Genomic DNA, 72,089 nt, shown 5'->3' with positions numbered 1-72,089 from the left:
GGGTCTGCAGCTCTGGTTGCCATATTATGTTAGTGTAGTTAGCAGGGCTAACTCTCTTCTTTTTATGCCACAGAAATAAGCATGTTCTTCAAGGAGAAACAGAGAGAATTTTACAGAGGGAAAATAGAAACAGATAACTCATTTGCACTCAAAAGTTGGGGGTTTTTTTCAGAAAAAATGTTTTCTATATGAAATAAATGTGCTTGTTTTCAAAACCCAGTGAAAAAATTCAATTTTCTATGAGGTTTCTTAAAGATAAACAAAGATACATCATGGCATTTTAAATCATAATTATACGGTTTTTAATAGTGGAAAGCATAACTCAAAGAGACACTCAAGTAATTAATACATCTTCAGATGGAAAATATTAGACCCTTAATAAATGTTTGGTTTAAATTCAAAATATTTTGTTTCAAACTGCAACATGGCAATATAAATTGTGATTCTAATCTAGTTTCAAAGTTGCCTGGGTCAGGTAAATGAACTACTTAGGAAATGTCTTATATTCAATAACATACACCTAGATAAAAACAGGAATACTCAATTAGAATGAAATAATTGGTATACTGTTTTATGTTGGTGTTTACATTTTACAAAATCAAAAATCTAAGAATAAAATTGTGAATTGATTATTTTTGGAGGCACATATAAGATTCTCATAAAAAGTATCATATGAACACTTTTTTACTGTAATGATATAAAGCTTTACTAAAAAAAGACAAACAGAAATTAGCAGAAATCTTTCTGTGGTATACAGGAAGAGGTCTTGAAGGGCTCCAGAGGTGATAGTTTTCCCCATCTTAAAATAATTGGCTACTTAGGATTTATGAGGCTTCACCACAGAGTGGGTATTCTCATGGTCTTGACAGATTGTCACAGTTTCAGCAGAAGCTGTGTGTCAGAATTGAGGCAGACCTTCATCTCATGCAAAGAATTTTTTCAGGATATTTTTATCACTGCTGTTTTATTTTGAGATACCTGATGCATAATCCCTTCTGGTTACAAATTACATTATATCTGTAATAAGAGGGAACCCTTTTCTTTTAGATTATATTAACGTGTATAAACTAATAGAAAATATTTTAATTATTTGGAAGGCCTTGGCACGGAGATGTTTGTGCTAGTGATGTATCATTTCCCAGTCTTTTATTCCTGCATTGCACTGTAAGGTTTATTTGGTATGAAATTAATTCCTATTTTCAGCAAATCTATAAAACCACAAAAATATTAATTTCTAATATCATATTTGCTTTGCATCAATAGCTTAACTTTTGACAATTTTACTGCTTTGCAAAATCAAAATCCAGTACTCCTTTGGAAAAGAATAAATTGGGGTGGTGCAAAGGAAAATTTTTAATTTGCAGCAATCCCGTGTCATGAGAACACCTTTTCCCTCACCTTTATCATTACTTACTGTCAGAGATCATCAGTGTGGCACTTTATTTCTATGAGCTATTCCTTGGTCAGTGCTTATTTCATGCTTTTTGGATTAGCAAAAAACAATTTCACACCCAGTGAAATTAGTATTACATGTAATAAGAATCTGCAGTTTGAAGCTTCATTCTGCTAACTGGGCCTGATTTAGTGCAATAGGTTCCTAGAAGACTATAACTCCTTTTTAAATTGTTCAGTGAGATCAAAGGTAATTTTTTTTTTTCTTCTTTCATTCTACTCTCAGCACAACTGGAGAAAACATTATAAGAGTTTCAATTCAGTAAAGCACTTACTGTTAAGTATGTGCTTAACTTTTTGTTAGTCAACAAAGCGTATTAACGTTTCTTTTGTTCCTACTGACTCCAAATCATACACAATCTTAAATGGAAAATGCATATAATTGATTTCATAAAACAAGATCAAACTGAGAAATACACTTCAAATGGACTTATCCAAGAAAAGCTGTGATCTGATTCTCTTACAATTCATTAAAGATTTTTCTTTCTCAAAGTCCCTGGGTATGGCTGGGGAGATTAAATTGTCAGCCTTTGAACCTGATCTAAAGTTAAAACCTTTCTCTCAAAAAACCTTGAACAAGCATCAAAGTTTTCATGTTATGTTCCGCAAATAGCTACTGATTTTGAGAAATAAAAATAATCTGTAATGTAATGAGATTAAGATATGCACTATTTGTAATATTGCCAAATAAATGCTATCAGTGCTTTTCAAACCATCTAGTGAAAACCACTTCTCACTGAATCTCAGAAATAATATCACCAAGTATTTTCACATTTTTTCTCAAATGCGCAAGTCATCTTTGGGCTTTTTTTTTTTTCACGATCGAATACTAAAACCAAAACAATTTTAATAGAACAGCCCACTACACTAATAAAGATCTTGAATATATGGAATGAATGAAAAAGGTACCAGTGGTAATGTAATTTTTATTACATTCCAAATAACAAAGTAGAGGGGTACTTGAGTAAATCTGCAGAAACATTTGATGTCTCCATCGCCCAGCTTAGCGTCATTACTCTACTATCTCTAACACTGTCACAATATGATTTTCATATTTTCAGCTTTTACACTTCTAACTTCCAAAAACCTCATGCATACTCCTTCATTAAATTCCTCACTCTTCCTATGCAACAATCCCTGAGGGCATAGGTTGGGGCAGTCAAATATTACTAGTGATAGAATAATGAGGTGGTCAACTGTCCAGACTAAAGAACATATGCTCATTCAGAAACACCTCACCAATGTTACAGTCACCAGTACCCTAACACTTGTACCTTGGCATTTTTAGGGAAGCACTTTTATCTCTTTACTATTTCTTAGTGAAATTCCTATATCTCCTTACCCACATTCCTTTCTGAATTATATTAATTTTCTTCCTTTCAATACTCCCCAAGTTCCAGCTGTTCAAATGCAGATACTAAAAACAACTGATGAACCTAGCTAAACCATTGCTAAAGAACTTCACATTTCTTCCACTGGATTTAGAAACAGATTCATATAGTCACGCACTACCACATATGCATTTATTACCCAATTCTCCTAAGGGACTGGAAGAGGACAGAGCTGTCTGGGAAAGGCATGGCATGAGCCATGGTACAATCAAATCCAATTTCTGTCTTCAACAGTTTCTACAGGCTGGGTTTCTCAGTCCCCAATGAAATGTGTATCTGCTGTTCTCCCCATTAGAAGTTTAGACGGAAGCTGGAAAAGGAAACTTTGAACATTGTCCTTCAAAAGACTTTCCCCAAGGCTCAGAAACCCTCAGTAGACTTACTCCTTAGCCATCACACCTGGAAGTGCTGCCCCACTGTCCTGCCCACCCAGCATGGCACTCGCTTTTCCAGCAGAAAACATTCTTTATCCTTGGCCTATATGTCTGCTATTGCTTATTGTTTACATTTTTCATTTTTTCACACATTGTATTTTCTTAAAATTAATTTGAATATTATTTTTAATGGAGAAGATGAGAAAGGCAAAGACACCTGACAGAGTTTTCTATTAGTTTTTGAGTAATAACCTTTGCAACTGTACAGGTGTCATTGGCGATATGAACCTTGATGAAAGCAATGAGACTGCTTGGCTGCCTGATGAAAAAGTTTCTAAAAACAGAAACAGAGAAGAAATCCAAAATATATAAACATGATTCTTATATTCATGAAAGTAGCACAACTGATAAAATGGTTAAGGGAGTCAAGTATCTGAATAATAACAATTACAGAAAAGGAGAAACAAAATAAAGATCAAAACCCTATGCCCCTGTTACAGGACCTATCAAGTAGCCAAAGTTAAAAACAGAGTTATTTTTCTTTTTAATAAAAATATATAGTCAGAGTTATTTCAGTAAAATAAATTGTGTCTATCTGACTCTCTTTCATATACAGGGAAAGAGAAAGAAGGGATCTACTACTGGAGGGAAATAACAACAAAGATCTTTTTCCTGTAATCTGAGACTCCCCAAAATTATATATAGTCTTTTACAAAATTAATACATATTTTTTGATATATCATCCACAAATCTCAGACATCAGTAAGTGCAAGATTCCAGTTAATTTCTGCAAGGCTGGAATCAGTATCTAAGCAACAATTTTTCCTATACTTCAAGTATGTCTCTATTAACTAATCACAGCAAACGACAAACAAACCAGTCCCAGGAGTATGTAGATTACACCTGATGCAAAGCCTCTGTCATCACAGAAACATTCCTGTGACTATGAGAAGTAGATGAAGAGATGATAAAAAATAACCATTGCAAAACCAGATAAACACACCTAGAAATTTTGAAAACACTAGGCATAAACTTTGATAAAGTGAATTTATTAATGATGAGACATGATTTCTAGATATACTAAAATCAAAGCTGGAAAACAATGCTTGCAATTATTTTGAGATTACTTACAGCATCTTTTCTTCCTAAGTGAATATTTCCTCTGATTCAAGACGCTGTCTTCCTCATTCCCCTCAGACTCGCAGGGAACTGCACTGACACTGCATCAATTGATGCAGTTACCCATCCCCTGAAATGTTATTAGCTTGAATTTGAACTGTTGGATTTTACATTTAATTAAATAATCCTAATTTTATCTGTATAAAACTTGTAAAATTACTTATGTCTGAAACCTGAGTAGAAGAATGACTGTGTGTCAAATCACGGCTTTATAAAAGTTTTCATCCTTAATAAAACTACGAATGAGTGATCTATTCCAGCTGTCTAAAGAAATTATCCATTTCCTCCCAACACACACAAAGTTGACCCAAAGGCCAGAGATCAGCTGCTAATTATAGCAGGAAAGTTATGTAATTAGTTGTTTTGCAAGATCAATGAACAATTGGACTGCTCATATGCTGCTGAACTCAGCTACATTCATATTTTGTATTGCCTAACATCATCATTTAATATTTATGTTGACTACTTTGCATAGTTTATACTACACCAAAGTAATAACAATGGAAAAAAATAAAATGTACCATAAAGTAGCAAAAAATGTGATAGCATTAAATGAATTCACATATAAATTGCTGATAAATTGTCTTTCTTTAGGAGTTATTGTGACCAGCTATGTAGAATATGTGCCTGGGCATAACCTGGAGTTTGCACAGATTTATAATGATCTTGATCCTTCCTAAATGCCACAATGCTTTTTTTTTTTTTTTTTTTTTTTAGCTGAAGTTCATAGTTAAATGAACATGATGCCTAAGAAATTTCAGTCTATTCTATTTTCATTTTATATTTGAAATACGACTCTTTCTCAATTTTATTGCTTGACCAGTTTTATGCTTTTGGTGCATGTTCCCATTCGTAAAGAACGTAAGTGCATGCATTACTTTAATCATGCATGTAAACTCAACAGCAGATATTGAATCACTGTACCTTATGACTCATTACATTGGCTTTAACAGAATCCAGGCACTTGCTTAAAATTAACAGAAATTAAGTAGGTGCTTAAATACTTTGCTTAATAAACCTGAAATGACTCTCATGTACTGAACAGTTCATGAACTGGACTGTAAACAGATGAATGAATCACAGTTAGTATCACTTTGTTCAGTAAAACATACTTGTTTAGCAGAAAAAGAGTTTGAATATCATACATAAATTTTATTTCATATGTAAGAGTACAAAAATGAATTCTAAGAAATCTAAAATCTAATTTTTCAGCTTCAGTAGTAATCAGATTGTAAGAATATCAGTAGAAATATATTGAAGGCTTTTCTATCTGCCCTAGCCCATGTTTCTGCAAGGATATTAATTGACAATAAAAGATAAAAGTATAAATTTGGCCAGCTTGAAGTGTAAATTGGTAAGCATGACATTACAGAAATTATTTAGTCTTTAGTGTATTCTAACTACATTAAGAGCAGAATAAGAATACATTACTTCACAGCAGAAGATCCCAGTTACAAATAATAAATGCATGATCCATGTTGTTGTATTCAACAGCTAATGTTCCTTTTTGCAATTCAATTCCAATTTTAAATATGTAGCTATCATGCATTCAAGCATTTTGCCGTCAATGAAAAAAAAAAAAAAAACGATTGCTTACATTTAGCCATGTGTATAAATATTTATAGAACATATTTCTATACTATTTGTAAAAGTTTGGGGGCTCTGATTTCATCTTTGTTTTAGAGATAAACTGCAAAGATTTGAAAATATTTGTCTAAGTTGGAAGTAAACAAGGATCAGATTTTGCTCAGCTGATTTTAAGTGCTACAGAGGTAAGAGAGGATGAGAGTCTCATCTGGAAACAATGTGAATTAAATCTAACTGCTTATTTCCTGATAGAGCTAGTCAAAGAAAGGAATCCAAAATATCATCTACCATCTGACAGTCTAAATGAGGTGCCCGTCTCTTTCCTCTGATGTTATGGCCAGTTTCAACACCACTGTGAAGTGATTTAGTCATGCAGAGCATAAAAACATTTCGGTTGGAAAAGAATGAATGTATCTTATGAATGAAGGTGTCTTTAAACACTATTAATGGGAACCTCAGCCACAGCCATGAATATCTATGAAGCATTCAAAGTGCTGATATTTTTTTTTTTCCCCCCCAGGGGTCAGTGCATGAAACGGCAAAGGCATAAGCAAAATAAGTGTTGGATGAAGCTGAACCAGCTTGATAGAAATTCAGTCTGGCTCAAAATTCCGCATAGCTGTAAGATTAGGGCACTAAAGTCCCTAAAACCCTGTGCATGGCAAGGGTTTGGGGAAGTGATTTGGCTAGAGACCCTAATAACTTTATTTAATAAATGAATCCCTGAACTGATTCCTGAACAGGCTCACCAGGAAGCTACCTGAGTGTCAAAAGCAAAAGCAAGGGCGTGGGTGCTGATGTGAGAGAGGGAGGAGAACAACAGAGTTGTGGCAGCCTGGATTTGGATCCGGTTAAAATGAACCACACCTGAAGCCCACATGAATTGTGACATGGGGAAAATTTGACACTAAATCAATGCAGATATGAGGGACTTTGAGGCCTGGCAACATTCTCACTTTGATGCCCATGACTAGAGGAAGATTTTAGCTGCTTCTCTTTTCTCACCAAGTCTTTAGTCTTGGACATGAAGAGACCAATATGAAACCAAATAAAATTTAAAAAAAAAAAGTTGAATTAAAAGATTAATTCTGTTCATGCCTTAAAAATACACAAGTGATTTCACTTCAAAAGGCTATTTTAAACTATTTTAAATATAGGGGAAAAATGTTTTGTCACAGAAATTTTGCATTTATCTAAATGAGAACTCCTTGTTGAGATAGCTTAATTCCCTGAAGCTGGTAGCAACAGATAGAGTTTATTATTCTGCTTGACTTCCCTGACTGCTATAAAGTTCACATTACATGTTTTGCTACGAAAAAAAAAAAAAAAGAAAAAAGAAAAAAAAATAAAGCTCAAAACAATTTACTTGTTTGTGGAATTTATTATTTTAATATGGTAAAATTTGTAAAAATACACTATAGCTACATACCATTAATTGATAAATTGCATCAATAAATGTGAATTGAGTTATATTTAATTTACACAACTTTTGCAGAATTCCACAAAGCAATGTAGCAAACATCCTTTTATTGGCACAGTAAATATGGAGAGGTTGTGAAGTAGGAATGCACAGTGTGGAAGAATAGGTCCTACAATTGCATTCAGTAACTTAAAGAAGGGAGGCTAGAATGAGAGGTCTTTTCATACAATTAAGATCAAAAATTCTGGATATCCCATTTGCTGGGTGACTGCTGTAAGCAGCATACTAACCTGAGTATTCAAAATGGGATATGCCAGGGTCAATGGACATAACTAGTTGTCTGGGAAAAAGAATGAACAAAGAGTTGTCCTAGTGCATTGCTACTTCATTTCTATCTTTGAACAGAAGCAAATATCAAATATCACTACCTGACTTCAAAGAGCTTGTCCAGCACGCTGGTACTTCAGGGTCTCCTATCAGCTAACAAAGTGTCCCTATAACTTTTTTTTTTTTTTTTTTTTTTTTTTTTGGGGGGGGGGGGGGCTGGTGTAAAAGGTGGTGTAAAAAATTGGCCAGAACTTACTTTTGTGAGGGTAGCAATTTTATATATATGTAAGATATACCTTCAGAATGCTTAACAGAACAAGTTCCTCAGCAAATGTAGGCAAAGCAACATCTCATTTCCAGATCTCAATCTAGTTTTGGCAGAAGCTAGACACAGACTTGCTCAGTCTGGGCAGAAAGTCTAGACAGCCTAGTAACAGCATTTCCACACTTGAACTGGCTACACCAATGCACTTCCGAAGCAAGGAATCAGCTCAGCAAGAGTCATCAGAAACACGGTTTTGGATGTAGGCAACTGTGTTATATTTTTTGTGTTTAAATTCTCATGTGGATACAGCCACTACACTCATCATAATTTAAATGCTTTTAAAAAAACGTTAAACATAATCGCATTCAAATAAAAGTGTGATAGTTGCTTTATGAATGTGTCGATACATTTGCATGGTGTGTGATTGCTCATTATACAGATGGACTTATTTCCATACTATGAAGGAACTGCTTCAGATGGGCGGAATAATTTCCCCCTTCCTTTGTCACCGGCCAGGATTTTTTGCACGAAAGGGTGCTGGTTTACATCATAGGGCTTGCCTGATCATGAACTTCTTTAGCAAAACAAAACAAATGAAAAACACATACCAGTACTAATTACCTTTACTAGTTATTCTTCCTCCTCAGAGCAGTTCCACGTTTTTAGGCACTGCATGTAATGTGACTAAAGGAGATGATATGGAGCTATTTATTAGTAATAACCACCACTGAAGGACTTCTCCATTTCCTCCCTGCAGGTTCGAACAGGTTCTCCAGCAAACTCGTTGTAGTAGTTTTACTATGATGGTGATGGTAAAGATATGCTTTAACAAGGTTTGTAAGGAAAATTATATATTTGCAGGGAATAAAGAAGCAGGCTTTCAGGTAGACAAACGCAAACCTGCTCAGACCACAGGAAAGACTTTTGTCTGCAGCCACGGAGACATTTAAATGACTGATTCCTTTCCCAGAGAGTTAGGTGCTTAAATCATATTCAGTTTGCATGGAATGTGTACCACAATGTCCCCTCAAAATGACAGAAAAATGATCTGTTATATCAACTCATTGATAAGTAGAAAGTTTGTTTCCTTTCCATTGGTTTAATATTGTTAACTAAAGGCTTCCTGGGGGAAAATAAAAAACCTACAAACAAAAAGGAAGGAATGGGAGGAAAGTTAGTAATTTAGGACCCAAAGAAACATTTAATTACCAGTGTGGTTGTATGTGCTGAACTTCGGCAAATGCAAATACATAAAAGGCTGCAAGGAATAACCAAATTGATACCTGGAGCCCATCTGGTCCCTGAAAATTCTTAGCTTATAAGGGAATATAAGCACACTGAACATTTTTTGAAACTGAAATGCAAGAATAAGCCATCACTAAAATAATGAATTGACAAAACCATTGAAACTACAGTTCTCTGGGGTTTTGTTTCCAGTTTTGTTTTTTTCCTAAATAAAATCACTTTTAAAAAGATCTTCAGTGTCTTTGGAGAGAATAATTTTTAACATCTGGTACTTTTAAAGGAAAATGAAAATAGAACTAACCCTTAGTTTAAGCACCTGTTAGGTAAAGTACTGGAAACATAGAGGGAGTAAATTGTTTTAAGATCAAGGAACCTAGCTGTAGGCATCTAATGCATGTGTGGGAGAAGTGAAAAAGCTGAGAACTATGAATTATTGAGAGCAAGGGAAAGGCCAAGATTACTTTAAAAGTACCTTTCACATTTTAGGCTAAAATAAGGGCAAAGAAGAAAGAAAAGAGGAGTACAGGGCTGCAGGCTTGCCTATGGATTGTGCCCAAATTTTGCAAGAAACTATGTTTCATATCAGTTATTGCAATCTAGTGGCCAGCTCCACTTCCACTTGCAATTTATGAAGTTAGGAGTTTTGATTCTCAATCTCTTTGTATGTAGAAAGAACAACATTTTCTTTCCCTGAAGTATTGTGGATAATAATCAACATCTGCAAGATAAATTCTGAGTGAGTTATACAGAGGTGGCAAAGCACACTAATAATATGTTGACATTCTAAATATAAACATTGCAATTATGTTGCTACAACTACAACCAGCAAATGCCTTGGACGAAAAGGAAGGAAGCAAACTTTAAACTTAAGAACAGACACTTCATGGAATGGAACTAATCCTGCACTTAGGAACCTTGCTGAATCACAGCTCTCTTGAATGGGTGCTGTCATATAAGCCACCAGCTGTTGAAGTATGGCAGTAGGAGGCTCTTTAAAAGAAAGTTTTATGGTTCTGAATGCAAGCAATTTAAACATTAGGCAAAATTTGTAGCATAAATGGAAATATCAGTTGAAGATAATACCTTATATAAAATACTTTATGCCTTTTTTAACATCTGAGCAATGAATTATTTTATAGTTTTATTGAAAAGGAAAGGTTTCAGGAAGATCAAACATCAATTTTCTTGGCTAGACTGAAGTTAAGGTACTCTCTCTTGAAAATAATTATCACAATGAGCTTGTACCTTTTTTCTCAATTTGTAATTATTTGGCTAGAGAAACAAAGTTTCTCTAGATTTTATTCTCTAGATTTTTAGACACACTGAGATTTCTTCAATGTTTTGATGCTTTTGGGGGTTTTTTTGTTGGTTTTGTTTTGTTTTGTTTTTTGGGGGGGTTGTGGTGTTTTGTTGTTTGCTTTTTTTTTTTTTTTTTTTTTTTTAAATTTGCTATATTAAACAAAATTTTCAGTTACTGTTAAAAGGGCTTTGTTGGCTTGCTTACCTTTTGACCAAGCAGGAGTTAAATTTACAGCTTGTCAGAACATTTACAATTTGAAGTTTAAGGAATCTTTAAAATATATTATTCAAGGCCTAAATCATGGTAAATCTGGTATACAATGTACGGAACATAGTCACAGAATGTGTGAGGTGGGAAAGGACCACAGTGGGTCACCTAGTTCAACCACCCAGCTCAGACAGGATCATTCCAGAGCACGCTGCACAACATTGCATCCAGACGGTTTCTGAATATTTCCACAACTTCTCTGGGCAACCTGTTCTAGTGATCAGTCAACCTCGCAGTAAAGAAGCACAGAGGAAATATAGGAGTAAAGTAGTAAAGCAAAACAGAAGTGCAAAACTTGCATTCCAAAGAGTTCACAGATGGAATCTGAAATTTTGGAGCAAAAGTAATGCCATCCTCCTCGACTGGTGACTTTTCAAAGGATGACAGGAAGTAGAGATGACCTAATGATTTTCCAAATTAGTCATAACCCTTCATGTCAACAAGTTTAAAGATAAAAATGCATTTTATATCCTCTGATACTCTGACTATAAAGTGGACACTAAGGATACCTTAAATTTCAGGATAAATGTACATAAATTTGTAATTCTTATAAATAATGTATACATTTGTACTCATTTTTTTGTATACACACCATTATTTCTCATTATTATTGAATCTACTCCACACAGAAACTAATAGGCCTTAAATTCTCAAGATGTCACGTTTAATAAAAAGGAGATGCCAAACGCCACTCGTATGACTTGATTTACTCATCAGCTCTGCAGATATCTTGCTCACGGGAGCACGGGGTAGTAGCTGTGAATAGGGTAAAACTGGGCCAGACCAAAGCATGGAAAAAATGGGATTTCCTTACGAATTTTCATGTGTATGCTTTACAGTGACTTGTTCCACACACCCATTTGCCCTGTCTTCCAGCATAATCGTCAACCGCTTCTTGGCTGCCCCAGAAGGAGCTGTATTCGGCACTCCACTGCTGCTGCTGCATGAGGCGGGTGTCTGGCCGAGCGCAGCCCAGCACTGCCCGCCAGCCATCCCCCGCCACACGAACACCCTGCAGGCTGGAGCAGGGGACGCGGGCGGGCTGTGACCGCTGCGGAATCCACACCTGCTTGGAAAAGGGGAGTAAGAGAAGGCGTGACAAACCCTTTGGGACGTGCGGGGGGAGCTACTCGAACAGGAGCTCCCACGCGAGGGGAACGACCACCTCTTCCCAGGGCTGTTACTGTGCAGCCGGGGGCGGGCCGGGGGCAGCGGGCGCTTCGCAAGGCCCCCACCGCTCATTTTTAACTTTCTGCGAGGAGCGCACGGGACCGTCCCAGGCATCCCTGCAACACTGAGGGAGCGCGGGGCAGGCGCGGCACTTCCCTACACCCTGTTCCCCGCCGCGCTGCCCCTTGGGCAGGACGCAGGGTGGGCAAAAAGCAGAGAGCACCGGGGCTGTCACAGGGTCTGGGCCGTGCCCGCGGCGAGAGCCGCGCTCCCGCTGTGCGGCGGGGCCGCGCTTCCCCCGGCCCCTCCCCGCCCGCCAGCCCTCAGCGGGACGGTGCCGCAGCGGCAGCGGCAAACCCCGCCCTCCGCCCCGCGTGTGGCGCGGCTGGGCGCACCCTCGCCATTGTCTGCGCGGCGGTCTTTGCCTGCTGCGGGCACCGGCGGGCGGCGTGGCGGTTGTGGCCGCGATGCTGAAGGGCTGCGCGCCCCCTGAGACGCGGCAGCGGGCTCCAGCCCTGGGGAGCAGCCACCCCGCCTGCTGAAGACTGAAACTTTGCGTCCCCTGTCCTCCCTTCTTCCTCTCGCCCTTCTCCATGCGCTGAGCGGCCGCGGGGCGCCCGCTCGGCCCTATGGACGCCTTCAGCGCTGCTAAGGCCAAGATGGGGGCGAAGAGCGGCGGCGAGGCGGCGGCGGCGGGAGTGGCCGCGCCTCAGCCCGCCGTGCCGGCCCCCAGCCCCGCTGGTCCCGGCTCGCCCGCCGCGCTCGAGCCCGCTGCCTACAAGCTGGAGGACCTGGAGACCTTGGCCACCGTGGGTGAGTGCGGGAAGGAGGGGAACAAAGGAGCTGCCGAGGTGCCTGTCTGTGACCGTCCCCAGCGGGAGGAAGTGCCCGAACAGCTGGCTGCCCCCTTCCCTAGCGCCCTCTTTTTTGTGGGTTTTTTTTGGTTGGGTTTTTTTTTTTTTGTTTGTTTCTTTTTTCCTCTCCGCCTCCCCCTCCCCGCTCCTCTCCCCCACCGCGCTCCGCTCCCTGTTCTCCCGCCGCGCCACCGCTGGCCGGTGTGAGGGCAGCTGGGGGTGCCTGCGGTGGCTGTAGGTGGCTGCGGGCGGCTGACGAGGACGCGCCGCAGCCTCCGCGCTGTTCGGGAGCCGCGCCGCGGGGCTCAGGGAGGCTGAGCGAGGCTGAGGGCGTTGTACGGCCCCGGTGCTGCCGTGGCACCGGCTCTGGCGGCGGATCCGCAGCACAGCGAGCCTGTACCCGAAACAGGGTTTGGCTTGTCTGTGAGATGAGTACTGCCACTGCTGAAGCTGGAAGACCTTTTGGTACAAAACCTGGTTTATCTGGTTTAACTTCACTTACCTGCATCATGATAAAAAATTCATCATTTAAATTAGTTGTCGGGCCAGAGAAGAGATCAAACAGGTTAGCCGAATGCAGCTGAGTGTATGTCAAACCCCCGACATGCTGTTGTCCTGAATATTGATGCAAAGATACTTTGCGTATGTAGAATTTTGGTAGAAGGTAAGGTCTCATCTCACAAGTACCACGCTTACTAAAACTGCCCTTAGTCAGTGGCATTGCTGAGTAAATGCATGTGCCTAATAAATAGAGATTTCAGACATCAGTGATAATATCTGAAATGTGTGTGATGGTGTTCATGTGTGCTGTATCTGTGTATTGTGTTTGAATATACATACTGACAGTTGCATATGTTTTTGCACCTGGTTTAAAATGTTGTATCTTCAACAACATGGAAGTTTTACTCACTTTTTCATTACAGGACTGTGAAGTTACTTTGGATAGATTTATTCCAGCAAATAATGTGATGTAAATCTTAATTTTCCCTAAGCTCTCTTCAGCCAAAAAGGTGCGATATAAACCCTTTCTTAGTGAAGTTGGTGGCTTTAAACATGGAACTGGAAGGGCCCAAGACTGTTGTTGTCAGTGAAGAACACATTATCTTCTCTTGAAGTGCGTTGTGTTTTGAGATAATATTCCAGTTTGAAATATGGGCAGATGTTTTATTGATAAATTGTTTGAGATTATTTTGAGACTTCTTGAAAGGTTTGTGATTTTTTTCCCTCCAAAAGTGGTTGCTTTTCTTCATTACATCATGACCATGTGGATACAATAGTCATAACTGAGGATTAAGACTTCAGGTGAAATACAGATTGCAGAAAAATAGTAATTTTTAAGGAAGACAGAGCAGTCATGGAAATATTCTTGCGGCCAATGAAGAAATGTGGAAATAATCCTGGTGTCAACCTTAAGTAGTATATCTTTATTAGAGTGTGCTTTAAGATGCTCTTTAGAGGCTAAGGGAAGGGAAATTGTGATTCCACAGGATTTAAAGAGAGACTTAAAAAAAGTAAGACACTGCCTGTTATGAAGAAACAGAAAGAAATGAAAGGGAAAAGGAGCAGATAGTTGCCTGGCAAGGCACTGACAGAATTCATGGTCTCCCTTCATTCTCTGTTTTCCATAGCTTGATTTTTTTTTTTTTTTTTCTTTTTGTTTCAAACAGCTCTGTCTGAAAAGATGACCATTCTTTGTATCTCTTTTGAACTGCCATCTGTCATTTTATAGGGAAAATAAAAGGAAAAAACAAAACCCGTGCACAGATAAATACATAAAGCCCTACTTGTCAAAGAAACTGAGCTGGCTTATTTTAAGTTGGTTGAAAAATGGATTTATGACATGCCTGTGTGCTTCAGTAGAAGTCTGTGAGGGGAGCAGATTCTTGGCCCTGATCAGGAAGCAATATTGTAGCCTCAGAGTGATACTGAAACTGAACAGTGAATGCCTGCTCTGAGTGGCCAAGTTTATGAAAGGCGCAGTGCCCCACCAATGCTTCCGTAGTGCATCAGGGATCTGAGCCAGGGAGTCTGCGTAGTTGGGCTGCTCTGTGTGCACCTGCTAACCTGAAGTATTGAACACCTGATTTAAATGGGCTGCAAGTCAAATCAGTGCAAAATACTGCAGGGTAGGAGAGTAGATTTGTAGTTTAGCTTGAGAAACACTTTTGCTTGGCTTAAACCTTTTTTAATTCAGCTTATTAAGTACACTCTAGGTTTATATCACATGTGCTGAAAGAGTATATATACTGTTCTCTTGAGCAGTGGTTTAATTCAGTATTACCTTATCCTGCATTTTGATCTCCCTGCACAAGTAGAAGGGATTAATGTCATCAGTTTCACTGCAGCAATTTAGAGTTGTCTGCAGTTTGAATGCTCTGATAAGGATAACCATTCTCTTTCTGCTGATGTTCTTGAAAGCTGTTTGCTCTGTCTGAGATAACTGGAGGTGTTTGGGGATGGGAGGGGAAATACCCAAAAATTACATAACAGGAAGTGCTGGTATTTCGTTTACTAGAATCATTGCTTATACATATACCCAGGTTTAGAAATAGTTATGGCCTTGAAAACTACCAGCTTGAGAAAGTTGAAAGTCAAAATGGGGAGGTGAGTTCCATGCTCTTGCAGCTGTTTGTGATTAATATTTAAGGTAACAGAATTGTGTTGATGTCTGTGAGATTGTAGTCATCCATGACTTTATGCAGCTTCTCTCTGTGGATGGAATAAAATCCATGTAAAAAAAAAAATAAAGTTGAATGCAATACCTGCTTTGAATATAGCAACTAGTGTTTTAAGTATCCTTTATAGTCTCAGAGGATTAAAATCTCTCTGTTAGGCTGTCCACCATAATGCAGGGTGGATTGCATATGTTTTCTGTGATTTTTGTTGGAGTGCTGTGCCTGGTTTAGCAAAGAACTTAGTGTAAAGGTGGGAAGAGCAAAAGGGAAGTACAGTTTAGCATAATGATTCAGAGGACATTTATCTCCCCCAGACACCCCAGGACTCAACCTTTGGGTGTTTCTGGTCCCTTTGTTAAAAGGCAGTTGGAGCAGAGTCTGGAGTACAGGTCTGCTTAATATTTAGTTGATAAAGTGAAGTTAATGGCTCTGGGGAGGGCACAGGACTGGTTTCTGGCACTAAGAGAAGTTAAACAGGAAAAATATTTCTTTAAGGATACTTCATGAGGGGTTGAAGATGTGGCTTTGAAACTTTGAAGTGTACAGGCTATTTAACTAGTCTTGTATGAAAGTTGAACACTCTTGATCTGGAGCAGTTGAAAGTGCCTGGTTGTCCACATCTTGTTTTGAATTAATTTTCCTTTCACAGGGGGTTGAAATACAAATGTTTGCTCAGCACACTCAGAAACTGCTGTTCAGGCCAGGCTGAAATACTCTGTGAATTTATGTACTCAACTGCACCAATATTGAGTTCTGTGCTGTACAGAAGCAAAAATTTATATGCCGTGACCACCATGTTCATTGAAAGTTTGTTGCCCATGCTTATCTGAACCTATTTCAAACTTTTTGTAGGTCTGGTCAGTGAAAGAGGGAGAGTGTGAAGACTGATGGCATAGTTTCTGAGTCATCCTTGGTTGTGATGAGCATTTAATATGGGCAAACCTCACGTTCCAGAAGCCAGAGTGCCTGCAGTTGGACACCTGATATGTATCCTGAAATAGAGATGCTAAATTTTTAATTATGCCATAATGAAAAAGTAATTCAGGTAAACTAGAATAAGTAATACAGAAAAACCAGAAGGTACTTCACTTTTGGGTAGGTAAAGTTGAGAAAAGTGTTACATTCCCTGTTGAAATGCATGGTAATGGGAAAGGGAGAAGGAAAAGAGCACCAGGAGGAGAAAGATGACAATTTTTTTTCTTGCCTTCTCTCCTTTGATATCTGTTTCTTGTCCGTTTTTCAAGGAATTCCATAGCAGATTATGTAAATGTTAATTTGGAGTTGTGAATCTGTTCAATTGATTGAACTATTTTTATTATAGCATTTTTATGCAAAAAGATTCTTTTTAACTACTGTTCCCATGAAGTGCTTTACACAAAACAAATGCAGAATAAAAAAAATGAGCATATGAGTATTTTCATTTTTATGCACCTGGGAAAATTTTTTAAAGTTCATGAGAAAAATGAGGTGCTACGTATTTTCAAATACTTAATTTCTCTATGTTCACACACAAAATATGCTAGCCAAATATATTTCAAGTGGCATTGTATCAGCACGACAGTAGGTACACAGTTGTAGTCTAATGCCAGAGAATTGTCTAAGTAAGAAATTGTGCCTCAAATTAGCCAAGTTCTTTACATGAAAAGAACTGTTGGCTTTTTTTTCTTTTTCTTGGAGGATTAAATTAGTTCAGTGTCTTACCAAGTGTTATTTTTGGTTTCACTACCAAGGTTGTCACCTATTTTAAATTTTCTAAGGAATGTATGAGCATTTTTTTCCCTGTTTTGTCACATTTTCTTGCTACTGAGATGATAAATAATAATCCATGATTTTACTTGGCAATGTTCTTAAATACCACAAGTTTTGAAAGAAAACAGGGTCTGAATGTTGTGACTGTAGTGGTGACCTGAATTCACCATTACGTTTGTACATCTTTGAGGCTTTAGTCGTAAAGCTGAATGACTTGGATTTTATTTTCACTCTCTGTATTTCTTACTTCATTTTTCCCTCCCACAAAATGACACTTGTCCCAAAATAAATCATTATTATTATAGCTGCTGTTGTAGAGAGAAATGACCAGGTGTGACTCAGCTTTCTTCCCTTGCTTTTCCTGTTAATCCACTGCTGAGGTGAATTTCAATACCATAATGTTTATTGTAGGTTAGGCAGGTTCTTTCCCATAAGTTTCTTGTTCTCTTTAGGATGGAAAAAAATGGATTGAAACAAGTATTCTCTTTTATCTTTCAGAGAGGTCAGAAAAGTGAAAGTGTATGGAAGAAGTCTGAACATGTGAAAATTGAAAGTTCACATTTCTGCTTTTCTATCTTCAGTGTTTAAAATCAGTCTTGAGGTAAATTGTTAGTGTTTGCCTGTCACCTGTTTCTTTTGTCTGAATCTAGTTTAGATATTTAATTGACTGCAGAAAGAAATTCAGTATTCTTTTTCTGATGTTGTGAATTTGACAGCGTATAGAATAGGCTTTGACACTCAAATACACTTCTTGAAGATAAGTAATTTGTTAAGTCCTATAAATAGCCCAGAGATGCCCAGAAGTACTTTTTGCAATGCAAATAATCAAAGAATCTGGAACCCAGCTAGTACTAATATTTCTGAAATAAGAAGCATGCAAAACTCACCCACAAAATCAAAAAGCACCTAACACCATACCTTTCCCCTGTCAAGTTTACGCTTAAAAAACCCTAATGTACCAGGTGAAAATACTTTTTTTTTTATTTTTCCTTCTTCAGTGGGAAGAAACAGGAACTTTTAAAGTACTAGGGATTTAAAGCATGTAGGCTTTTAGGGTTCAACTCAATTTTTTCTATGTTTAGCTTCCGGAGTATGTATGTCTGGATTGTTTGTAGAGGACAGGGAGAGCAGCCTTTTGGAGATGACTGCCTTAATATTTTGGCTTTCATATAAGGAAAACTTAGCAAAACAAATCCCTTCCTAAAGTGTGTTTAATCCTGGTTTGCTTTACTTTTAAGAGTGATAGGCAGTGTAACTAGAAAAAAAAAGATAAGTGTGGTGAAATTTAAATGCTATTTTGTTTATTATGAGAGACATAGAGGTGTATACAGCAATGAAGAGTGAATTTTTGTAAAGTAAAAGACAGGAACCTGTGTTTACTTTCCCAGGTCTTGTCTGGGTGTAAGCTGTTTTTAACCAAATTATTTAGCTCACTGTAATTCTCTTACTGTTGACACCAGTGTAAAACATTTTCAGTATTAGCTTGTACTACTCAGGAGTAATTTAGCGTATTATCTTTACTTGGGAAAGCATTCTTTCATCTCTGCAATGTTTTAGAGGGTTTTTTAGCAGCTTCAAATTGGTAAGTAAAATTTTGCTGTGTACTGTGTGTTAGTGGCACCTGGGATATTTAGGGTAGAACAATTCTCAAAATTGGACTATTTCTGCTTTCCCATAGGAAGACTGTCTTTCAAATGGCTGAACAACTGTTGATTTCTTTTTTTAAAAAAATAAAGGGAGAGATATATGATAAAACATTCTTTGTCAATAATGTCCAGTTTGTGAACTGCACTGCTTGCACTTCACATTAGAGCACTGTCTCAGTTTTTTGTGTAAAATGCGGATTTTTTTTAATCCTTATTTTTAATACTGTAGTGGATCGAAGATGGCGATCTCTATAATCTGATCATGAAAACTTTCCTCTTGGCTGCCCTTTTTCTTCTGGGCAGTTTCTTCACTCACGTCCCAGCTTGGAGCTGTTCCTTGCTGGTCTGTTAATTGATTGACTGTAACTTTTGTGTAAATGCGTTGTCATTTTTCGCCAGGTTATCAGTTGGTCTACTTCAATACGTTTCAAATCAGACAAATTGGGTGTATGTGTGTGTTATTTATTTATTGATAACTGAGGCACATTGAATTTAAATGAGGGATGCATCCTTTTCATGTCACTGAACTTTATGGTGTAACCTATTTCTGTATGCTACTGATAGTGATGGAGTGTGAGACTTGTCTGCTGTGTTGATCTGATCAGTGGAACCATTCCCGAAGTATCTGGTTTTTTGGTCTTAGCACTATTTGATAGGGAGAGTATTTCAAGCCCTTATGCCAGCACGCTATCTTGTCTGTATATCAAGAGACTAATTTTTATGTGAAATCTTTCCTCTTGTTTCTTTTCTGGATATTTGGTTTAATATCACCTATGGCCTTCTCTATTGAATTAGACATTATATATGTAAATATGTATATATATTTAAGTTTATACAAACTCATAAATTGTAAGTTTTACTGTTCTGCAGCTTGATAGAGGAAGTGTGAGAATATGTAATTCTTCTGCTCATTTTCTCTCAGCATATTTGGACTTTTTAATGGCTATCACACTTACCAAATCTTTGTTTCTAGAAACTTCATATAATACCTACAGCATGCAGGAATGGGTTTTTTATTTAATTTTTTAAGCTAGGATATTTCTTACCTCCTTAAAGAATTAGTTATGAGCTTATTTTTCATGAAAGATCATGTACCTGTTATTTGTTACTTTGATTCTAATACGCAATTTGTATATTCAGGTGTAATTATTTATATTTTGTATTTATTGGAGTACGGGAGTGAAGGAACTCAAAGCAGAAGAGCTGTATATTATAAACAGTTATCAGCACTTGTAACCTGTGACTTAGATGTGTTGTTTTTCTGTGTAGTTACGTGGTCTTGATGTTGTCTAAGGCATATTTTTAAAAACACTACAGCTAACAATGCAGTAAATTATTTTGCCTGGAAAATGCGATTATAGAACCTCTGAGGTTGTGTAATACAAGAGGAAATCCGGTGAAGGTGCCAAGGCATGGGATTTTGTTTTGTTTTGTTTTTCTGTTTTGTTGGTTTTCTTGTTTGTTTGTTTCTTTGCATGATTCTTACCAAGGAGGTAGGGGCTGATTACCAAAAGCCTATAAAATGACAGTTTAAGTTGTCCATTATGCTGTGTTTTTTATGAGTTTTGGAATGGTTCTTTGCTAAAGTGTAGCTTCTTACAGAGCGTTATTGGTATTTGTTAAAGTGTTGTTTGTGTTGGGGAATATGGTGACTCAGAGCAATTCGAAATATTAATCGTAATGACTCTGCCATTATTGTTGAAGGTGCAGGGTGCTCTCTGGATGGAAACAAAATGTCTGGTTAGTACTGCTTTTTATGCCTCTCAGGTATTGCTCCAGTCAGTACATTAAATGCTCTGAAATGATTTAGGTAAATGTTAAGGGAACTGTCCCTCTACAGACTCTTCCAAAAACAGGCTAAACTGGGTCTAAGATGTTTGCTTTGCTGGTCTGCTAATGAAGATGCACTTTAATAGCTATATGGATGGCAAATGTAAAAATGAAGGGGCTGGTGGCTGACTGTGTTCATACTGAACTTCTAGGTGCTATAATAGCAGACTCCTTGTGCCACCTGCCCCAAAACTGATGACAGACTTCTAGCCTCAGACCTCTTCCCTCCCAGCTTGGAGCAGCTTCCTACAGTTCTTGAGTGCAGGAGATGATAGCCTATACAGTTTTAATTTGCATGGCCTGCCAAAAATAACTTCAAGAGTATGCATTGTAAAATTTTTTGTTTGTTTTCAGGAAGATTAGTGGATAACTTGTTGTCTGTCCCCGGAGAGCAAACAAGGATAACAATGCTGGTCAGTCCGTTTCTAAACTGGGATTCTTGTCCCCTCTTTTACAAAATTTTTTCAGGTTGCATTGTCAGTTATGTTAAGTTTGTGTTGTGAGGCCGTTAAGTTCTCTCTGTCTTTGGTGACTTTCAAAAGCCCATAAAAACTTTGGCAGTATATCTTTATTTAAGCCACCCAGTTGTTGCACTCAGAAGGGGTGACTTTAGAATTTGTGGTGAAGCAGCAACATTTTTCTTCCTCCTTTTTTAGTAACCAACACAGTCCAATTTCCGCATTTGTAGAGATTGTTCATTCTTTTATATATTTGGAAATAATGAAAATTGATTATAAAAAATTTAAAGAAAATTTCTAAAATTTTCTCAGTATTGCACCTTAATTCAGATTATCTTGTTTGAAAGCTTTTCTGCATCTCTTCTAGTGTTTTTACAGTGAGTGTCCATGGTTCCTTGGATCTGATTATGGAAAACTTTTCTTGATTAAAGTTTTTTTTGTTTATTTTTCTTTTTTTTCTTTGTTTTATGGTTGGTTTTTTTTTTCCTGCTACAAATGCCAGCTGGGAAGAAGTTGTGAGAGTGTGTCCTACAAGACAGAGCCATTAGAAGGAAAAACAAAAGTAACTGAGAAGATACTTGGAAAGAATCTGAAAATAGCCTCTACCAATATGCAAAATATTTTCAAAAACATGAAGATACATTTCTTCTAGGGGGAGAGGGAAAGGAGTTTTTTAATTTTTTTTTTAATTTCAATTTTACACATTCATTCAGTTTCGTACATTCATCATTTGAAAGTAAGGTACAAATTGGGGTGCATCCAATCCTGATGCTGTAAAGCTTATGACTTCTATCCATTTTAAGCATTTAGTAAATTATATTATCTGTTCTAATAAGTGAAGAGTTTCTAGAATTATCTCAACTCTTTATATGCAACACTTGACTTACTGTAAGGTAAAAGATTTATTTTGGTGGCAGTGGTGATGATTTTTTGCTGCCTTGATTCTTAGGCTTACTTAAATTTTTCAGTGCTCCTAGACTACTGTTGGTTGTGGATTACACAGAGTACAGCCTGGTTTGTTTGATTTGGCATAATTCTATGAAAACAATATTTTTAAAGTACTTTTGAACATGAAGCGTATGATTTGTGCTGTCTACAAGTGATGTTTCTTATCAGTGAATTCTTGGTCTTTTGAGAAGAGATTGCAATGCACGGTAATCATAAGTAGAGAGGCAGCATTGTGGAATGATAAATGAGGAAGACAACTGGTTTTGTGACTAATTAACCAGTGTCTCAGCAAGTGGTCTTTTTTTTTTCCTGAGAGGTTTGCAGGTAAACCCAGCTAACTTAAAGCTAAACAGGGGTTTGTGTCATTGATTTGATGGGTTAGTGTCTATGTTTCACATTGCTTTAAGAGTTTCCCGTGAGTGTACCTTGGTGATAAAAGCCTCCAATGTAGATGTCTTGAAACTGCAAGTGAAATGCTTTGGCATAGTATTTGGAGACAATGATTTACGCTTCTGTGTTAAATATTCTTTTTGAATTTTACTGACTTTGAGTGGTTGCTATTTGAATTTTAAAAAGAGGGTTCTTGCTGCAATGGGGACTTACCAAAGTAATTAATAATAAGAGAAGGCTGTCAGGCAGTGGAGATGAATGCATATGTAAGGCTATTTCTTTGGTACAGAATGTTGGAGCTCCTACCAGAAACTGTGTTGGAAAAAAGAAAGGATAAGGGGGCTTAATGCTGTTTTGGGACACTTCCAATTTGTTTAGGTGGGTTTGTATTTCCTGGATAATTACTTCTTTGCAGAGCAAAACCGGTAGAGCTGAGTGAAAGAGTAACTAAGAACACAGATTCACACAGAATCACTAGGTTGGAAGAGACCTTCGACATCGAGTCCAACCCCTGCCCTAACATCTTGACTAGACCATGGCACCGAGTGCCCCATCCAATCTCTTGTTAAGCACATCCAGGAATGGTGATTCCACCACCTCCCCAGGCAGACAATTTCAGTATTTTATCGCTCCTTCCGTAAAAAAAACTTTTCTTAATATCCAGCTTATATTTCCCGGGGCGCAGCCTGAGACTGTGTCCCCTCGTTCTGTCAGTTGCTGCCTGGAGAAGGAGACCAACCCCCAGCTGGCTACAACCACCCTTGAGGAAGTTGTAGAGAATGATAAGGTCACCTCTGAGTCTCCTTTTTTTTCTTCAGGCTAAACAACCCCAGCTCCCTCAGATGTTCCTGACAGGGTTCGTGTTCCAAGTCCTTCACCTGCCTCGTTGCCTCCTCTGGACGCGCTCAAGCATCTCAACGTCCTTCCTAAACTGAGGGGCCCAGAACTGGACACAGCACTCAAGGTGTGGCCTCACCAGTGTCGAGTACAGGGCAAGAATGACCTTCCTGCTCCTGTCACACCATTCCTGATCCAGGCCAGGATGCCATTGGCCCTCTTGGCCACCTGGGCACACTGCTGGCTCATGTTCAGCTGCTGTCACCAGCACCCCCAGGTCCCTTTCTGCCTGGGCACTGTCCAGCCACACCGTCCCCAGCCTATAACACTGCAGGGGGTTATTGTGGCCAAAGTGCAGTACTCGGCAGTTGGACTTCATCTTATTGGACCCTGCCCATACATCGAAACCATTTCAGATCTCTCTGTAGAACCATCTTTCCTTCTGTTGTCTACAAATTTACTAATGAAAGACTCAATACTCTCATCCATGTTGTCTGTAAAATTATTGAACAGAACTGGCCCCAGCACAGCCCCGTGAGGGACACCAGTGGTGCCTGGCCCCAGCTGGATGCGGCACCGTTCACCACCACTCTCTGGGCCCGGCCATGCAGCCAGTTCCTAACCCAGCAAAGAGTGCTCCTGTTCAAGCCGTGGGCTGCCAGCTTATCCAGGAGTGTGCTGTGGGAGACAGTGTCAAAGGCCTTGCTGAAATCCAGATAGACAACATCCATAGTCCTTCCTGCACCCACCAGATGGGTCACCTGGTCATAAAAGGAGACCAGGTTGGTCAAATACCACCTACCTAAACCCATGCTGGCTGGGTCTGATACCTTGGCCATCCTGTAAGTGCTGCATCATGACACTCAGTATAAACTGCTCCATTACCTTACCAGGTACTGAGGTCAGGCTAACTGGCCTGTAATTACCAGGATTCCTACCCTTTTTGTGAATGGGTGTCACATTGGCCAGCTTCCAGTCATCTGGAACCTCACCAGTGAGGCAGGACTGTTGGTAAACAATGGAGAGCGGCTTCGCAAGCTCACCTGGCCGCAGATTATCCTGGATAACAGGGGGACCATTCTGCTCCCTGACACCATCTACCAACCCAGGAGGACAGTTGTCCTGAGGACAAGCTGCCTTCCCACTAAAGACTGAGGCAAAGAAGGCATTAAGAACTTCTGCCTTCTCATCTGCAGCTATTAAGTTCCTTCCTGCGTCCAGTAGAGAACAAAGGTTGGTCTTACCCTTCCTTTTGCCATTAACATATTTGTGAGAACATTTTTTGCCACCCTTTATGAAAGTTGCCAAATTAAGTTTGGGCTGAGCTTTGGCCTCCCTGATTTGTTTCCTACATGCCCTAGCAACCCTCTTAAATACTTCTTGTGGGACCTGACCTGTGTCTGGTTCCGTCCCGCACCGGGAGGGAGCTGACCTCCAGCTAGCTCGGGTCAACACAGCCGCAAAAGGTCCCAGTTCGTTTCGGCTTCTCGGCTTAGCAGCTGGACCCAATAGTGTTGTGACAGTCAACAGCAGCAGAAAAGGCTGGCTCTCAGCTTTGCAGGTTAAAAGATGTTTATTAGCTCAAGTGCTGAGGAGCAGAGAGAGCGCTCCGGGCTGCGAGCTGAGAGGCTGAGAGGGTTTGAATCTCCCTCCTATCCCTTATACGCGGGGGAGGGGTTCCAGGGAGGATACAACAAGACAACAAATCAGGGGATTCAGGGGGTAACAAGGTGTGCCCACCCCCAAGCCTTGGACCACTAAAATCCAGAGCTAAAGGAATTCCCCCCAGGGGGCCTATCACCTGAAGCCCTCTCCCTGAGATTTCGCAGCCTGGGAGGGCTCCTCAAAGTGATAGACAAGCTGCCCCAGAGAGGGGGGTTGGGGCAGAGGGGATGTTACAAGTCAGGTGAGGAGTGGGAGGACTGACACAAAACACCTTATTATACAGACAACACAAAAGGGATACAGAATTGGGGATACAGTGAAATGAACCATAACATAAACTTCTTATAAAAACCTCATAAAACAGTTCTGCACCACCACACTGACCCTCCTTCCAAAGATGATACATGCTTTTATTCCTAAGTTCCTTCAAAACCTCATTGCCCATCCAGGCTGGACGTTTGCCTCATCAACTCATCTTTTGGCATACAGGGACAGTCTGTTCCTGTGACCTCAAGATCTCTGTTTTGAAGCATTCTCACCTTTCCTGAACTCCTTTGTTTCTAAGGGCTGCTTCCCAAGGAACCCTCTGAATAAATCTCCTAAACAGGCCAAAGTCTGCTTCCTGGAAATCCAATATAAGTCACCTGGATGTTTTTCCTGATTTCACCAAATTGAGAATTCTATAATTTCTATGCCCCAATTGGCCTCCAACCACTACATCTTCCACCAGCCCACCTCTACTTGCAAACAACACGTCTAATATAGTCCCTCCTGTGGTGGGCTCACTCACCAGCTGCAGGAAAAGGTTGTCCTCCACACACTCTTAAGAAATTCTTAGACTGCCTCTTTTCTGCTAACATTTAATTTTTAATAACATTTAAGTTTTTTGTCAATAAGTATGGAATTTAGTAGTCATTTGCAGAGCTTGCCTCTAGTACCTTCTGAGAGGGTGTATTTTGTATAGTACAATGCTAGTTTCTTCTTCCATCAGTGAGGTATGAGGACCTCGTATATATGAAAGAATAACTCCATCAGTTACCATTCTGTCTTCTGAGATACTTGTTCCTAGGAAATCTGCAAGATCTGAAACAAGCTTCCATAACAGTAAATACCTAATATGCTTGATAATTATTTCATGTTTGGCTATTTCACATGTCTTCAGGAAAGAAGTATGCCTTTTGGCTTTGCTGCTGAAAACTTAATACACTTCACCTTTTGTAAAAAGTGTTAATGGTAATAATATAATAACCATCAGATTACCAGTAGGCTTCAGTTACAACTGATTTAATTTAAATATGAGCTGATGAGGAGGCCCAGAGTGATTGGTTTTGTATTTATTTCTGTTCCTTTAAATCTGTCCCTGCCTTCTAACTTTAGCAGCTTTGAGCTTATGTACTATTTCCTTAAATGTAAATCCTAAATTATAAATTATATTGAACTGTTTGTTCTTTAAATAGAATACAAATTAAAATACATTTCTGTTGAGCTGTGTGCTGTGTCAGCTATAATACTGAATGACCCTCATCAATGATGTTTCAGTGTTGGAGAAACACAGTCTATAAAGGGCACATCAAGTACTCTTGGCTCATGAATTCAATTAGCTGTAATTTGATCTATCCTATCCGAGTGGTGTTGGATTTGCTGTTCATTACTTCCTTTACTGCAGACTGTGGTCTTGTTTTTAAGTATATCAGACTAGGTTCAGGTAATTCTGAGATTTTTATGGGGTGAGAGAATTGTAGAGAGCAGTAGTAAGAAGCAACTGTGGCTCTAAACAACAGAAAAAAATTACCTGAGTTTGGATAAATGGATGTATGTGTATACCTGGCTTACATGTGTAAGAAATTTGATGTATGATGAAGACATAAATAGGGTAGCAGAGTGAAATAACAGAAAATCTGAAAGAAAATGTTGGTTCTTAGGAAAAAAACCCTTTGTTTTATTGTCAAGATTTGAGTAGTCATAAAATCAGAGAATGATTGACAGGGCCCTTAAAGACCATCTAGTTCCAACCTCTCTGCTGTGGGCAGGGACACCTTCCACCAGGTTGCTGAAAGCCCCATCCAAGCTGGCCTCAAACACTTCTAGGGATGAGGCGTCCTGAGCTTCTCTGGGCAGCCTGAGGGATCTGTGCTAACATCTGGCTTAAACCTACCCTCTCTGAGTTTGAAGCCATTCTCCCTTGTCCTGTCACTATCTGCCCCAGTTTTTAGGCCCGCTTTGACTGCCAGAAAGCCTCAGCAAGGTCTCCCCTGATCCTTGCTTTCTCCAGGCTGAGCAACTCAGCTCTCTAGGCCTGTCTTCGCAGGGGAGGTACTCCAGCCCTCTAAGGGCCTTTGTGTCCCTCCTTTGGGCCATTCTAACAGCTCTGTGTCTTTCTTGTGCTGTGAGCCCCAGACCTGGGTTTACTCCTCAAGTGGGCTCTTACCAGAGCAGAGTAGAAGGGCAGAATCCACTCCCTTGACCTGCTCACCCACACTGCTTGTGATGCAGCTCAGGATCTGGGCTGCAAGCATGCATTTCTTGTTAATAATTTCAAATCTGATAAATTATTTAATATACACATATATTTACTCTTTAAATATATTTTTTCAGGGAAACTAGTCATTGCAAATGAGATTTATTCTATAATCTTGTATGTCAATTTTCCTTTTGCGTGAAAAAAAAATGTATTGTGTAGGGAGTTAATGTCTATCCTTGCCTGTTCGTGACATATTGCATCTTTCCACCTGTCTTTTCAGAGGTATGAAATTTGCAAATTGTGTTTAATACCTTTTTTTTTTCCCCCCCCCAAATGAATGTTGGACCTCAGATGATGTTAGCACAGAAATGCCATCAGGTTACCAGCCAAAAAAAATCTGTCCTTACTGTTGCAAAATTAATGATACTGTTATGAGATATGCCATAGCCTCTGAAACTTACTCTAGTATTGGCTTGATTTTTCTTGTAGAGTTAGTTTCTAAAGAGTCATTTGGAAAATCAGGATTGTTTCATGAAAAGAATTTACTTGTAGGTTGTTTCGGTGTACTTTTTCATAAATTCTCAAATGTCCTCATCTGGTTCATTTAAATAATGTCAATTATGTACAGTATTTTATTTAAAATCATACTTGTTGATTTGGATGTGTTCCTTGGGCATGATATTGAGAGGCATAATAATGGAGAGAGATTGGATCCCAGTCCTGATACAAGAAGGAAAGGAAAATGTGTGCATAAAACTCAGAGGAAGGTGAAACTGTGGGAGATTGGTAGAGTTGCTTTTCTTTCCTATTAAGGAACTGCATAGTAAAAATAGAAAAACCTACTATATCCATTCTGTATTTCAGTCACATAGTTGGCTGATACAAAGTTAGAACAGAATTTAAATTTAGCCTTATTTTCCTGTATTGTAGAGAGAAGACAGTGACTGGTCCATACAACCCTGAATCGCATGAAAAATTCAGGCCATGGTCCTTTTCTGATGGAGTACTTACATGTTAAATTGCCACTGTCATGTCTTCAGTAACATTAGGTATTAATACAAGTGATATTTTCAGTCTTTAATTCCATTTGTAATGTAATTCTTGGGCGCTATCAAGATTTTTTCAAAAAAGTTTAATTGATATTTGAGAATGGAATTTGGAGACTGGGATTTTGAAACTTAATATTTGTGTTAGGGCTTTTGTTCCAGTTCTGTATCAAATACAACTTTATTTGGATATTCTAGACTTACTTCCTCTTTCTTGGATAATAGCTCTTTATGTGGACAGTACGGTGATATTCATTCTGGTGCCAAACAATGGTGATTTCATCACCTTATCTTGTACACAGTTACACTAATTTTTGTAAGGTATACGATGTGAAAATTTGGAAAGGTAATGAAACACATGAAGTAAATTCTAGATACCTAAGGCGTTGTCATTCTGTACTCTCTTAGGAATATCAGTTGATACTGCCTTCTGTATATAAACAAAGCCTTCCCTTTGAGGAATATTTTGTTGCACTCATGAATTCTCAGTGCATTAACCTTTAACCAAATATAAATATATTTGCAGTGCTTGTTCCAGATTGAGATAGTGTTTTAGGAGGAAATACTTGTGGGCTTGTTTGATTTTGTTTTGTAAAATTTCATTTACAGAAGATAGAATGTAGGATTGTAGTGGAACAGCTACTGCTTGTCACTCTTGGATGCAAAGGAATTATTTGTGTCTTTTGGAAAGGCATTCCTTTTGCTATGGTTACAATGCTTGAGTCATTTGTGCATATTATAATAAAATCTCTAGTACTCACTACAATCGACTCAAAAAACAAAGATCAAACTAAATAGATTTTTTTTAAAAAGGTCATAGTTATATCAGAAATATTTTTCTCTGTTAGCATAGTGTGAGAGTAATGTTTTAAATACCTTCTAAGACTATTGTGCTATATAAACTTGAATAACATATATAAAATTACAGACTATAGAAATTCAAGTTTGCAAATCAAATGTGGTTTGAATTGTGATTATTTGTATCCTTTCTTGTGTGCAATGTTAAATTATATCAGTATTTTGAAAAATGTGCTAGATGAACGAACTGACACTGTTAACACAACGTTTAAGACACTGGGTAAGTTAGGTAACAGTGCTCTAGATTAAAATGCAGTATAGGTATCATTTGGCATAGGTTTCATGACATGGTGCACGAAGAATTTAGTGAGTTGCCAACAATTCTTTTTCAAACCTCACAAATGTATGTACTTCCTTACACAGATTAGAATATTCTGTTTCAGTAGTTTCTATGTCATGATAAGTGTCATGCACAACTTTGGGGTTGGTCTCTTCTGTCTGAATGTAGATTTATCCACTGTAAACAGCTATTGAACCTATATGTGTAGAGTCAACAGTGGGAAATAGGCACTTCTCTGTTCATAAACTGGATGTGTAAAACTACTCTACTGAATACAGAAGTGCCTTTTTTTTCTCCTGTATTGACTTGCAGGGGATTCCACTTGGCTGGTCCAAAGTCAGGCTGTATCGTAAGTGAAGACATTCTGGCACAGGGTGTTTGGGGAGACTGTTGATTCTTTGCCTAAAAGATGGGAGAAATTGTGCCTCTCACCTTGTGTTAGGGGTACAGTAACAGCTTGCATACTCTTATCCTGCAACTTTGCTACTTTCGTTTTTTGTATCGTACAAACAGTTTTTGTAAGTTTCTACTATAAATTGGAACAGGACAAGAATAATGACATTTCTTTCAAAGTTTGCACTTACTGTGTCTTTTAATGTACAACCATGAAAAAGATGGTATGAGCTACGTGGTGCTTTGTGGTAATCTGTCTTTGAAAGTGGAAGTTTTACTCCAGTTTTCAAAAGTACCAGTTCTAAGGTTTTAAGATATAATGTGAAGACTGAACTTTCTGATGCCCTGAGGTCTTTAACTACTTCTCAGTGGTCAGGTTTTGTCTTCAGTGGGAATGTCCAGAGGTTTTGGTTGTCTTGTTTTTCCATATCCTGAGTTAGATCTAGATCAGTTTAAAATTAAAAAAAAAAAAAAGTGAAAAGTTTGATTGGAAAAAAAAAAAAGGAAAAGTAGCTATTGGCTGCCACTGAACTTTGATTTCATTTTGCTTTCTGAACATTAGTGTATCAGGTTTTCAACCTGGCCTTTCCAGCTTTCTCAATTGTGCTGGTATGTATGTATTCAAGTGTGTTTCTGGACTAGGGCCTTGTGTGTTTAATTGTGTGGTAACACAGAAAATAGCAGGGAATAGATAATCCTGGAACAGTTTTCTATTAGTTGCCTATTTTACCCATTTCCTGAAACACGTGAGAGAACTAAAATGTCCTGAGTGCATTTAAATTAAGTCTTAAGTAGAAGTCTTACCTGTCTTCAACCAGTCGCTAACCAACATAATTTCAGTCTTATACTTTACAATCATTCAAGTACATATTAATATATAGACAAACTGTTTGAAAAGTATTTACACTTTTTGTGCACTATGTGGAATACCTCCTCTTGATCTGTGTCTGATTTAACGCTGCTTTCAGTGAAGATGGAAGTGAAATGTAATTGAAAGGAATGTGTTATAAGAGGTACTAGTCCCTCAAAGGCTTCTGTCCAGCGCTGTGAAGGAGGAAATCGGCCACAAACAATGTGGCTTTTATTACATTGGATCAGCAATAATAAACCTTTGTACTTCACAAGACTTTTCTGTTTGCTTTTTAAAAGGACACTATCAAGGGTATTAAGCCTCATGCTTTCTTTGCATTAACATGGGACTGACTGACAGCAAGTAACTGTTTTGGAAAAGCTGAATTTCAGGACATACCAAAAGATGATGATTATGTAAAATTGTACAAGTCTGTAGAGAGACATATTTCTGGGTTGAAAAGTTACTAATCAGATACCTACAAAGTACCCCTATTTAGACTTAACTAATTCAGAGGGGGCTTCTGTTAAAGTTTTGATCTGTGCTGTTGCATGGATTTGATTTTTATTAAACTCTGTAGCATTAACTTTGGAACTAACTGCCTCTAAATCCTTTATGGAATACTGCATTGGTGTTTGCTTCTTAGTCATTGAAATCTTATTTTTATTTATTTATTTTTCCAAAATGAAAACATGAGTTTTGAGCCATGTTTTGTAGTTTTTGGGCTGGCCAGTTTTATTTCAAGGTTTTCTTTTTTCTTGGGTGTGATGGAAAGCTTTTGTGTGTATAATTGTTTGATGACAGCATATGCAACCTCCTGAGTTCAAGTGTAGCAGCTGACAGAGCAGAAGATGTTGGAACAATATTTCATATACCTGAACAGTTGTGTATCTTCTACAGAGGTGCTCTTCTAAACTTTGAAGACCTTAATGCCTGGTTCTTTTAGTTGAAGTTACCTGAAAAGGATTTCAGTCTGCTGAAACTTGTTATTGCTGTGATAGGGTGATTTTTTTAGTTTGGTTGTTTTATTATGTTTTGCATGTTTTGTTCTGGTTTTTTTGGTGGAAAACCAACCAAATTTCTTCATTTTAGTAAAGAACCAGCCAAAACAGTTCTGTAAATACTTCCTGTCACCAGGGAAACTGAAGGTGAAGATAGAAGTGCTGATAAATGATGAGTGAGAGCTTTACTGTCCTCTTGGTTAAAAATTTGATTATGAGAATGAAACTTAGAGCACTTTTGGGGGTTTGTTTTGGTTTGGTTTGGTTTTTTTTCCCAATATAAGATCTCCCTGATTAGGGTTTTTTTCCTACTTACCTTTTTTGGAAGGGGAAAAAGAATCATTGAGAAACACTTCTCATTAAGTGAACAGAATAAATGGAAAATGGTATGTTAATGATTTACTGGAATTGATTCTTTATGTACTACCAGAGGTAAACTGCAAGTTATTCATCCTCATAGAAAATTAGAAGCCTTTTGGCTTAGACTGCTTCTGGGACATCCAATTTAGAATACTGAGTGTAGTACTAATCCCAGCTCAAGAAGCAGGAGCTGTATATTCACAACTCACACTATTCACAGACAAAAAATCCAGGAGTATCTGAAGAGAGATCAAGATTCATCATTTTAGGTTGTATTGGACAATGTTTCTGTCATAACACTTTTTATTACTTTTTTAAACAAGTAAGACAGATCTTGTAGACTGAAATTTGGGGTTTTATGATACCTGGTATAGTACTTTACTCTTTTGCTTTTCTTCTTCTTGCTGGAATCTGGGTTATTTTCTATCTCATTTTGTTTGTGGTAAGTGGAAGTGTGACGCACTTGAATTAAATATAGCAACTTTTGGCCTAAATGTCCATTTATGTTAGGTTTCATTTTAAGAAAGCTGTTTCATGATGGGTTTAAACAGTTAAAGATAATTAATGCCATTAGAAAATATTCACTTTGAACACATATTTATTTAGAGAGAGTCCTGAATTACTTGACACTGATGGGAATTTTAAGCATCAGTTAATGTACAGAAGGCTAGGTGTGGAGTTTGCATGTCTGGCTTTTTTGTTTTTGAGAAATTATTTGGAAAGAAACCAATAGGCTAAAAATTCTTCCCATTAATATTTACATTCCACGAAGTACTCCATGTGCTTCTTTTAACTTGTCCCTACCTGAAAGAATCAATTCTGTGAATAGGATTTGAATGTTCTAACTTTTTAAATTTAAAAAAAGTGTGTCTTTCGTCTATAATTTCCAATTTACAGATGTTTTTCCAGCTATTAAAATATGCCACTTTTTTGATAATGCTTTAATTACCTGAAATTCTCATCAGATGAAAGAAAGAGTTTAATGCTTTCTAGTGTTTTAGCTTAGCACATGTTGCTAGCCAGACAGGTACCTGATTCTTGGTTTAACTACACTTGTCTTTTAAAACATGATGGGCCAAATTTTTTAAAAATCATTTTAATACAGATTGATCAGCTTCACTTCTAGCAGGTGTTTGGTATCATTTAAAATAAGCTGTTTCAACAGGCCTCCTTAATTTAGTTCAGCAAGTAAAACTTAGTTTCTAGGTGAAAAAGAAGTTCATTTTTAAAGGTTTCCATTTCAGCTGTTTTTATAAGAAATCACAGTTTTGAAGTTATAATCTAACTGTACTTCAGGTGTAATATTTAAATAGTTAAAAGTAGGAGCAATTATGATTTTGCAGTGTACTGGTTTCAACATGGAGGGAAAGCTTTATCATCCACCCATCTGTTAATCTTCTTTTTATCAATGGATCACAAGTTGCGGGTTGGGGAAGACAGAAAGAGTTGCAGAAATACCATTGAAAAACCAAGTAAGGAAATACTGATTTTTATGAGAATTTTTCTGAATATTATGGATGTCAAAAATTAAAAAATTTGAGAAGGGAGTTGCATTTAGAATCAGTATTCTAAGAGCTGTTTAGAAATTGAGAGGATTTATAGCTATCATAACCAGCAATCTGGTTACTTTCTGGTGTCATTTATTTATTGGTTCCTGGTATTTCAAAGTAAATTAAAAAAGAAAGAATAAAGAGACAGAAGAAACTTTGAAGAAATCAGCTTGTTTTGCTTAAAGGCATCCTTATAGTTCCAATACTTTTGTAGAGAGATAGTAATTTGTGAGCAAAAAAAAAAAAATCAAAAATCTGAAAATACAGAAGAACTTGCATTATTGATGTTCAGTTGATTGACACTTTCTGGAAATCAGAAACATGTATCTGAACTATGGGAAAACAGGGAACTTGACTGATGGGTGTTAATTAGCGTGGTGATTCCCATGTCCTTAGTTCTGAAGGATTGTAGTTCAATAAGATTTAAATGGGTGGATCAACAACAAGAGTTGTTGACATAACTTCTTGGTATTCTCTGGCATACTGAATCTTGTGTGAAGTTGAAAAGAGACTGAACTGAATTCCAAATGGTTAAATGTAGTTTTAGTCGTGTGCTGCTATAGGTTCCTTGTCTATCAAGTAAGAAGGAACCTAAAAATTGCCAGGTCTTTGGGACCTTTGGAAATTTTTTACAGCATCCCCTTTGACTCAGAAGCTAGGCTGTACTTTGAACATGCATTGCTACTTTCTTTTTAAGTTCAACTGAGCTGGGATAAAGAATTAACGATACTGAGCTTTCAATTGGTTTGACAAGGGTGCGGCTATCATCCAAAACAGGAGAGAAAACCTCTGGTGTGCCAATAAAATTTTTGCGGAACAGGTAATCCAATGATCTTGCCTGGAATGTGATGGGTATAGTTCTTGCTGTATACTATCTTACATTATTGCTAAGTAGAGAGACATTTCTTCTCTTTGGGGAGTTCTTGGTGGAAATGGAATCATAGCACAGCGGATGAATAAGAAGCATCACAGAAGCAAGCTCCTCTGGCAAGGCTGCCCATGGTGAACACTGCACACGCATCTCTGTTTTCTATGCTGTGAAGATCTTAATCAGTCTGTCTCTGATTTCAATGTATATATTGAAGGATACAAAAAAGCTTTGCAAAAATTGTGATCAGACATTTCTTTTGTTTTTTCAATAGTATGAGATGTGCGGTTCTAGACAGAAAAAAAGGCATCCTATAAAACCTCCTGTGACTTTCATTACTTCTCTGACATGTTTTTCAGTGTTAGATCCGAACCCTCTAGAGTAATGCAGATCTGTAAAAGCAGTGATCTAAGATTTACAGTGAACAATTCACAGCTGGCTTGCAGAAGAGTGAAAACACTGAATTTGGCATTTTCAGTGACATTGGTCTATGATATTGCACATTAATGAAAATCTAAACTCCACTACTGGGATGTCCAAAATCATCATCCCCATTTTGAGTTGCCCTATTCATGTGCCAACCACATCTTTTGTTGTAGAAGCCCGCAGTTGCTTGTGCCTTGTGCTTTCCCTAAATCTTTCTCCCAAGTTTTAGTCTTCTGATTACCCGTCTCTTTGGGCAGGCTAGTTTTCCTTTGCTGTGCCACTTTTCCACTTCTTCGTCAATAACTACTGAAAACCCCCATTTTCTAGTCTAGGCTGTTGAAGTTCCATCCCAAAATAAGACAATTAGATGGCAGACAAAATTTGACATTCAGTAGTGAGTTTGCAATGTGATCCAATTCACTTACTTCATCTCTGATATTTAACAGAATAAAGTGTGTTGTGCTTGTGGCTATCAATGTGTCACAGTAGGAAATGTTTCTTCTAACTGTAAATAAAAGTGAATGCATCTGATGATTTTTGTAGGCATCTGTTGAAGGCAGGGCCAACTCTTCTGGGACTCAGAAAGCAGCCCTTGGGGTCATAGAGCTCCTATGACCTAGTTTATTCGTCATTAAAACAGATGGTATCTATCTGAGCAAGGCAAACTTGGTTTTAAGAAAAGAGCTGGGGATTAAAACGATGGGAAGCTGAAACAGCTGGGTCTAATTAATGGGAGCAAATAAAGAGGCAATCTAAGCATTAAATTAGTCATCTACATCAATAGCAAAATAGTCACTAAATGACTACACACTCAATTGTTTTGGCTGATCACAAGTTGCAGGATTGGCTTACCTAGCATCAAAAGTATCTGAAATTGCATCAGAAATGTTCCCACATTCTTTATTCTTTTCTGCCAGGCTTCAAAGAGAACAAAATCCTGGAAACTGGCTATGGTGTTTTTGCATGGTATTAGGGAATCCAGCTTGTTTTGTAAGATTGAAAATACCCTACTTACGTTTGATACGTAGGCCAAGTTGGTCCTCTGCAGATTTCGGCCTCATCTCTTTGTGTTTAACATGAGAAGGTTACCTAACGATGAGAAGATGGCTGGCATTCCTTCAAGCTCTGCAACCACGTAAAATTTGCAGTAGGATCCAAGAATTTTATTGTTTCTGTTGTAAACAGATTATACTGGATTAGTGGTTAGCATTTTGCATATTTCATTCTGTTTGCCCATATAGTCCTGAAAATCCTGAATTGTGTTGCAAACAGCTCAGGCACTCTTCGTGCAGTTGTTACTGGTGGTCAGAGACCTTCACTTCATTTACATGCCTTAGCAGGGAGAAGGGGCCTGTGCAAATAAGCTACAAATCTGCCTTCAGACTTTGTAAGAACAGCTGTTTTCTTGAGGTATGATCTTCCCGTGTAGGTGCTTTGTTTTACTCTGAAACTCTGGTGACATGTACTATAATAGGGATATGTATGTAGGGAGTGTATGAAGCCGTTGGTCTTCCTTCAGTGGGATAGTACTTGGTAGATCCAAGGACTAATCCAGAATGGCACAATGTCCCTCAAGTTCTCTTGGTTTGAACCAAATATGAAATGAAAAAGTGAGTAGACTAAAGTGCAAATCTGTGAACGCTATTTCCCTTCATTCTTACAGGCAAGTACAGAATATTTCCGTTTTAAGGTAATCATAATGAATGTTTACTTATCTGTCACAAAAGGTCAGCTGTAGTTGGTTCACACAGCTGAGCTCTGAGGTGATCAGGAGAAAAAGTTGATCAGTTCTTTCATAGGGATTAACAGAAATTGTTCCGTGAGTTAGGTGTCTCCTCACCTGGAGTGGTGCTTTGATGGAAGGCTAATAACACTGCCTTGTTTGCTTCCAAAAACCTTCCCTCCAATTTCTGAAGCTGGGCCTTCATCTTGCCTAGTGCCACTTACTGCTTCAGGTTTTTAGTTTTCTTTTTATGAATCTGAAGGGCAGAATTTCCATCTGGTGACAACACAAGTACCTTTTCTTATAACAGATTTTCTTGACTGTGCTAAACAACCACAATAACATCTTGTTGCAGCCTCCCACCTTGACTGCCATCCCGTTTCTCCCTCCTCCCTATCAATTGCAAGGAAGAACATTATAAGACTAGCAGAAATGGCTAGAAGTATGAGCAGGTTTGAAGTGAGATTTTGAATTACAGTATTTAACACATGCAAACTTTATCTGATTATTTGAAGACTGGCTAGGCATAAAAAAGAACAACAACAAAAAAAGAGTTAATCCCATGGAAGAGTGGTTGGTGTGTGGGTACTGCCAGCTAATGCAGGCCTAATGGATTTTCTGAGAGGAGTTGATGGGCAGAAGATACATACTATGTGAGAAGATGTCTGAAAACAAGTGTTAGATGGCTTCTTGGCCTGTATTGTCTTGATTTTCATAGTTGCTTGCAACTGTGCCAAAGATGTTTGAAAATAGACTGCCTGGGATCAGTTCAAGAGTAAAACTGGTTTGGGAGGTTCTCTGTTCATGCCTGTCTGTGTGGTCGTCTGGTTTTCCCAAAGGCTTTGTAGATTAAGGCCTTGCCACTATTCTGGAACAGGCTTTGCTGTTCCTGGCAGAGATGTTTTTAAGGAGGCAGTGTTTCCAAAGTTAGAACTATTGCTAAATAAGTCCCTGACAGGTTCTTCTTTGAAAATAGATGGAACTTGTGATTTCTATTATTTTTGCTGTTATTTCTGACTAGTGGTTTGTAAAGATAAACTAATAGCATAAGGAAAAGTAAAGCATTTTGAAACAAAAATTTTCTTAAACAAGTAGAACAAGTCCTGAAACCTGTAATCACTAGAGATCTAGGAACAATTAGATATGTGTTCACTTCTGACTTTCCTGTTGGATATGTCTGTGGAAGCACTTCGTTCATACAAGTATCAAAATGCATGTAAACCCACATTTGCTTATGGGGTTAGTATTGTTAATTTCCCTGAGTCCACATTTGAAAGCCTCAAAATGAAAGATAGTTTCTAGCTTCAGTGTGGTGTATGACTATCATTAGTCTTCACAGTGTTTTTACCCTGAATTTAAATTTCAGCTCCTAATTCAGAAATAACACAGGGTGGTGTTTTTTGTTTTGTTTTAGGTTTTGGTTTTTTGTTTGTTTTGTTTTGTTTTTGTCTGTGCATGCAGTGTAGATGTAAGGAGTTAGTATTTAAAGTTGCTTGAATAGATGTCTCTGCTTGGAAGCTTTTCGGCTTTTTTTTTTGTTGTTTATTTGTTTGGGTTTTTTTACTGCAGAAGCCCCTCCCTGAGCAAATAAAGTTGTTTGCAGGTAAAGTCATGTAATGTGACTACATTGTTAAAGGATTTAATTGCATGATAAATTTTCCAGGGTTACCTGATGGTTTACTTTGCTATAACAGCAGGCTTTTTCTGAGACCTGTATACAGTTTTCATGCTTAAAGAACTGTAACTGGGGACAGGTGGGAATGTAAAACTTCTTTGATAGAATCTTTTGTGCTTGGACAATGGTAATCCTTGATACATTTGTGTAGTGAGAACTTTTATCTTGAAAACTGGCTTTGAAAGCCGTATTGGTAATGGAGCTGCAAATTCCATTAAACTGGATTGCTGGAGTGAGTAGTTTTTAGTTTGTAAGATGAGTGTTTTGGGGTCTAGTAAATGCTATGTCTTAAACAACATTTTAAGTGATTGGAAAGAAAAACTATTAAATAACATAATTTTTTTTAGCTGAGAATACACAAAGTTTATTTGTTAGTTTCTTGCTTCTACCTATCTCTCAAAAATGTATTTCCTTTCACATACATACTCCTTTCCTTGTACCTGTTGCCCATCTTAGGAAATTGCTTTAAATTGATCATAACTGATCAGTACAATCTGAAATCAGGAAACAAACCAGTAAATAATGCTGTAACAGGTCTGTGTGCTGCTTTCCTAGGGTATGTGCAAAGAAGGAGGATGATTGTGAGCCAAGTAGAAGCTTTTGACTTTTCTGGAGAGAGCGACCTTTCACAAGTTAGGTGCTGGGTTTGAATGCCAGGTGTCCTTTAAAGTGGCACATATTTCTGTCTGAAAATGGGATTAAAAATATCTTGTCTACTGTTGTACTGGAACCTACGTGGCATTGTTTAATGAGCAGAAAAACAATAAGCAACCACCCAATAAGCTGAAATGTGTGTTAGTCTTCAAATGTGTAACACTGTACTGCAAAACAAATAGCAGTCTGACTAAATGTACCAGTTTTAACTTTGATTTCAAACAAAAAGAGATACTCAGTTCAGTTATATATGACTGTGTTGAGTGCAACACACTTAAAGGAACTTTAATGACTATTGAATAGAGAAATGCCTAATGCATTATTTAAAAGTCAATGTTTTTATTATACTTCATTTTTTAGAGTGAATCAGAAAAGGAATACATTAACTATGAAAAAAGGGGTGCCAGACAGCTACTGTTTCCAAGTGATATAACACTGTGCATTATAAGCAATTTTTAAAAAAATCATTACTTTTTAGAAGAATTAGCAAATTTTATGTATTTTTTTTCCCATTTCTTCCTTATCCAGCTGAATCGCTTCACCTCTCTGCGCACATTTAAGTTTATAATCTCACACTTGAATAATTTGAGTTCCTGTAGGTTTTAATTGAGCAAATTATCTTTGTTCTTTTTCCCTTTTTACAGTAAGCTGATGTTTCTGCTCCAACTTTGCAGGCACAGGTACCTTTGGACGTGTTCATCTGGTGAAGGAAAAAATGGCCAAACGTTACTTTGCACTTAAGGTAATGAGCATTCCTGATGTCATTCGACTGAAGCAAGAGCAGCATGTGCACAATGAAAAGTCTGTCTTGAAAGAAGTCAACCACCCTTTTTTGATCAGATTGTAAGTTGCTGTATTTTTTAAATTCATTTCACTCATACAGAAAGTGCAGTAAATGTACTCCAGAGTCTCATTGCAAGTTCTAATGTACTTAACCAACACTGAGCATTTAATTTCTTGTATGTAATCTAGATTAAAATAGACTTTGGAATAAAGTATGTATTTTAGAAGAATCAAGAATTTTACATAAAGAGGCATAATTTAAACATTCAAACAATAATTTATAATAAGGCGTTTTCTCTCATTTTCACATTGTAGAAGAGACATTTTGTGAAGTGAGGGGAACATGCTAATGAAGAATTGTTAGGATTGGCTCCTCAAAATGACTTCTAGAACTATTCTTGATGTTAGAATGGTGGTGGAAAGTATTTCTACATGTATGTGCTAGATATTGGTAAATAGCTAAAGATATTCCTAGACTAAAATATCTAGTTTTTACAAACTTAAGTGAACTATACTTTTGAAAATTTAATTTTTTTAAGAGTTTAAATAACTGCAACACTTCTTGGACTTTGGTATTCCTGTACTTGTTAAGTGATGGAACCTATTTAGAAGCATGATTTAAACACGGTTCATGAAGAATGCTTTTTTTTAGTGGAATTTAAGTAACTAATGATCCCAGTGGTCTCATTGTTAAAGAGAGAGGGTATCATACTTTTCTGTACACAGCACTACAGCGCTTCTTGTGTATCTGAGTCCATATCTATTAATGTGATAACCTGCAATTAGCAGAGGTTTAGTTATTTTTCCATTTATATTTTCTCATGCATGGATACATGGCTGGCTATTAACCAAGATTTGTTTCCATTTACCTGCCTTGATCAGTTTTACATAAAATTAGACAAAATTAGGCTTAGTTAATCTAACTGCAGAGAATGCAGCTTCCTGCCAGGTTTAAGCAAGTGTCAGAGGGAAAAGAAGGCAACAGCATGGTAGTCAGTCAGAAGATGAAATGAGGCCTGTAGGAGAAGGCTTTTCCCTTGGTATGGTATTGGCTTTTTCCAGCCTCATGATGCTATTAGTTTCCAGCTACTGTTCAGAAATCCTATGTGGCGTAGTATCAGTAAGACAAGTTCTAGAATATGTAGACGTTGAGATTCATTAAAGACAGCAGGATGGAGAGGCTGAGTACATGTGGTTAGACCGGTTGAAGTATGGATGGAACATGGGGAAAAAGATTTTGTATAAATATCTATGTACATCTGGAAATTCTTTACAAGAAAACCCTACCAAAACCAACAAGCAAACTCCCAAACAAACCCCATCTTGGTCGGTCTGTGTATAGGAATAGTGGGAGTAGAGAAATTTGAGTGAGATGTCAGAAAGAGGGTTGGGAGGATTCATGTTCATACAGAAGTCATCAAAATCCAAACAGGGGAGTTTTCCTCGATTTCATTCACACTTTATTTACAAAATACCAGATTTTTCAGGTTACCAAAAGATACAATTCAAACAGTTCACTTTGTATGCAAGGCAAATATTCTGCCTGTCTTCTAGGGCCCTGCTTTTTCTGTTGAAATGTCCAGTGAGATGTTACATCAGCTATGCTCATGTAATTGCCCATGTGATGCCTTTTTCCCTTGGCAGAGGAGACTCCAAGCAATGTAGCTGAAATGAGGTAGTTAAAATTTAGGTTCACAACAATATTTATGTACTTTAGGTTAGACAAGCCTTTGTGGATGATTATCACTAGACTGTATGAGAAATAACATTTTCTGCAGTTTTTTGGGCGACTAAAAGGTTATTTCAGCCACCTCCTGCCCAATATATGTGTGGAGTTTTTTTCAGTTAGTTGTTTTACTGGAGGTGTTTAACAAAAATGGGAAAAAAACATATAGTTCAGCTTTAATGCCTTTAAAGTGTGTTCTCTACATGGTCTGGTTTTTTAATGTTTTCAGTTAGCTTCACCATCTTTAACACTGATAGTATTCCCCTTTGGTTGCAAAACAGGGAATAGATGTCAATGCAGCATAATATTCCAAGATTTTATGATGGAAAATTATAAAGTAATGCTGCATGTAATTGATTTCTGGTGTTGGGAAATTCCACATGTCTTCCTCTATGTAAAGGGTTCTTTTTTTTTTTTTTTTTTTTTTTTTTTTTTTCCCCCTTTTCCTGTTATTTTTGAGAAATATCTATTCTAAATGTAGGGAGGTACAGTTTTTCTATAGACACTGGAGTTACTCATCTACATTTTTTTCAATACAGGCTTTTTCTAAATGCTTCTTTGTTGCTTTTGCAACAACTGATCACTGGAGATTCCTAGGAAACCTTTACTGACATGTTTGAGTAATGTGTCACGCTGTGGTGCAGCTCTTCATAGTGAGGTGTAATGTTGACATGTTTCTGAAGAGAGGAAGAATTAATAAAAATCAACTATGTCTTGTGGTTGTATAGGCTAAACCAGGTTGTAGTTCACAATGACATCTAAAGTTTATGTAGTAAAGCTGAATTGTAGAATTAATGACACCATACGTTATTCTAATCACAGCTTCTGTGGTTTTTCTCTCTTCTTTTTGTATTAAATTACCATTTAAACTGATCTGAATTGCAATTACAGAAGTTCTTAATTTTGCTCTTTTTCATGTATACCAAATAATGTATCCATTTTTCTGTGGACAGATAAACCTTTAAGAGTCAGTTTTCAAAGAAATTAATTCTAGTAAAAAGCCTGTGCTTATTGATGTAGCTGTTCCATTTTTTTCCCCTCTGTATTGTCAGATTTTGCTCTTCCTCTCCCATAAATATGTGATTTGCTTTGTTTCACCCACTCCTGCTCTTCTTTCATTGCTTATTGTAGGTACAGCTTTTCCTAATTACCTAGAATACATTTTCAGAGTGTTTTTGTGTAGTCAATAAACATACTGTGAACATCATCAATTGCCAATTAATGGTGTTGATGACTGTGATGGTGAAGAAGTTCCATGAAAGCAGAAGACAAGCCTGGGCTCTGCTTTCTCCATTACTGAGGGAATGGAAGAGCTGTAGCTGACGTCTGATTGTCTTATTTCCTTGGTTGCCTCAGTGCTGCTGTCAAAAATAAAATCTTCCTGACTAAAAGTCAATCATGTTTTAGGGAGCTCAGTGGTTCTGCTTATCTTTCCCAAGGCTCTATGCCCTGATTAAGCACAAAAGTGCTTGTGATACTGCTGAAGCACTGCCTAGAAGCTGAAGTAGCTTCTATTCTTGTATCACTGTATCAATAAAGTAGGTAAGGATGCAGTGTTCTCTATCTTTTAGTATGGAATTAGCATTAGTTCTTTGTTTTAAATGGTAGTGTTCTTCAAGATACTTGTTTTCTTCTTAACTGTTGAGCTACATTTAGGGGTGTGGTGAGTTGTTTAATGAAGATAGAATGAAATACAGCGTAACTCAGGGGAATGTGGAAGAGAAGATTCCTGTATTCTGTAATGAAGCCACATATAATTATTTACTTTCTTTTTTATGTTCTTTATGTTACTCTGACTACCACAGAAATACCTCTTAAATTAAAGATGGCAGTCTGAGCAATGGAAGGTACCTATCCTTAGATTAATTCTGAGGTACAGAAAGTAATCTAGTTTTGCTGTCATTTTTACTTTTCTGTTGCTTTTGTGAAAGATGCCATAGGAGAGCAAGCATTGTTATCTGATGCTTTTGTTGGAATTGTGTATCTCCAGGGAAGAAGGCGTAGGAGAGGAAGACAACTCTCTGATGTCTGTTTTTGAACATACTGTCATGAAAGTCTTTACAAAAGCAGATTCTGCTTATCCCCATCACTTTGGTAATGTTTGATAATATAAAATGGGAAGTGAGTAAAGAATGTCTGATCTTTATATCAGGTCAGTTATTTGGTGCTTAGAAGAGACCTGTTTTGTACAATGAAACGGAATCTAAATTTTTTTTTCCTGCGCTGTGCTGTGCTTATCCACATCTATCTGGTTTACAATGCAGGTTAAGCTAGCTACTTGAGTGCCTTACATAATCCTGGATTCTTGAAGGTTTGATATTTGCAGACAAGGAATCAGAAATTAGTTATGTACATGGTTGGGGCAGCCAAGGCCATTTTACAGACGTTTACTTGTAGAGCAAATCAGAGACATAATTTCTTTGTTCAGTAAAACTATTTTTGTTACAGATTTTGGACCAACCATGATGAACGTTTTTTATATATGTTAATGGAATATGTGCCAGGAGGAGAACTTTTTAGTTACCTGCGCAACATGGGGCGTTTCAACAACAGCACAGGACTGTTTTACTCAACGGAAATTATTTGTGCAATAGAATACCTGCACTCCAAAGAAATAGTTTACAGAGACTTGAAACCTGAAAACATATTACTAGACAAGGAGGGACATATCAAGCTTACTGATTTTGGATTTGCAAAAAAACTTGTGGACAGGTAAGTGGGGTTTTGTTCTGGTAATTACATTTTGCATGCTAAACCGTTAGAAAACAAAATTTGATTTCAGGTGGTCAGCATTTGATTTAACATTCCATGTGGTTCTCACATGTCAAATCTCTTAATCAGAAGGAAATTATCATCTTAAAATGGCTGTATGGAAAGCAGTACTACCCCTTTGGTATAACCTGGAGCAATGTCACACATAAGCAGCGACAGAAAAATATTTTTATCTAGCTAGTTTTGTATATTTAAGTTTTCAGCAGTCATGTTGTAAAAAGGAGTTCAAGAAAGTAATATAAGCATATGCTAAGATACATAAATTAATTCTCCATACATACTGATTTGCTATATATTTTGTAACTCATGTTTCATTCTAGTTTCCTTTTGGAGGTTTCTGAAGTGTGAGAATAACATTTTATAACTGGATACAGCATATTCACTAGCCTGTGCCTAAAATGAAACTGCAAAAATTTAGACAGAAGCCATAAGGCCAGCTTCAGCAGATCTGATTTATTTAAATCCAGCCTCTATATTGCTGTCAGCTTTAGTTACATATGTAAACTTTTTGATAATGCAGAGGCTCCCCCCCACTGATTTTTTTGTTTTCTTTGTTTGGACTACTCCTCCAAGACCATAATACATGTTTTTAAGAGTAAGCAAGAGCATTGGGATTCAAGAAAAGGGAGGTAAAAACCAGCCTGATGTATCAGAAGAGTGGTGTGACAAGGCTTGATGTTACACCTTTGAGCCATCTCTTGAGGGAGCCCTTTTTTGATTGTTCTGATTGAGGCAGCGTAGTGGTGAGTTAGGTGTTACGTAGGTGCTCATCCTCTTCAGTCATCAACCTGTTTGATGCTGCTTTTGTAGCAAACAGGTCCAAGCGTGAGAGTTCTACTTGAAAAGAGTGTGTGTGGGTGAGGGTCTGTAGTGATGCAGAGTCCCCAGGCACGTGCAAAGGAGAGCCGCTCTATTGCAAAAACCAGGCCTTTTTAAGCAGTTATCCAGTTATCAGTGACATAGTTTTAAATCATAACAAACATAATTCAACCAACCACCATACACCATTATGTGAATGCACAATGGATTTAGAGCTTGTTTTTCTACCTCTAGTTCAGTTGAGTGTCTTTCCCACAGTCCTTTTCTACTTAGCCAAAGTAACAGGCCTGAACTGTGATTTTACAAGGCCTTCCTTTTGTGAAGTTTTACTTACCTGTAACAAGAGTGGATGTGAGAAAGCTGCTTAATGGAAGTAACAGTCAGATGAGACAAATCAAATCACAAAATAGAATCAAAAGTTCTATTCACCTTTAAGATCTGAAAATCTGTTTTAACACCATGGAATTTTGTGTATCTGAATTCACTTTCCACTGGGCAAGCAAAAAGGCCTACAAATGCTGGCCTTTCATTTTAATACTTTGTTTTTATAGCAAAATAACTTTTTGCAGGAAGTCATGTAAAAATCTCTTTATAAGACATTTTCTTACAAATACTTATGACTTGCTCTTTAGATGTAAATACTGCCACTTAGTGGTAATTCTTGCTTTGTGTTTCTGTGGGTTTAAGGCACAAGAGAAGTAACCCATTATTAAATAAGGTGGTAGTTCACATCAGAGTATATTTTTCAGCCTGAAAGATGAATCTCTAAATATATTTGTTCAAATATATTTTAGCAAATCAAACTTAGTTATCACTTCTGGTTTTAATTTGGTTTGTATTTCCCGTATTGTCTGGGGAGCAGTGAAATTGATCAGTTTGTGTGGAGTCATAGAAGATTATAGCAGTTTCATATTTATAGGTGATTTACCTTCAAACGTACAACAGATAACTTAAATACAGAACATAAAATTGGAATGAGCAAGAACATCAGTTAGAGCACCTATGCAAATCTGGTTTAGTTTATGTGTTACTGTTTTTGTTGTTTTCTTTTTGAAACTACATAGTATTCTCCCTACTAGCTGAAGTCATCTTCACAATGTTGGTTTCGTCACTGTAAAAATACACAGTTATCAGCCCTTTATCCAGTGGTGCACTCCAGTAGGTGCTTTTATGGCATAGCCTATTTGATCAGAATTATAGGAGATATTTTGTCATTTTTATGCATGGAAAATACCTGTACTGATGAATCTTACGTGTATGGGTGTCACTGAGTGTATAGATGTGTGCATATATGTAACATACATGAATGGCAAAAAGAAGACTTGAAGTATTTATGTTTTTCAAACATCGTGAGGTAACCTTCTCTGAGGATCAGCAAAGACATTCCTATAAAGAAGATATAATATGTAAATGAAAACATTGGCTGCAGAAGACTCTGGATACAATCACACATTCTAGATACATAATACTTCACGTGAATAATTCTATAGCTGCCTGATTGAGGGTTTTTTGTAGACATTTTCCTTTCTTCCCATAACCATGTATGAAGGGATGAAATATTCACCATGTCCCTCTACAGTTAAGGTGCCCTTCAGAAAGAGTGTCTGGTTCATAGCTCATGTTCCCAGTGTGGAACACAGCCTGCACCTGTACCTTCTTATTAGTTCAGTTTCTGAAGAGCTAGACTCTTAATATTTTCTTTTTAGAGACAGCAGAAAGAGAGGAGGTTTTCTTTGCTCCTTCTGTTCCTTGTTGGTATATCCTTCTGTTTATCCTTGTTCCTCCCTTTTCACTCAGTGTACCTTTAAAAATTCTAAATTTTTCTCCAAAACAGTGTGTCTTTGCCTCAGCTGCTGTTTATTTCTTCTCTTTTCCACCTTGATGTTGCTTAACTGAAGACTTAATAACCTTTTCAGTTTCTTGTAAGTACATTCATATAAAATAGATGTGCCACTACTTTTAAAAAAGGGCAATGACAAGAAGAAAGTTGGGGAGGGGGTTTTTATAAATTAGTGTTACCTGAAGGCTGTAAAAAGGTTTTCCTTTGAAATTTTCAGCTGTTACATTTGTAGACCTTTCTCTTTCTGAAAAGCATATACCACTTTTTGGGTATAGTATTTTTATTGATTTTTTTTTTTTCTGATCTGATTTCCTTTTTCTATGTGGTTTTCGGTTGTTGTTTTTTGGCAGGTTTTTGGGGGTTTTTTGTTTTTTTTTTTGTGGGGGGAGTGTTTTTTGGTTTGGGTGTTTGGGGTTTTTTGGGATTTTTGGGGGGGAACATAATTCCCATGTTCTTTCAGAGAAGCACAAAATTAATCGGCATGGAATTTAATAGTTTTTTTTAATGGACAGATTTCACTCAAAGTTATAAACATTTTAGGTAAAATTAAGACTTCAGTGATCTTTTTATTTTCCTGGAATGTTATTCACTGTTAATTTTAGTTTATTCAGTTTACATTGCTAGAAAAGAAATTTACCTGTGAGTCTTTCTAGAAACTTGAGAAGTGATTAAGGGATAGTTCTGCACTGTTGCTTAAGCTGGATGTGCCTCATGACTGTTCTACGCAGTGGATTGAAGAGAGAATGACTGTGTTAGATACAGTAAGTCTAGTTTGCAAAGTGTTCCCTTTGTCACTGTAGAAGCAAGCAAGAATGTCTTGCAGAACAAATTTTTGTCAACTGGATACAAAGCAATCTTTGTTAAATATCAGAGAAACTGCTAGAATACCAAAGCAAATATTTTTAATCTGGTTTATGTGCAAAAAGCTGGTTAGGTACTACAGAGATGGATGCTGAATGGTAGAACACATTATTCTATAATGCTAGAACACATTAACCATCGAGACTGAGCTTCTTCACACAGTACTCTTCAAAAGTTTCACAAAATTATTTTGCAGCTTACCTTTGTAACCAGAGTAGATTATTTGTTTCAAAAAAGTTATCTGGAATTTCAGATGAATATGCAATAGTCATAAAATTGTAATGATAAGACATAATTTAAAATATTATCTTTTTGTAGCATCTTCTTGATGTGTTTTCCAAAATACTAAATAGTCTGTTTCATGACCAACAAAAGAGGAGACACGAGTCATGATCTTATGGCACAAATACACATCTTAAAAAAGAACATGAACTTCTTTCAAGTTTTTGTGTTGTTAGCAAACATACATTTCTTGATTGAAATTAAGGAAGTAGTTAATGTGGTTATAATAAATTTGATTTCCTAGTACAACTAGGAGACTTGAAATTACACTGCCCTTAATTCAGTTTCCCTTTTGCTTGAATAAAACCACAGTAAAACTGTCAGATACTTCATTGGCATAGCTGCCTAAATCAGTATGATTGAGTCACATGATGGATACAGCTTTTAAATTTGGGAGAGGGAGAAATACTTCATTTTAAAAGATGACAGAGTTTTACTGTCATTCCTAATTCCATAGTCCTGATACAGGTGGCTGCTAGATGGCAGCAGTGTAAAGCAGCACTGTATGTAAAAATTCAGTATGCTTGATTTGGAAGATAAGAGTTTATATTTTTTAGATAAAATCCTGATAAAAATTAATCATGTGTTCTTTCCACTTAGGAATGTAGTTTCAAGAACCTTGAAGCACGTTGTATGCAAAGTGACGTAATATATATATAAATATAAATATAAAATAATAAGATAGTTTAACTGGAGTAATTTGGCTTTTGTCATAGTAAACTGAAACTTAAATTCAAGTCATTATTCTTCATTTAAAGCCTTAACTGACTGTACAGCTCCTCTTCCTTTATCTTAACTATTTTTATGAATCAAGGCTAAGGCTTAAAAAAACCCTAACCAACCGAAAATTTATCCCAAAAGCTCCCTTTAAAATATTTCGAAGAATCATAGAATATCTTGAGTTGGAAGGGACCCATCAGAATCATCAAATCCAACTCCTGGCCTGGCCCAGGCTATCCCCAGGAGTCACACCATGGACCTGAGAGCATTTTCCGAGCACTTTTTGAACTTTCTCATCAGGCTTGGTGCTGTGATCACTTCCCTGGGGAGCCTGTTCAGTGCTCCCAACCTTTTCCCAATGTCCAGCCTAAACATCCCAACTCAGCTTCATGATGTTTGCGTCCTCTCACTGGTCACAAGGGTGAAGAGATCAGTGGCTGCCTCTCTGCTTCCCCATGTGAGGGTATTGAAGACCACGAGGTCTCCCCTCAGTCTTCTCCAGTCTGAACAGAGCAAGTGCCCTCAGCCCCTCCTTGTAAAGCTTCCCCTCCAGACCCTTCACCATCTTCGTTGCCCTCCTTAGGACACTCCCTAGTAGCTTAATTTCTTTTTTTACATTGTGGTGCCCAAAACTTCACACAGGCCTCAAGGTGAGGCCACGTCAGAACAGAGTAGGGTGGGAACATTTCATCTTCCCTTCATTCTCAGAAAAAAAGAAGTTGAATTGTTATTACTTCTAAAGGTAATTGCTGTTCATCTTAATGCATTTGTCCAGGAGTGTGTTAGCATCTTGATTGGAGAAAATTCTCACAAACACTCAAGAGGTTCTTTTGGTGCGCGTCATGTGTGGTGACCGTTTGTGACTATATTCTTTGTCATATTTTACTAGAACTCCTTTTAAAATGTGGTACAGTTTTCTTTCTTACTCTGCTGTGATTTCAATTTCTCTTGAATTGGTGAGCTCCTTTCCAAAGTTTCATCTTCTGACTTGCTGCTGGGGAAGGGTAATTTATTCAAAATGAGAGCACATTTTTTTCTCAAGTGTACATTTAAACCTAAATCAAGTGAGTGAAGCCAGGCAAATTCTACATGGGTATTTTTACAAAGAAAAATTCACATTTCTGGAAGAAGTTATTTCAGAATATTATTCTTTTCAAATGTAATTTGGTCTTTTTAAACTTTGTAAATACCTAGCTTCAATTTGTTTCATGTCTTTATAGAATTTGAGCTTCAATTAGTTAGCAGTATGACAGTTTTATTTTGACCTTACCATAGAAAACTGACTAAATATGACTTTAAAATATATCACAAAAAGTATTACCTACTTATCTCACACTTGCTTTAACTACACGTTGTAAATATTTTAAATAACTAAAAACGCAAAATGTTTCCCTTTTAATGAGTATTATGGAAGTGATGACAGGTTAGATTTCAATACTATTTTTAGACTGTAAAACAAGTCATGTGTGTGCAACTGCTTACTGATTTAAACTTCTACTTTAAAAAATTCCTCCTTCCCTTTTATTTTTCTAAATGAAACTTTGTTTTGCTGGAAAAGGCCATTAAGCTTGTCTTCTGGTGGGCTTGTCAGTCCATGAACTTCCAGGGTTTGCAGCTTACAGAGTGAAAAACACTGTTAATAATTCAAAACACTGTATAGTCTAATGGGTAGAGTACACAGCACCAGCTGGGAAACTCAGTGCACAGATATTTTCTGAAACAGGAAGTTTCTTATTTGTATATATCTCTGTTCCAGGAGAATTGGAGAACATCATCAAAGCAGTCTGTTTAGATCTTGTAGAGGCCTTTCTTACTTATCTGTTTCTTTGTACAGTAAATACATAGGTATATGTTGGGTGCTTCTTATGTGTGTGTTTGATTTTTCCTATTACTGTTATTTCAGTTCCACTTTGATCTGCTTTTGTTGTTTGTTTTGTGGTTTTTTGGGTTTTTTCCTTCTTTTACAACCAGAACATGGACTCTCTGTGGCACTCCTGAGTACCTTGCTCCAGAAGTTATACAAAGTAAAGGCCATGGAAGAGCTGTGGATTGGTGGGCCCTGGGAATTCTTATATTTGAGATGTTGTCAGGGTAAGTGATAATTATTATGTCAGAGCAATAATATGTAATACAGAATTATTTGCTAGTTCTGTTTACAATATTTGGATTAACAAATATGGGTTAAATTTAATATTGATATATCAGTTTAATTTGTGCTTTTGAAGAAAAGAACTGGGAAGATTTATAAAAAAAACGTATATCACTGTTGTTATAGGAATGTTTTAGGGTTTTGAGTTTGTTGGTTTTGTTTCTTGTTTTGGTTTTGGATTTTCTGTTTGGTTTTTGGGGAATTTTTTTTTCTTTTTTTTGATGTTTTTTTGTTGTTTGGGGGTTTTGTTTCTTTTTTTCTTTCTTTTTTACTTAAGACTTTTTTAACAGCTTCGCTTTTCCTTATGTGTTTTGGAAAATCAGGTTTTGCTGAAGTTTAGATTTTTATTCACATGGTCCTTTATATTTAAAAGGGTAAAGAACAGGACTACTTCTGTAATTAATTTCCAGCATAGGGAAATCCTAATTACTGTGGGAGTTGTAGTCTGTAAAAATGCACAGTGGCAAGTAGGAAGACTTTTATTAATAACAGTTTGTATTACAACTGAGGACTGGTTTTCTTTAAACCAGAAGAAGACGATCAGGGAAAAGCTTTATAGGTCTGCTTGAAATTGATTTGCTCAATTGCATCTTTTGGTGTTTTGGAATTTGTTTGATAAGCAGTGTTTTCAGAAAATACAAATTCAAACTGAATTTGAAACAGAAACAGTTTCTGGCGTTGATGGAAATAACTGTTAGTATTAGTTAGATAAAAATAATTGTTTCATTTTGCTCTGATTCCAAAAAATAAATATTTTTTTCAGTAAAATAAATAACTGTTTTTGGTAGAATGTGAAATTGTGCTTGTGTGCTAAACAAGGCATCTGTGTAGTTTCCCTTTTACTTTATTTTTTGTCTTGGCTGTGTTGTTTGAGGGTACTTGAAAAAAGATTTGGATTTTTGAAAGCAATTGGCTTTTCTGTGGTGGGTGCTAGAAGACAAATGCAGATGAAAGCAAGCTTTCATAGCTTCTGAAGAAACTTAGTGTATTTGTCAGTTTAATGTCATAGTTCTCAGAGCTTCTTCCTTGTACCTGGCTCAGTGTGCTCTGCGCCTTCTTGGTCCCTAGGTGTGTCAGGTGCCCCTATGGTCTTTCCTTATAAATCTGCAGCCTTGTAGAAAGATCAGAAGAAAGTGTCCTTGATTTATTTGTCCTTTTCTCTGTGCAGTACTGTAATTTCAAAGTGATTTTGGTGACTCTTCCCAGTGTTTGGACAAGCTTCTAAGCTTGCCTGAGCAGGTAGTTCCCCTGATGGATGGGTGGTCATTTCAGAGCTCTAATCCATTGCATGTACTGCTGTGAAGCTCGCCCAACACAGCTTTACCCAGCACAGAATTACTACCCACTGCTCAGGTGAGCAGCCCAAGCTGGTCAAAAGAATCCTTCTCACAGAGATGAAAGGTTCTCAGAGAGAAAAAAAGAGATTCCCAGCAAGCTTGTTGCCACTAATCTTAGTCCTAGACAGCAGGAAGACTGTAGATAAAAGTGTCTGGGCTGTAATATGAGCACAGGTGCTGCAGTCACCCAGCTGTGATTTACCTTCCTGCCACGGGTTTCAGTCTCTGTTAGGTCTGTGTGGTCTCAGTGTAAGTGGATATTGGGCCTTTTTTATTTGCGTGCCTTACAGAGATGTTGATGGGATTCTCTCCACTAGACCACTAACAGAAGCATGGCATACAAAGTTAACATACTGACTACAGGTGGCAGTCAAGCAAGATATTTGGAGTTGTTGAGATCTCAAGGCTGCAGGGTGCTGATGTATGACTGCTCTATATTCTACCAAAGTATGACTGGTATATATTGGATATTAAAAAAGGGAGCAGCTGCCGTTGTTTCTATGTAGGATCATCTGCCTCGTGACACGGTCTGGCTCAAGGGATGAGACCTGAATTTCAGGGTGGGGGGATGGGAGGGAGGTGGCTTAATATGAGCACTTTGGATTTTAGAGACTTTTAACCAATAAAGATAGCTTACACTTTCCTGAAAGTCAAGTGAGGTTTTATATAGGCTGATTGACAGAGCAGCTGTCTGCTGTGTCTGATTTTCTAAGCTTTTTTTACTACAGTACTTCTATAGACATGCTCTTCATAATGATTGAATGCTGCATTGGATAGGAACTGTGGCCAACGCTAAAAAATAAAACAGCAACATTCGGTCATTTTCCAAAACTGGAATAGGGATTCCATACAAGCTCGTTTGTTTGGGGTGTTTGTGTTTTGAGGTTTGTTTGTTGGGAGGTGTTGTTTGTTTGGGGTTTTTCTTAAGATTGGGGGTATAGATAGATACTACTTTATTAGGATTTTTTTTTTTTTTTAGGGGATTAAAGGAGGGCAGGGATTATGGCTTGCATGTGTTTCCTTTAGATGGGAAAGTTGTCACAATGAATGTACGCTTTTAGCATTTTATCAGCTTTTTACTGTTCTTGGTAATAGTGTTTTACTGTTCTTTGTAATAGTGTTTTTTAATTTTTTCCTCACCAACTCAAGATCTGGCTAGATATTTACTATGAACTATTCAGTATCAAGCTTTTTATTACAGAAACAGTCCTAGTTAACTTTATCCATTGAAAGTCAAAGAAGATTTAAGAAATCTGAAAATATTTTGAAGGTGAACAAAACCTGACTTCAGGACTACGTTATTGTCTCCAAGTAAATTAATGTAAGACATTTGGTAGTTATTTCCTGAAGTTAGTCTCTCTGAAGCCCAGAAGTGATTGAAAAGAATTGGTAGGTGTGAGTGTAAGGAAAGGGCCTCTCTAAAAACAAGCAAACAAACCCACACCTTCCTGTTCTACAGTGTCTTATTTCCCTAACTTAATCTCTGGAGGCCCATGGAATTCTTCTTCTGCACAAACTAGGTTTAAAGCAAGGTCCTGTTTAGATTGAACATAGCGAGATACAGAAAGGGGAAGGAACAAAGAGAAGCAAGGGTGAGGAGAAATCTTAACATATTAATAACACCAACTTCATAAAGATAATTTGAACGAGCTAAACAAACTGCCAATACAAAGAGTTGGAACATCTGTTTATTTTGAGGAAATGAGTTCTGTTACAATTTAATGCAGAAAAAGATATACTTGTTATTCAACATAAACTATGTCATAATTGTACTGTTATCAAATATGCAGCTGATAGGAATTTTGGGTATTAATGTGGGCTATGTGGTTTTTTTTAATTTTTGCTTGGGTTGTCATGATGTGCTGGTCTGCCATTTTAGGTAGCTTAATGGTTCTTGTCTGCAGTTTTATATTCTTAGACCTGTGTGTTTTCCCTTGAGGTTTTACAACTTCTGTTCTTCAGACTGTCTTTGAAACTTATGTCCATGCCACTGTTATGCTTCAGTTAGCAAAAGGAATGGTTTGCAGCTGTTCTCCCATTTACAGAGATTATATTTTTTGTAGCTTCTTCTCAGCTGGTGAAAAGGCAGCTGTTTGTATTTCTGTTGTGGTATGAAGAAAGTCTGAAACTCAAGGGAATTTTTTGTTGATTTATTAGGTAGCTCCCAACACAATACTTGTGTTGTTTTATCTAAAATCTGTGCTGTGTTGAAGGCTGGCATTTACAAAAAGCATCAAAATCAAGTTACTTGGTTTGTCCATGAGAAAACTCTGCAGTCTTTCAACGCTGTTGTCATTTTGCATAGAGTACAAATGCACTTTAAGCAGAACTGCCATAAAATTACTATATAGCCAATTGTGATTTAAAGTTTTCTGAAGAACTCTAGACATAGTAATTTCGGATTTTCAAAGTGGGAAAGCAAAGAGCAATTTAAACATGTAAATATAAAAAATTATATGTACTTCTATTCTTCTTGATTTCACACCTCACTAATGTACAGTAATCTGCTTGCTGCAGCTGGCAGCTTTGTAATACATAGTTACAAAATATTCTAATTGCTTTATGCATTTATAGATTCTAACAGGTAATAAATAGAAAATTGAATTTGTCAACTTGCTGTGCACAATGTGAATGATATTTATATTTCTTGACTAAAAAAGAAACTTTATATTATAGTCTCTCTTGTGTGGGAAAAATCTTGTGCATGTTAAATAGCAATCATGTTTTCATTGTTGTTTAGTATCAAAGCAGGAGTTTTTAATAGCACAAGTATTATTCCTGAGATTCTTCCACTTTCCAGTTAGGTGAAAAGTAGTTTTTCATAAAGAAAGTACCTTGGCTTTCTGAACACCCACGAGAAATGTCCTTTAGTCTTTCCCTAGCCAGATAGTTTAGTCATGCTTTTCAGTGCTTTGAATTATAATGTTTTTTTTTTTTTACCATAAGCCTACCGACACCTTTACTTAGTTGTTCTGATGAAATTTGATATTGCCAAAATTTACAGTATTTCAAAGGGAATGCTAATCCACTTGATCATCAGCTGAATGAAGAAATTAATACTTCTGAAAACATAATGGAAATAATGTACAGTACTTGTTGAAGAATAAGCTAGTTTGAGTATCATAAAATTTAAAAAAGAGAATGAAGTGAAAAAATGTTGTTTCAATCGTTGTTTTTGTGCTATTAGTGATTTCCAAAGCCACAAGCAGTGTATTTGTGTGTGTGTGCACACAGTTCAGTTCTCTAAGAAAGTAAATATAAAATGTTAGCGAGCTGTGAAAATATTTTAATTAAACTGTAATAGTGGTTGGATGTTATTAATATGGTCAACACTCAAAACCTGCAGGTTTTTTAATTCTGTAGGGATTTTGAGGCAGAAGCATAGTAAGAGGGTTGCTTTGGTCATGTTACAGAGGGCAGAGCAGGGCTGAGATTATTGAATGAGTTATTCCATTCCCTTAGAAGGTTTCCTTTTAAGATCATGACTGACACTCAGAAAGCTGTTGGCACTCAGGCTCAGCTGCCTGCACGGGCTGTACTGATGCACCTCTTGCAGCAATCAGGGATGTACTGTACTAGAAAAGGAGGCACAGCAGAACTCTCAGTTCTTACTGTAACTGTACAAAAAGAAGTAGTGTCTCTGTTAGCTCATAACTTCAAAAAGAACTTCATAGAAAATATAGATGTAGAATTTTAATTACATGTTAATATACTATTCATCATGGGGAAGATTATGAAATGAAAACTTTAATCTGTCCCACACAGAAAGGCAGCTGCACTTGGAGAGTTGTGCTGTCTGTCTGTTTCAAAAACCTTATCTAGCAAAACATACACTTGAATGCAAGAAGTACAACAAATAACTGAATTGGATAATGTATTCATTTGAAGGTCCTTTAACACTTTAGACAGAAACTGGTAAAAATAAGGGTGTGCCTGCAGTTTCAGGACAAGATCGAAAATAGTAATGCTCTTTTTGAGAGTGTATCCCTGGACTTTAGAGATAAAGACAAAGCATTTTTTACTTTTAACACTGAAAAATTGTTTCATAAATTATATTTTAATGCAACTATGTAACAATTTTGTTTTTCTTTTCTGTTGCTATGTTTAAATTTTTGTTCTTCATTAGTGTGTTGCATACAAAAATGTCTTCTGTTTTACAATGGTAGCCTTAAATTATTCTTCAAGATACTATTTGATTGGTAGTGTCCTACCAAAAAGAATAACATAATCAATTATTTCTGAGGAGAAGTGCTACAACATAATACTGCTTATAAGATTTTTAGAACTTGTTTTTCTAACATCTAAAAATTGTCTGTATTAAAACAGGTTTCCTCCATTTTTTGATGACAATCCATTTGGTATATATCAGAAGATTCTTGCTGGCAAAATAGATTTTCCGAGACATTTGGATTTATATGTAAAGTAAGTCCATGACTCCCAACACTGTCTTTTCTATTCTAAACACCTCCTCAGCACTGTTTCAAAAAAATCTTTTTAGAAGACTTGATTTCAGATTCTGATTTTCTGAAACATCACGTTGGAAAGTATTTTGAATTACATTTACACTTTCAGTCCAAATAAAAATGTATATGGTAGACTTCAAGGTGGTGATACAGTTGTAAGATATCTTTTCTGTGTATTAGGTGATATTAAATGCTTTTCCACCTTGTGCAAACCCCATTGGCTTGTACTGTAAGAAGGTCAAGAGGAGAAATGTGAGGAGATAATCTGTATAAAAATTAGGAGAGCAGGAAGAGAACACTAAACTTTCTATCTATAGATACATTCCTCTTAAATCACTCTCTGCATAATTATTTGAGAGAACTCTGGTACTTCTGAAGTTCTAGTGTAAAATGAACTTACATTCCTGATAGCAGGGTACCAGTTCAATATGCAGTATTGCATGCATATGTAATGTGGTTTTAATTCTCAGTATTTAGCAATTGTAAGGGTATATTGCAGATGAAATAAGTTTTTTTCCCCATTTAAAAATTCCATAACTGAAATAGTTTCTAGTAAACATTGAAACATAGGAAATTAAATTAGAAACATGGAGTTTCTCCTGCAAATTAAAGATAACTGAGTGAATGAGTGAGAGAGTAAAGACAGGAAGTTATTCCTATGTTAATCATTCATGATGTTTTGATAGTGACCTTAAAGAGGCACTTGCTAACTGTCACTACTGGGTAAAGAATTAAAAGCACAACTAATCATTTGAGAAAGATTTTGTTGTTGTTGTTTAAGCTTCCACTGAATCATTAGGTGCACTGAATGAAGCATGTCTTCATCCCGTTAGGCTGACTATAGTGTCTCATATTTTTGTCTCTTTGTAACAGTTTTCTCTTAGTATCTCCACACTGTTTCCAGTTTAGTGTAGTCTCATTGTCTGGTCTTCCTAATCAAATTGGTCTTGGAAAGAAACCTGATTATCTCTTGTAGAATTCTGTGCACTGAACTATAACACTGTGATCAGAAGGTGGAATACCTCAGAATAGGTTATCATCACTAACAACCTATCCAATATGCTGAAAACAATTACAGAGACTAATAAGGTCACCCATGAGCCTCCTTCTATCCAGGCTAAACAATCACAGCTCCCTCAGCCACTCCATGTAGGACTTACCCCAGACCCTTCACCAGCTCCATTGCCCTTTTTGGACACACTCCAGCATCTCAGTGTCTTTCTTGAAGTGGGTGGCCCAGAACTGGACACAGGAGCACTAGGTGTGGCCTCGCCACTGGCCGGTAGAGGGGGACAATCGCTGTCAATCTGTCCTGCTGGTCACGCTACTTCTGTGGCTTCACTTGCTTTCTACAGCTGAGTTGTGAGCACAGTGTCTTGGATGTCAGCCCCTCTTCCTTCTTTTAAACCACAATATGCAGAAGTGGATAGTCTTTGAACATCTCTGCATCATTAGCTTAAAGTAAGTGCCAAGATTATTTTGTCCAATGAAGGCAGTCTGCTTCTTACCTTCTAACGCATCTGTTTTCCCTCTCTTCTTCCAATAAGTCAGTATTTCATCCAGAAAGAAGGCTGTCTTGGGTCCTGTCACATCCAGACTGTGTTTGAAGTACTAGGGCTATATAGTGTTTTAGCTCTCCATTCTGAGGCAGCAAAACTATTTCCCTTCCTGAACTCTGAGAAAGCTTCTCTCCCTCGGGATATGTACTGCCTGAGCTTACAGGCATTGACATTTTTTACTCACCTACCCCCTATCAGCCTCCTGTATTTTTTATTTTCTGATTTTGTACCACTTCAACTCTCCCTCTTTCTTACTACTTTTTTAAACTTTTCTTTGCAAAGCCAGTTTTGGAAAACTCCAAACACAATGTCAGTGTTAGAGCATTTTACTGAATATTGGTCTGGAGAGACCTTCATGCAGAATTTGATTCTCCAGATATATATGCCAACATATCTATTGAATTAATTTTAACATAATTTTAAATGATATTTTAGAACCAATATAATAAAGAGCTACTAAGCAATATGACAAAGAACTACTAAGCTTTATTGTTTCAATTCAATGGGTATTTCACCGGTCCAATGCAGCATGTCATCTTTAGTGACAACACTGTATCACCAAGTAAGATCATCCCTTAACTGTTTTATGATGAATTTTTGGAGCAAGCCAAGAATGATCCATGAAAATGTTGTCTGGTTTTATAGGAATAGGAAAGTGTCTTTGGCCATAAACTCTGTGAATCTCTTTTTGGGTTTCTGGATTTCTTTTCCGTCCTACTTCTGTTTTAAGTGTGCTTAGAGTCATCCTTGTAAACTCATCCATAAGGAATGGTCGTCTTTGTGAAGTAGAAAGGGGTATTTCTGCAAAGGTGACTGTAAAAGGTGTTGGTCACATGATTTAATCTATTTCAAATATTGATTGTCTGGAATAATCATGAGAGTTTTAAAAATTGCTTTCTGCATGGACTATTTTTATTTGTATACCTGGTAATTTAATTTTTTTCCCAGCTGAATTTTAGAATTGTATTCCTGCCAAATGCAGCAGCTTTTTTAAACAGTAGCACATTCGGGTCATATGTTCTTTCTGCACACACTTCTGTGATTTCAAGGATAGGTGAAATAGTGCTATTTTTGGGAGGGATAGTAGATATTACAGGCAGGGATGGAGAGAGGCCAGGTGTGTCATTGTTATATTTGCGTCCTTCTCTGTATATAAAATGGTTGACTTTTTTTAACCTTTCATATGGTTAAAAACTGGAACGAGCCATACTCTTTAATCTCCAGTATTTCATGCTGTGTGTCATCTCTCAGGACTACTTGAGGTTGTAGAAATAAGGGTGGTTAGACTTTTGTTCTTTCCTGTCATTGGTACTTCATGCAATTAGTCCAGAATGCCATTTTCCTAAAATCAAACAACAGAATAATCTTTGAGATAAAATGCAACTGATTATAGAAATATGAAGCCATATTTTTCTTTCAACTCATAAGTAATCAAGCTAATTCCATAAATTCTGATACTTTTTTGTTTATGTCATAGTTCTTTGGGGCTTAATATTTGAAGTACTTGGCTATTAAAATGGAAGAGTTTTATGTCTCTAAACTTATTTTAATCTTTTAAAATGCTTATTTAGTTTTATGTAGAACTGTTCAATGAGCAAGTATCTCGGTGAGGCTTTTTGTTTTCAATGAAATTATAGATGTTACTAGTTTTAAGCAGATGACTAGCTCTTCCACGGTTTTCCTGGATATTTAGCGTAAAGATGAGGGTGCAGCTTTTTCTGCTTTTTTAATATATATTAGTGTTGAGTTCTGACAAACAGATTGGTGATCCATTTTGAGATTTGGAATGCCCAGCAAAACGCAAAAATACAGAGAATGAAGTGGTGCTACTTGGCAAGGGGCAGGGGAGAAGAGAGAGAGAAGTTTTTTCTTCCTTTGTTTCTTGGAAGAGTCTAAAAGAAATCTGCAAGTATTCTCTTAGATTCTTTGTTATTGTTTACTCTTAAATATCCTAGAATGTGAGGAAATGAATGGGTCAAAGAGAAGCCTGTCTATATTCTGTAACACTTGACAGTCAGATATAAGTTACTTCTGTTTAACAGAGAACATATTTTCTTCACTTCAGAGACCTTATTAAGAAGCTGCTTGTGGTTGACAGAACAAGACGACTAGGAAATATGAAGGTCAGTGTAAAACCTTTAGTGTAACACAGCACAAGGTTGAAAGAATTCTATAGGAAAGATACAGACCAGCTCCTTCGTAGGGTTTTTATTTTTATAAGCATGAAACAGATACATTTTCCCATACATTACTTAGGTTATGCAATCCAAAAGGCAAAGTGTAACCTCTGTATTTCTGTTTTTCTTAAAATCATTTTCCTGTTTGGATTAATGCAACTCTTCATGATAGTTTCCCTCTCTCCTCACCACCACCCCCACAACCACCCTGTTCATTAATGTGAAAACCTAGATTAGACCAGAAACATGGTATTAAGTCCTGTAGTACAGGGTGCTAGCTCATTTGGTTCTTTTTTTGTGGAGGTGTTAATCACAGAAGGAGCACCAATCAAATTTGAAGTTTAAAAATTATTTTTAGGAGTATAAGGATTGTTCTAGCACTGTGATACCTGGTCATTGTCTTGGTGGGGCTGACTATGCACAGTCAAATACTCTTCCACCAGGAGGAATTATTTACCCTAATCTGAACAGATTTATGAAGGTAATAGATACTGAAATTAACTTGTGTAATCTTTAATTTCTTTAGAGACATCTAAAATTTTTATTTCTCTGGGCAAGGGATGTTAGAGGTTTGCTTTTTGGCCCAAAACACCCTGAATGGTAAACCTGGGTGAAGAAGGTAAAAGGTGCACAATCATCCAGGGTTTTCTTAACATACTGATATAAGTATGAATGCTTTAACCAGCTGCCCAGTGTTTTCTTTTGGAGACTTTTTATGGCACAAACTTAGACTGGTAAGAATGTTTTTCTTATCCTTTAGAATCCTTTGTAGTGTTTTTCAGGAGGATTTCTTAAGCTGAAAATTTTTAAACTCATTTACCAGTGAAAACTGTTATATCTTTAGACAGTTTTGAAGGAAAACAAGAACAAAAGCAAATCTTAACTTATTCAAGCATGGGCTTTGGTAAATGTGTTTGGCTGGGTTTTGTGTTGTTTGGGGGGACTTTTTAAGTCTGTGTTTTGTTTAAGGGTTTGGGGGTTTAGGTTTGTTTAGGTTTGTTTTGGGGTTTTCCCTAGAGTTGCCTAAAATGCTTAAATCAAAAAGAATTCTAATTAAGAGCAGATTTTGGGGTGGGAGCACTCCATCAGACTTGTGTCTGATCCTTTTCCATGATTATAATTGGTTTAAAATGATGTAAAACCCACTGAACATGTTCTTGTGAAGCATTCAGTCGGATCTGCTTTTGAGGGAACTAGGTGATATTATTCTCTTTGATGCCTGGTTGGATATGAACATGGATAGCCCCAGTCCAAATAAATCGGAAAAAACCTATATGTGTGATAATGCTTCATTTTGTGGAGCTGTATGTGGTATGATCTTGAGTGCTGTGCTGTGATCAGGCCTGAGACAGAGAACCAGCTGTTTTTCCCTAGTGCTTAATGCCTTGAGAACTCAAATCTGTGCTTGAAACAAGCTTAATCATGAAGAGACATTTTTGTTTCTTATGTACATAAATAAAGCAGGCACCCCAGAGAGAATAATCATTACAAGGCAAATATACCTTTAACTGTATAACTAAAATGAAAACAAATGTTTTAATATATTTACTTTTAAAAGAGTGCTGAGAACCGCTTGCTGTCAGCATTAAAGGTCTGTAATATTCAAAAAAACTATATGCTTCCCAGATACTATTTTTATTTAAAACACCATCAACCCTCTTTTTTATTATTTTTTTTAAATAGTCAAGAATTAGAAAGTATATCTGAATAAAAGGCACCCTCTAAAATGTAGGAGAAAGCAAAAGTAAATAGGACTGTAGTGAATGGTTTTGTGGGTACTTTAAAGCCTGTTCTTAATCTCTATTGTGTCAGAAGAATGCTGGAAAAAGCCTAAACAAACCCCAAATCAAAAACAGTTTGGTTTTATTGCTGGAACTCAGGACCTGCTAGGGAATTAACATTAGGAATTTATCCTTTAGAATCTTTTAATGATTATCACCTGAAAAAAAGGAAAAAAGGCTAGACTGTTAGTCTGCTGTGATATCACAGTCCTTGTAATGAAATACGTGGTTTGGCATACATGTAGCTTAAAAAATACTTCTTTTGATTTCTTTCCTTAAAGAATGGAGCAGATGATGTGAAGAGACATCGATGGTTCAGGTCTATAGACTGGGATGCTGTACCTCAAAGGAGACTAAAGGTACATTCTGCAAATACTGTATAGGACATCACAAGGAGAAATCATTGTTCATTTAAGCTGATCTGTTGAAGGTTTGTTGGCTGTTGAATCTGTGTTTGTGTGTGTATAACCAATACCTATATGCACACTTAGTAATTAAATGCATATTTGCCTTTTTGCAATGCAGAGTTAATTGTATGAATGCCTGTTTGCATTTTTTTCTATATACAAACTGCCTAAAAAAATATATCTCTGCTTTAGTTTCTGAAGCTGATTAGTTAATCAAAATTTAGGTTTTGGGTTTGGAATTTTGTGAGTGTTTACTTGTTGTAAGTGGGTTTTTTTGGGGGGAGGTGGAGGGGATTGATAATTTGTTGGTTTGATTTTTTTTTTTTTCTTTTTTTCCTTGTCCTTACATATATGGAAGTATTTTACTCTGGGCTTTAAACTTTTGTGCCAAGTTCAATTCAGGTAAATGTTTTAATAAAAAGTAAAGCACGTGGGAGTAGGAGAAATAGGGAAGGTGAAAGAGAAGGATTTATGAATGTAATTCCAACATTAATAGCACTGAATTCTAGTATTGTATGATGGCAGATGTTTGCAAAAGCCATCAACACTGCAAAATGTTTTTTAAAGTTCTTTGGAAGTAAAACTGCCTTCTTTCTTTCCTTCCTCAGAGATTTCTAACTTGTACAATTCCTTACAGCAGTGATTTTCTGTAGGAAAGATTGGGTGTTGGGTTACCATATGCAGTCAGTCAAGTACCAATTAAACATTTGGTTTTCTATTCACTAGTTTCTTGCTCTTAAATTTGAGCTAGATACATAAAATTCTTTGGGGGGTGGGGGGAAGGGAAGGAGACAATATTAAAATGTTCTTGATGTATTCTTGTAGACAATATCTAATACAAAGCTGTAGGGGACTTTTCTCTTAAGGAAAAACGTGTTTACAGTGTTTTAAATGTGTGGGTTTGTTTTATTTTTAATCATTACTGCACCCAGTTGATGTTTATGTATGTGTGTTGTAAATGAAGTCACATTTTGGTAGGTATTTACTATAAATTCTGTTTACTGGAATCTGCAAAGAACACAAATTGCATTATAACCTGTTTTATAAGCATATAAAGTCTGAAGTTTATAACAACCAACGCAATAAAAAACAAATAGTATTAAAAATTATTGTTAGATGTACAACCAAATGTCTCAGGTCCAAACATCCTTTGTGTGGTATTTTTATTTTAAAAATAATCAAAAGAGTCATGGGTAGCATTCAGATTATTAAGAATACAAAACTTGCTTCTTAGTCTTCATGATGGTTGCATTAAGCTCTTAGAAGATGAGATAGTGCTTAATTAAACTTAAGAGTGGGGATGTGAAGTGGATCAGAATTTTACTTGGTTATTTCTAGAGGCAGCTATATTCTTCAGAATGTGTTTTCGTAATTTCATACTGATGAAGAGATTGAAATAATACGAAATAATACAAACAGTGCTCCATTTTCCCTGTAAAAAGCATGAATTTGTCTATTGTATAAGGGTCTTAAATATCAATGTCATATAAACAATATCAGTGTCTGAAAGAGAAAATAATTTCATTAATCATCCTTTCTCTCTTTTCTTTTTTCTTTCTTTGTGTCACTTCACAAAACTGGGATTTTTTTCACCAAAATGCTTACAGGGAGGAGAGGTACCAGGTCCTGCCCACAGTGGAGCAGACAGGTCTCAGGGGCAGAGCAGATTCTGCACATTTTCCTCAGCATCTGGGCAGTGTTACTGTGACTGCGCGACACAACATTAGGACTTGCTTTTGGCTGAAGGCTAGGAATACTATCTTATAGGGACCCATCTTTCTCATTGAAAAGCTACTGATGATGGCATCATTTTGAGAAGCCCAAAAGATCAGATAAGATCTCATGAGCTAATGAAAGCCAGACTTTTATCTTTTGGCGGATATGCTGAATAGCATTTTGCCATGCTTTATCGTTCTGTCTCTGGTATAACTTTGAGCCAGTTCAGTGATCATCTGTAAGGTTTTCTCATTCTAAAGTGTTCTGTTGGACTCAGCATGATAGTTAAGTTACTGAGAAGAGGATAGAGAGATGGATGGCCCTTGAGAGAGGAAAAGGGGTTTGCCCTTCATTAACACCTGCAATTAATGAAATGTTCCTGAAAGGATCTTTATCTCATAGTTTGTGGCCAGAAGCACAGATTATTCACAATGTTAGTTTTAAGAAAACTTAAAGCTACAGGTATTCTGAAGCTGATGAGCAATACTAGAAATTGAAAGGATCCTCTGTGAAAACAGATAAAAAACTGGTACTTCTCTTGGTACCTTCAAGTTTCATAAAAACAATCCATTTTAATTAAGCTGCTTTTATTGCCATCCTTGTGAAATTAATTATGATGAAGCAATTTCTTTACCTCCTTGAATTTTTTTGCTACGTTAGGAAAAACCACAGTTGGTAGACAGAAGTTTGTAATTTCAGCCTCTTTAGAAACAGTCAATCTATTTGAAATCTATTGAAAGTGACGGGAAGGCTTTTTTCTTAAATATGGTAGCAGTTTCCCATGCTGCTGTGGAGGTTCTTAGTCGAAATGAAGCTAGTGATTTATAAAATAAGTTTCTGTTTAATGTATTAATTATTAATTAATCTAAGTGTCTTTTAACCACATTATTTAAGTGTAACATTGACAAAGTGGGGGAATGTATATGTGTTGCTGCAAGCTTCTCTCATGCCATTCATTATTAGGGTAAAGGTGAACCGCAAATCTTTACTCTATTTGTTTAATGCATCTTTTACAGAATAGTATGATGGTGAGGAACTCATTGAGGAAACTACTAATATTTTTGTTGTGCTTCTTATGACTAGCCTCCCATAGTGCCCAAAGTATCCAATGATGGGGATACTTCCAATTTTGAAGCTTATCCTGAAGATGACTGGAACAAGACACCTCCGGTACCTCCTAAAGATCTAGAAATTTTCAAGAACTTCTGAGTGTAACATCTACACTGGACAAGGTATGTCTGAATGTCAAGAGTACCCTTGAAAACATTGCAGATCTGTGAGTTGGAACCATATGCAGAAATTACATTTTCTGATTCATAATGGGTTGAAGTGACAAAAAGCACTTACAAGCACTTACCTCACAGGATTTGGTTTTCTACAATGATGAAGGTTTATTTGCATACAGTTATTTAAGTCCTTCTGTTCTTAATTTTTTAAAAGAGTGTGTTAAAAAGAAATACCTAGATTGATTTGACAGATAAGGAAGTGTAATAGATAAAATTGTAAGGTTTTTCTACTAAGAATGCTGATTCTAGAGGAATAAGATTGTCAGATTAATTCTGTACCCTGGATATTCTCTCCTATAAATGTGATAGGTTGATACTTGTTACTGAGTTCAAGTAGTCCACCTTGAGTTTTGTGTTCTTTTTTTTTTTTGTCTTAGAAACTGGAAGGAAATTGAAGTGCTCAGAGCAAGTCTGAAGAACAATGGAGTTCAGATGTAAAGGAAGATTTTCTTTGTGGCTAAGAACGATACTGCATTCAGATATGCATATTAGTATATAATATCAAAAAAGATGGAGGCAGGAAGGAATAATTTTTTGCTGTAAACATTTGACTTTAGTTTAGTAAATTGTAATAATGATAGTCTGCTCTGAAGTAGACTAACTAAAATGATATTTTTAGGATTATTCTTTTTAACTTATGGTTGAATTAAGTTTCCTGCTATTCCCAGATCCTTTTTGCATAGTTAACTCATAGACTTTATTTTATAGGTTTATACTAAACTTGTGTAATTAAAAGCACAAATTAGTATATGTGTATATAATGAACACAGTACAGCTAAAGCACAGGAATTGTGCAAAGATGTAAATTTTTGTACTTTGCAGAGTCTATGATTTTTATTTTTCAAATAATGTTTTTCAAGAAGTTCTTTAGGAATAAAAGTCTTAAAAAAGGTTAAATAAGTTTTTCATCATCTTATATGCATTTTATAATTCTTTGTAAAAAACAAAAATAATTACGTTTTAAAAAAGATTTGTACCTAAAATTTCCAATGCCTCATACTTACAACCATAGTACTTGAAAGCAGAAAGACAAGGGCATGTTTTATTGTTGTTTAAGATGCATCTTAATGGCTAATTTATGAAATTCTTTTACAATTATGTCTCTTTGGAAACCAGAATTTGAGTGATTGTACACTGTCTGAAATGAGATTCTTCACATGAAAACTCGCGATAAACTTACAAGTCAGTCCATCCTCATAAAAGGGCTTTAACTGGCCCTGACAGGAGTTGTTCCCTCGCAAGCTTGTTGTTCTCTCCAGATGTAAAGCATGAGCCATAACTGACGATTTGCATTAGTGAAATAGTTGTTGTTGAATGGTGAACACTTCAGAATATCTGAGGGAAGACTGAATATGTAGTGCAGCTTTCTTTTTCTGCTCCTCCTTTTTTGAAAATGTCCTAGTCCCTGCTGCCAGCAATTTCATATGTACGGAGTTCAAACCTTAGATGCACAGAGCCTCTTTTTTATCCTGGGCTAACATCTTTCTAGCAGCTTGAGCACACTCTGTTTTGGAAGTATTTGCAATATTGCTTAATTTTAAGTAGCATTAAATAAAAGTATGTGCACATGTATGTATCTACATATATGAATGCACAAAAACATGAAGGTAGATTGAGTACTAGTCAGAATCTCTTTTTTTAGGTTTTTTTTTTTCATATTCATGTTACTTGTGTAGGAGGAAGGGAGTTGATTTTGAAGTGCTTCAATTGCAAAAAGCAATTGCATTCTTTGTTACTTGTGTAGGGAGGAAGGGAGTTGATTTTGAAGTGCTTCAATTGCAAAAAGCAATTGCATTCTTTAGGATGTAGTGGGTTTAGATAACTTCTAGTGAAATTATCATATTTAGACCAATTTTTTTTTCTCAGAGTGTGGCGGTGCAAGAATTGTTTTATTAAGTTTTTATAAGAAGTTTTATATTATGGTTCAGTTCACTGTGCTCCCAGTTTTGTAGCAGTCCATCCCCTTTCGAGTTTCCTGTATAACAAGGCGTTTTATGTCAATCATCCCACCCCCCACCTATAATTGTCAATCCCCTCTCCCCCCCCGCAACTCTGGGGCATCCTGTCTATCACTTCGGGACCCCTCCCTGGATTGGGAAATTCCCAGGGAGAGCATCGAGTGATAGGTCAGCCCCGGGGGAATTCCTTTTCCCTTTTTGTCAGTGGTCAGAGGCTTAGAAGTGGACACCCCCTGTTGCCCCCTGAATTCCCTGATTTGCTATCCTGTTGTAACCTCCCCTGAACCCTCCCCCGCTTATAAGATCAGAGAGGGAAATTCGAGCTCTCTCTGGCCAGCAGTCTGGACGAGCTGTGGATCTCCTGCAGCTTGGCTTGAATAAACCATCTTTAAGTCTGTTTAGCCAAGAGACATCCTTTATCTACCGCTGTTGTCACAACACAGTTTGGACCAGCTGCTGCGGAGAAGCTGAGTCCAGCAGGTGAAGATAACCTGCTTGCATACCCGGACTGAAAACGCTTTGGCCGCTGTGCAGATCTGAGCCAGCCAGGGGCCCGCGTCCACCCGGCGCGGAAAGGCACAGCCACGTCAGAGGACATCAGCTCTCTGTAGTTCTACTACTGTGACTTATGGCTTTACATAATACTGTTTAATTAGGTCATACAGCCAGTTTTTCCCAAAATCTACTTTCCACGTTTTTGACCTGAAAGCGATAAGAAATGTAGGCTGAAGATTTGTTTTTCTAAACTAAATTCTGAATGCCTACAAAGTAGGCATTCTAGTAATTGCTACCGAAACTAGCATATTTATTATTTTATGGCAGATCTGTTTTTACTGGAATCTCTTTGTGGAAAAGTGATTTCAGTTGTTTTGTTTAAACAGTACAGATGTGCTATTGAGAACCTGTAACTTCCAGGGTATTAGATTCATAGTCTAATGAAGACTTGATTTATTCAGCAAGTTTTACTTAAATAGATTGTAAAACTCTTGGCAAAAATGCACAATGTGTAACGAAATCAGGATATTTCAAAGTGATAATTCTGGACTATCACAAAGCTGTCTTGATGTTATGCAATTTGATGGCTCCAGCTGCCGCTCAGTAAATATCACGTAGGAATATATAATGAAATACAGGACACTCCATAGGAAATTAGTTTTAGTGCTGTGTCAGTACCTTATTCTCTCGGAAAAAATTAATCTGACCCACTATATATGTATCTGTGGAATTAGTTATTCTAAATCAATTGGAAAAACTGAAACATAAAACTCAGCTTACTTTGCGTAAGGGAGAGCAAACAGTTTGGGAGTTTTCCTTAATGTGCAAGCTTATGGTATTCTGTGGACTCTGAATATTACATCAGTTTCTTATTTGAAAATTTACATACTGCAACAAGAAAGTGTGCTAAATATAGGATTTTATTTCCAAATTTCAAAGCTTCTCTCTGTTTAAGTCTTCAGATCTGAGGAAACGAAGTTGAATAACTTGCCACAGTGGTGGTTAGAAGTTTTGAATGCTTGAACAGCAGGAGATAGTGGATTTTTTTTTTATGAATCTTATCCATTGCTGGCAGTGGATGCACTGACACTCATTATGATGGAGACTAAGGAAGTGAGTACATTGTTATTAATAATGATAATGCTTTGACTTTACATTGTTTCCGAGCCATGTGTACATACACCTGACTACTGACCTCGTCAGCATGCTTTCTAGTACAGAACTGCTTTCAATTTTTTTTTTTTTTTTCAAATACTGAACTAAAAAATAAAACCAAAACATTTTCAAAGCATTATTTTAAGTGATCAGTTATTTTCTGTACAGTCCTGGACTTAAAGAGGTGTTATTACCTGGCTGTCTTATTTATTTGCACGAGTGAGTCTGCTTTAAGTCTTTACTGGGACTTCATGGCCCACTAATGTAGTTCTGTCTGAGTGCTCATGCAGGTAAACAGTGCCCTAGGAATTCTGGATTTATGGATTTTTTAAAAGAAGACTAGAAGGTTTTTTTTGTTTGTTTGGGTTTTTTTTAGTTCCTATTCAAGTAGGGTGTTCTCTGAAGTTCATTTTATTTTGAATCCTTCTGTTAATGTGTACTTTTGCGTATAGACTGTTGCGTAAGGACTGCTGTCTTGCAAGAGAGCCCATAGGCCTTTGGTATTCTACATCAGTGAACAAGAATGTTAAACATTAAAAAGCAAGCTTTATTTTGGAGTTTTATATATATATATATTTTTCATTGCCCAATAGGAGGTTTTATGTGATAGACATGAATTGTAAACTCAATTGCCTTGTAACCAAATGATGTAAATGCTTCATGATTTCAATGAAGAACATGCTGTAGATTTTCCTGTAAATCAGCTTGATCAATGAATATGTGTGCTACTGAGCTTTAACTAATGTGATCTTCCACTGTAGAAAGTCATTGTTATGGATCAAATATAGGTACTAAACTATGTTTAAATGGATAAACAGGGATTTTACAGTTTTGAAAGCAATGAAGATACGGCTGTTCCTCAGCCCATTTGCTTGCCATTCAGAAGAGTTGTGATGCAGTGCTTCCTATGCTATAGAATTATTTTTCAGCTTTCAATGACTGTAGCATGATTCCTTTTTGTACTGTACTGTGTACAGACTTCCCATGTTTTGCACTTTTCTATGGCAAACCTTGACTGCTTTATAAATACTCTGTTGTGTAGTAAGTAGTGCTAGTGATAGCAGGCATTTGTGTGCTACTTAATTAGTTTGGACTGCTTGACTTGCGAGGTTCACTTGGGCTAATGTGTTGCTGGTTGCTTGTTGTAGCTCACGTGTAAGTACTGTTCAAAGTTACAGAGTCAGCCCTCATTGCACAATGATAAATCACTGTGATCTGTACATAAACCCTAGTAAAACTTTATTGCTGTTTAATTTAATGTAATAGCTGTCAAATCTGGATTCATTTAATAAACCTTTATATCTTTTCAAATGTTTAAACCTAGTTTGCTTCCATTTATGCTGGGAGGCGATTGGGGTTCTTCATCCAAGAAAAAGGTGAAGGGGAGATGAGAGGAGTAGAAAAACAACTCCTCCTTCTTTTCACCTTTTAAACCTTTTCAGAACAAGACGCAAGTGTTGAAACAGGTTTCAGATGGTGTTAAAGAAGTACCACAAAGTACATTTTCAAAACCATTTCAGGGAGTACACCAATAATCAACAGTGTTAACTTGGACTTCTTATTAAACTTTGATTGTATGACTCTAATTGCTTTGGTATTTTCACAACTTAATGACCTGAACACTCAATTCAATCTTTAAGCATTGAAAAATACTCTTACAATGTCACGAAAAATATTCTTATGATGTCAAGCACACCTAACTTACCCTTTATTTCATCTTCCATCAAAACATAAAAAGTACATTTTTAACAAAATTTGTTTAGCTGTTTGTGTTAAATTCCTTCTCTTAGGTTAAATGTATTTTATTTCTTATCCCCTAGATATTGTAATCTGGCGATAATTACATAGCTATAGAACCTACTGGGTACAGTTTGGACTAGTTAAGAGTTCACTTTTTTAAGACAGAGTATTACTTTTTTTCCGCCTGGCTTCATTCTAAATTCTGTGCATTGATCACAGAACTGAATGCACAAAAAACATTCTGTGTTTTTCTCTTGTAAACCACTATGTCACGTGCTTCAAGAGACTGCTAATGGAAAGTGAAGGAACACTGCAATGAGTCCTGGCAGGCTTTTAGTCATGTCTTTGACATGAATCAAAAGGACTTTTCAGTTAAAACACAGGAAATTTTTGAAAGGTAACAAGAATTTTGTTTGGAATCTTGTTCATACCCCGGTCCTGTGGCGGAGTTTTTGTTCATTTGTCCTGAGTACTATATCTTTTTTGAATGCACATGTAACTCTTTATCTTTTCCAACAGAGGCCATTTAAAATAGGCTTTTTCACTCATTTAGGGCAGGTAGGTTTTATTGGACCATGCTCACTACCCCCAAATCTCTCACTTCATGCTTCATTAGGCCTTTTTAGAGCAAAAACACTCTTAAAACAGCATTTGACAATAGCCCACTGTTCTGTGACCCACTATTAACCAGTAAAGGTAAGATACTATAAGGAATGGTAGGAAGCATCTGGCACTGTTACATCTCTAAATCCCAGTACTCTGTGAATTCTTATATAATTCACAAATTGAGCCCTTCCGCATGCAAACTCCTGCTAGCTGCTTCAATATCAGCAGCTCTTCACAGGGAAAGTAAAAAGCTTTTCTGCTGCTCTCAGTAGAAGGTGACTCC

General features: G+C 37.0%; 1 protein-coding gene across 1 annotated transcript; it reads left to right on the top strand.

Moving 5' to 3' along the window:
- The first annotated feature begins 12,606 nt into the window (after positions 1 to 12,606).
- PRKX (protein kinase cAMP-dependent X-linked catalytic subunit) lies at positions 12,607 to 70,771 on the top strand. The gene is made up of 9 exons (XM_040055294.2): positions 12,607 to 12,790; positions 39,849 to 40,017; positions 44,132 to 44,395; positions 50,949 to 51,068; positions 56,790 to 56,885; positions 60,551 to 60,608; positions 62,725 to 62,802; positions 65,650 to 65,798; positions 66,230 to 70,771. Exons 1-8 carry the CDS (start codon positions 12,607 to 12,609, stop codon positions 65,773 to 65,775), a joined length of 1,095 nt encoding a protein of 364 aa, XP_039911228.1. The 3' UTR covers positions 65,776 to 65,798; positions 66,230 to 70,771.
- The last annotated feature ends 1,318 nt before the right edge of the window (positions 70,772 to 72,089 follow it).

Source organism: Hirundo rustica, chromosome 2 (assembly GCF_015227805.2).
Source record: "Hirundo rustica isolate bHirRus1 chromosome 2, bHirRus1.pri.v3, whole genome shotgun sequence".
Taxonomy (NCBI): Eukaryota; Metazoa; Chordata; class Aves; order Passeriformes; family Hirundinidae; genus Hirundo; species Hirundo rustica.
This window is presented reverse-complemented; position numbering and strand designations above follow the sequence as displayed.

Bases quoted from the DNA above. Each gene is read 5' to 3' on its own strand.
- PRKX (XM_040055294.2), top strand. From the start codon at position 12,607: ATGGACGCCTTCAGCGCTGCTAAGGCCAAGATGGGGGCGAAGAGCGGC. The intron at 51,069-56,789 runs GTAAGTGATAAT...GTATTAAAACAG, and splicing joins ATATTTGAGATGTTGTCAGG to GTTTCCTCCATTTTTTGATG. The intron at 62,803-65,649 runs GTACATTCTGCA...TCTTATGACTAG, and splicing joins TACCTCAAAGGAGACTAAAG to CCTCCCATAGTGCCCAAAGT.